Here is a 72,089-nt window from a genome sequence, read left to right on the forward strand (position 1 = left end):
TCTAGACCTGGCCACCATAAATAACTGCATGCAAAACTCTTGGTCAAGCACATTCCCAGGTGCTGGTCATGGAGGTCTCCTAATAATTTGGACCTTAATTTCTTTGGTATAACCACTCTTGCACCCCACATGATACAATCTTTATCTACTGATAATTCATTCCTACGAATGAAGAATGGATGTGTATCTTTGTCTGTTACCTGGTTTGGCCATCCAGTTGCAATATACTCATACACCTTTGACATCACGGGGTCACATTTGGTTGCTCTACCAATCTCCCCAGCTGTGACTGGCAGTTCATCAATGTATGAAAAATAAAACACTTCTTCCCTATCGGGTGTACCCTGTGATGGGGAAGGCAATCTAGACAATGCAACAGCATTACTGTGCTCAGCTGATCGTCTGTATTCAATATAATATGTATATGCTGACAAAATTAAAGCCCATTCGGGCTGCAGCTAATGTTGGAACTGGGGACTTTGGATGGAGGATTGCTGTTAGGGGCTTATGGTCTGTAACGATGGTAAATTTACGACCATACAAGTATTTGTGAAACTTCTTGATCCCAAAAATTTATGCCAAAGCTTCCCTTTCAATTTGCGCATAATTTCTCTCACTGGCACTGAGAGTGCGTGAAGCAAAAGCAATTGGTCTCTCCTCCCCACTACTTAATACATGAGAGATTATTGCCCCAACTCCATACGGAGAGGCATCACATGCTAGTTTAATCTCCTTAGATATGTCATAGTGAACTAACATGGTGCTCTCTACCAATTTGTTTTTACATTCCTTGAATGCTGTTTTGCATTCTTTTGACCATTCCCACTGGACCTGTTTTTTCAAAAGTTAATTCCGTGGATGTAATACTGTAGCCAAATTTGGTAGGAACTTCCCATAATAGTTCAAAAGACCCAAGAATGAACGAAGTTCAGTGACATTCCTGGGAGTGGGTGCATTTCAAATTGCATCCAATTTTTCCTTGGTCGGATGTAAACCATCTTTGTCTACTCTGTACCCTAAGTACTCCACTGAGTTTTTAAATAACTCACACTTACGAGCAGACACTCGTACTCTGTGCTTCTCTAGCCATTTGAGGACTTCATTCAATATCTTATGAATTTGCCTATTTGGTGCTGAAATTAGTATGTCATCCAAATAACATACTACCCCTTCAGTACCTTGCAAAATTGGTTCATCACCCCTTGGAATATGGCAGAGGTGAAAGACACTCCAAACGGTAGCCTATTAAATTGATATAGGCCTAGATGAGTGTTAATAATCAAACATGACTTGGACTCCTCATCTAGTTCAAGCTGTAAGTAGGCATTCGTAAGATCCAGTTTTGAGAAGATCTGATCACCTGTTAGTGTTGTGAACAAATCTTCTATATTTGGCAATGTATTTGGGACATTACCCTCTAGAACCTGGTTTATGGTTACCTTATAATATCACCACACAATCTTACTTTACCATCAGACTTAGGTACAACAACAATGAGTGTTGCCCAATTACATCGATCTATTTTACAAATAATGTTCTCAGTCTCTAGTCTTTTGAGTTCTTGCTCAACTTTCTCTTTGAGTGCATATGGTACGGAACGTGGCTTGTAGTAAACCGATCTAGCATCCTTCTGTACCCTGACACTCGCCTTGAAGCCTTGGATCGGACTGCCCGTTTCGCAGAACACCTTCGGATACTGTTTGATAACCTCATCCGTTGATGAAAATCTCGCTTCCACAGAGAAGATCTTACTCCAATCCAGCTTCAGTGAGCTTAACCAATTTCTTCCTAGTAAAGCAGTCTTGTCTCCTTTCACTATTATTAGAGGCAAGTTCTGAAATTGATCTTTATATTTCACCGGTACGGTGATACAGCCTACTACAGGAATTTTCTCTCCCGAGTAGCCTCACAGCTCTATCTTGGATTTCTCCAGTTGGAAATCATGCAATTTGTCACGATATAGTGACTCCAAGTACTACACTCACAGAGGCACCCATGTCAATTTCCATTGGTATTTTGAATCCCGCAACATCTATGTGGATTTTGATGCTTTCCGAATCGCTGTCCGTTAACCTCGTGCTCCTGATGACGTGTAATTCTAACATCTCCTCGTCCTGCTGTTGTTCTTCCAAGCCATGCAGACTCTTTGGATTACTACTCATAGCTTTGAATGCTGGACTCATAGCTTTAAAAGCTGATTTACCCTTCAGTCGGCATGCCTTCGCAAGATGCCCAGTCTTTCTGCAGAAGAAACACTCTGCCTTCACGTATGGACAACTTTTAGCAATGTGTTGTCCCAGGCACCTATAGCACGACTTTGACGCTCTGTTAGAATTTACAGTTTCTGAGACTTTCGGCCATGGCCGTCTTTTACTTTGAACCTGCAGGTGATTTACCTCGGTTGACTGACGACCATAATCATTATTTAATTCTCGGGAATATTGTTCGGTCTTGCTCATCGACCTCGCTGTCTGCCGAATCCCGAAACAATAGCTTTCAGCAATTTCTAACGGTTTGGGGTTATAGTGCTGCTCCAGCTTCATTAAAATCTCTTTAAGCATTGTGTCCTTTGGCTCGTCAGGCACAAGCAGATTTACAAGGGTTTCGTACAATGTCGGACCTGCCATGGATAAGAAAATCGCTTTCTTCCGTTCCAACACAGCCTGGTTTTGGACTGCATTGCCTGGAACTTCGATTATGTTATTTGCAGTGAAATACATTTCTAGCCGATCCACATATGCTTTAAAACATTCCTGGTCGTGTCTATATTCACCCAAATATCCGATTACACCTGCCATTTTTAATCTCTAGCTGTTCTCACCGTGTGCTGTAGTTTACCTCGGATTTTGTAGCTTTTTTTTCAAAGACAGAAACTTCCAAAGTCTTCTGTCGGCTGGCTAAATCCTTCATCAACAAAATTTAAGCTTTAAACATCCGAAAAATGTCCCATCTCACCACCAACTGTGATATCTTCACAGAGCACACACACACAGCTCTTAAGATGGCAGGCTCTCTGTCCGGAAGCTACCGGAAGCTGCCTGTCTGTTTATTATAACTCTGCAGCTGCAGTACACAATACGTCCACATCCACCTTATGGAGCTACAAGCATTACAAGCTTACAGCACTTACAGACATCACATATATGAATAAAATATATATTTTGAAATTAAAAAAAAATGTTGTAGCTGCCCCCATTCTGATGGTGAAGAGGTTCTGAGGAGTCAGGAGGTGAACCACTTGTTGCAGAGTACCCAGCCTCTGCGGTCTCTTGTAGCCATGATGTTGGTTCAATTCAGTTTCTGATCAAAAGTGACCCCCAAAATGCTGAGGGCATAGGCTGCTTCCACTAGTGGAGGACTTTTTAAAAACAGTCCTTTCAGAGAACGGGCAATGGGCTACACGGACTGTATTGCACTATCCTATTACATAAGCCCAAAAATGGCTGTCGAAATAACAGCAAGGCTAATAGTGCTCGCTGTTATTTATGTGCAAATGCCATAGCAACCTCAGGCGAGGGCAAATGTGCAATTGAACACAGAAATCCAAAGTTTGCTGTCCGAGATGTATCACTCCACCTTCACGAAAACTGCACCTCTCTGTCTGGCTCCCCATTCAACAGCATTGTGTGGCATGAAGATCCACCCCCACCTCTGCTCATCTGCTGCTGAAACCCTCATCCATGCTTTTGTTACCTCTAGACTTGACTATTCCAAAGCAGTCCTGGCCGGTCTTCCATTTTCCACCCTCTGTAATCTTGAGGTTATCCAAAACACTGCTGCCTGTATCCTAACTCGCACCAAGTCTGTCATGTATCTCGCATTACTGTATACAACTGTATCTTACCATGCTATACATGACTGTAACTGGATATGACCTGTAACAATAAGCATACCTTACTACCAGGGATGCACTTGCAGGAGACACTCCATACCTGTCCTACTGAGGTATATAAAGGGAGGTCTCAGGCAAGTGCAGCACTGGAGAGCTGGAATTAAAGGTGCAGGTCCTGAGTGACCTTGACTTCAGCATGTGTCTCGTGTAAGTCAGTACATTAGAGTCAGGACTTAACAGTGGCGACGAGTTACGGGATCACAGAATCCACAGAATGGCTACCAACAGCTCAGATGAGAAATACAATGCTGGAGACAATTGGGATGACTTTATCGAAAGGCTCCAGCAAAATTTTGTGACCAAAGACTGGCTGGGCGACAATAAGGCAGACAAGAGAAGAGCCCATCTCTTGACCAGCTGTGGCTCGAAAACATACGCTTTAATGAAAGACCTGCTGGCACCCGAGAAACCAGCAAGCAAGTCGTTTGAGGAGTTGAGCACACTGGTGAGAGACCACCTGAAGCCAGCGAGCAGCCTACACATGGCCAGACACAGGTTCTACAACTACAGACGCTGTGTGGGCCAAAATATACCCGACTTCGTGGCGGAACTTCGGAGGCTGGCTAGTTCATGTGAGTTCCCCGATGAACTAAGGAGGGAAGTACTGAGAGACTTTTTTATTGAAGGAATAGGCCATGCAGGCTTATTCAGAAAGCTTATAGAGACTAAGAACTTGATTCTAGAGGCAGCAGCACTGGTTGCACAGACGTTCTTGGCAGGCGAAGAAGAAACGAGGCTGATCTATACTTGGGGTACGACAACCAACGAGGCATCGGAACAAGGGGTTCACATTGTGAAACAAACCATTACCCCCACACACAGACAAAGGAAGGAGAGCAGGCCTTCAACAGCAGACAATGGCGCCAGAAGCCATCAAAATCAAGGGCCACATGAACGGCCGATCACACCTCATCAACCCACAATGCGAGCAATCAACAACAGATTGAGAGAAGCTCAAGGGAGATCAGCCAGACGCAGCTCATCCTTCGGAAACAATGGAAACGGTCTGTGTTGGAGATGTGGGGGAAGGCACTCAACCAGGGTGTGTCAATTTCAGCATGCCGTTTGCAGAAACTGCAACTATACAGGGCATCTGGCTTGCATGTGCAGAAAAACAGCAGCTCAGCTGGTATACAAATCGGAAGGGTCGGAAAGCGGACCAGAAGACGGTTGGAACAGTGCACGGGACACCAAGGTACAGTGGGTTAACACGATCAATGTCCACTGTTCTTACACCAAGACGCCTCCAATTATGATGAGGGTTCTACTCAACGGGATACCCGTCAACATGGAACTGGACACGGGGGCCAGTCAATCCCTCATGAGCGTTCAACAATTTGAACAGCTGTGGCCGCACAAAAGCAACAGACCAAAACTCACAAAGATCGACACCAAACTAAGGACCTGTACTAAATAAATCGTCCCAGTCCTTGGCAGCGCCATGCTCTCAGTCACACACAAAGGGATGGTGCACCGACTTTCCCTGTAGGTGGTCCCCGGGGATCTCCCAGCCCTGTTGGGGAGAAGTTGGCTAGCAGAACTTAATTGGAAATGGGATGATGTTCACGCCATGTCGTCAGAGGAACGGACCTCCTGCTCAACAGTTCTAAGCAGTTTTGAACATCTCTTTCAGCCAGGTATGGGCACCATCAAAGGGGCTAAAGTTAGAATGTACATCACACAGAATGCCAGACCGGTCCATCGCAAGGCTAGAGCCGTGCCTTATGTGATGAGGGAAAAGATTGAAAACGAACTGGACCGACTTCTGTGGGAAGGCATAATTTCTCCCGTGGAATTCAGCGACTGGGCAAGCCCCATCGTCCCCGTCATGAAGCCTGATGGATCCGTGCGAATCTGTGGGGATTACAAGTCTACCATAAACGGAGTCTCCCTACAGGACCAATACCCGCTGCCCAAAGCGGAGGACCTATTTGCCACGTTGGCTGGAGGAAAGCTTTTCTCGAAACTTGACCTCACATCTGCGTATATGACGCAAGAACTGACCGAAGAGTCTAAGCTACTCACCACTATCAACACACATCGAAGCCTTTTTGTGTACAATCGATGCCCATTCGGCATCAGGTCGGCAGCTGCTATATTCCAGCGCAACATGGAAAGTCTGCTCAAGTCCATCCCGGGGATGGTTGTGTTTCAAGATGGCATACTCATCACGGGCAGGGACACCGACTCTCATCTCTGCAATCTTGAGGAAGTACTAAGTCGATTGGATCGGGTAGGCCTAAGGTTAAGAAATCCAAGTGTCTGTTTCTCGCGCCTGAGGTTGAATTTCTGGGCAGAAGGATTGCCGCTGATGGAATCCGCCCAACTGAATCCAAAACTGAAGCGATTTGCCTGGCACCCAGGCCCCAGAATGTCTCGGAACTGCACGCCTTTCTCGGGCTACTCAATTATTTTGGGAACTTTATGCAGAACTTGAGCCGCTGCTGGAGCCTCTCCACGTGCTACTCAGAAAGGGGTGCGATTGGTTTTAGGGGGACGCCCAAGAACGCGCCTTCAATAAGGCACACAACCTTCTATGTTCCAAGAGTGTTTTAGCCTTTTTTGACCCAGGTAAAAAGTTAGTCCTTACGTGTGATGCATCAGCATACAGGGTCAGGTGCGTTTTACAGCACATCAATGATGCGGGTAAATTACAGCCCGTTGCTTATGCCTCCAGGTCACTTTCGCGGGCGGAGCGCGGGTACGGTATAGTTGAGAAGAAGGCGCTTGCGTACATGTACGGTGTCAAAAAGATGCACCAATACCTTTTCGGGGCAAAGTTTGCGTTAGAAACCGACCACAAACCCCTCACGTTACTACTATCCGAGTGCAAGGCAATCAACGCCAACGCCTCAGCGCGCATTCAGCTGTGGGCACTCATGCTGGCGGCTTACGACTACACGATAAGGCACAGACAACTGTGCCGACACGCTTAGCAGGCTACCCCTGGCGACCACAGAAGGGTCCGACGAACAGGACTGTGAGATGATCATGGCAATCAATGCCTTTGAATCCACAGGTTCGCCCATGACGGCTCGCCAAATCAGAGCCTGGATGACCAGCGACCCCACGTTCTCTCTAGTTAAAAGATGCGTTTTAACCGGTGACTGGGCAGAGGCTCGCGATGCCTGCCCCGAGGAGATCAAATCCGTCCATAGGCGCATGCATGAACTCTCACTACAGGCAGACTGCGTGATGTGGGGCAGCCGAGTAGTTATGCCCTTACGAGGCAGGGGGCCGTTTGTCCGGGAGCTCCATCGCGAGCACCAGGGGATCGTTCTTATGAAGCCTATAACCAGATCTCATGTCTGGTGGCCTGGCATTGACGCAGACTTGGAGCTCTGCGTCCGTCGGTGCACCATTTGTGCCCAACTCAGTAATGCCTCCTAAGCCCCTGCCCCTGGCCCACCAAACCGTGGTCGCGGGTGCATGTAGATTATGCGGGTCCATTCATGGGCAAAATGTTCTTCGTAGTCGTTGACGCATTTTCAAAATGGATCGAGTGCACCATTTTAAACTCGAGCACCACCTCCACCAATGTGGAGAGCCTTAGAACCATGTTTGCAACGCACGGCATTCCTGACATATTGGTCAGTGATAATGGTCCGTGCTTCACCAGCGCAGATTTTCACGATTTTATAGTTGACCACGGTATAAATCACATTAAGACGGCACCTTTCAAGCCGGCCTCCAATGGCCAGGCGGAGCGAGCAGTGCAGATAATTAAACAAGGCATGCTCAGAATCCAAGGTCCCACGCTGCAGAGCCGCCTGTTGCGACTGCTGCTGGCATACAGATCTCGTCCGCATTCATTGACTGGGGTTCCCCCCGCGCAACTATTGATGAAATGAACCTTAAAGACCAGGCTCTTGTTAATCCTCCCAGACATTCATGAAATTGTTGAGGCTAAGCGTCAAAAGCTAACTGAGTATCATGACCGAAATTCGAGGGGGAGGTGGAATGAGATAGGGGACAAAGTGTTTGTGCTAAACTATGGCCGGGGTCCTAAATGGCTTGCAGGGACAGTAACAGACAAAGAGGGAAACAGGCTACTGGTTGTACAAATGGACAATGGCCAAACCTGCTGGAGGTATGTAGAACAAGTAAAAAATAGATTCACTGATAACACTGAAGAATCAGAGGCAGAGTACAATGTGGAACTCACACCACATCTGGTGGACAGATAGGTGGAACAACCTGAGGAAAGGGTAGTCTCAACAGACAGCCCAGGCGAGATACCAGCAATTACACCGAACGAAACGACAGCCCAGGCGAGATACCAGCAATCACACCGAACGAAAAACAGGCACCAAGGCAAACAACTGAACCACAACTAAGACACTCCACATGAGAGCGCAGACCACCTGAGAGACTGAATCTATAAAGGCAAAAAGATCTTGGGGGAGGGTGATGTCATGTATCTCACATTACTGTATATGACTGTATCTTACCATGCTATACATGACTGTAACTGGTTATGACCTGTAACAATAAGCATACCTTACCACTAGGGGTGCACTTGCAGGAGACACTCCATACCTTTCCCACTGTGGTATATAAAGGGAGGTCTCAGGCAAGTGCAGCACTGGAGAGCTGGAATTAAAAGGTGTAGGTCCTGAGTGACCTTGACTTCAGCATGTGTCTCGTGTAAGTCAGTACATTGGATTTTATTAAGTCCTGACTCTATTCACCCATTACCACTATGCTCGTTGACCTGCATTGGCTCCCAGTTAAGTAATGCCTCAATTTTAAAATTCGTATCCTTGATTTCAAATCTCTCCATGGCCTCACTCCTCCAATTCTGGCCTCTTCTTCATCCTGATTTTAATCACTCCACCATTAGCAACTGTGCCTTCAGCTACCAAGGCCCTCTCTATCTTTCTTTCTTCCTTTAAGACGCTCCTCAAAAACCTACTTCTTTTACTAAGCTTTTGGTCAACTGCCCTAATATCTCGATGTGGGTCGGTGTCAAGTTTTATTTGATAGTGGTTGTGTGAAGTGGCTTGGGCTGCTTTACTGTGTTAAAGGTGCTATAAAAATACAAATTACTTTTGTTGTTGTAGTAAACTCACCACAGAAAGATAGGGCTTGTCCATTTCAGTCTAAGTACCCTCTTAATGGTGTGATAAGTGTTAATTACTGCCAGTCAACCTCTCGCACTGAAAGTTAACTATTATAAATGTGGTGTCTTGTTCCTTCAAGTTTTACTTGTTGTTGGAGATTTTTAAAATCTTACTTTTTTACTTCTAATATAAACTAAAAGGCACAATCTTTTAAAGGGGATGAATGAACAGCGAGACCTAGCGGTATATGAGCACAAATCGTTGAAGGTGGCAGGGCAGGTTGCGAAAGCAGTTAAAAAAGCTTTACAGGATCCTGGGCTTCATGAATAGAGGTATAGAGTACAAAAACGGGGAGATTATGATGAACCTGTATAAAACACTGATCCGGCCTCAACTGGAGTATTGTGTCCACTTTAGTAAGGATGTGAAGGTCTTAGAGAGGGTGCAGAGAATGATTCCAGGGTTGAAGGACTTTAGTTAAGTGGATAGACTGGAGAAGCTGGGATTGTTCCCCTTAGAGCAGATTTGGTAAGAGGTGTTCAAAATCATGAGTGGTCTCGACAGAGTAGATAGAGGGAAACTGTTCCCATTGGCAGAGGGTAGGGAACCAGAGGACATAGTTTTAAGATGATTGGCAAAAGAACCAAAGGAGACTTAAGAAAAAGCAAATATGTAATGACTGCTTAGGATCTGGAATGCCCTACCTGAAAGGCTGGTGGAGACAGACTCAATCACTGCTTACAAAAGGGAATTGAATAAGTACCTGAAAGAAAGAAAGAAAATTTCAGGGCTACGGGAAAGGGCGGGGAGTGCTCTTGTAGAGAGCTGGCATAGGCTCGATGGGCCGAATAACTGTCTTCCGTGCTGTAGCCATTCTATGATTTTATTTTTCTCTCTCGCCAATAATATCTTTCCCCCTCTTTATTTATCTGTGTTCCTGATTTCATGTTCCTTCACTTTGATTGGTTAGGGAGATACACAGATCCTAGATAACCTGCAACCTGCATCGTTTACACTAAGCAGGCAACAGAAAGTGTAACAGCGGGCGCCATTCGTTGACCTGCCACAGCAATTGTGTTCTATCCGGGGGAGGTGCAGAAATGCTGGAGCTTCCACAGGCGCTTTGTGCATCATTGACCGCCTTGGATCAGCGCCGTGCGGTTCTGCCCTCCAGCCACCAGGTGTCGCCCCGCGCCCGGCGGGCCACAGCGCCGCCTGCCAGCTGGGAGGGCGCAGCTGAGCGACTGGCACCAGGCAAACGCTGACGCGCTCGAGCCGTCGCCGAGGTTACCGGCCGGGAAGCGGGGAATGTGCGCAGTGATAAACCACTTCATGGCTGAGGAGATGGAGGCGAATGTGCAGCGAGCGGCCGGGGGGAGCTCGGAGCCGGCGGCCAGCGGGAGCCCGGGCTCGGAGCCGGCGGCCGGAGGGAGTGGGAGTGGGAGTGGGAGTGGGAGCCCGAGCTCGGAGCCGGTGGCCGGAGGGAGCGGGAGCCCTGGCTCGGAGCCGGCCCACACGCCGGCCGGGCAGTGTGTGGCTGGGGCGATGCAGAGCTGGGTGGTGCGGCAGGGCGCGCAGGAGCTAGCGGCGTGTCTGAGAGCGGACCCGTGCCGAGAGGTAGGATTGGCCTGCTGGATTTTACAGCCAATTTAAAACATTAACTCAGCAAAACCCATAACTTCAGTCCTCTAGATGATGACTTAAAGACCCTCTATTTGTGGTTTGGTATAATTTGTATTGCTTAATTGAATTATGTTTATGGTCAGGGTAAGGTGTATATAAAATGTTATCAAATCCCAGACTGACAGCTTTATAATTTAGTTCTTGCAGATTCGATTACTTCTGTCCATGAACCGGGAGTTACAGACCTGAAATGTATATGACCCTTCTGGGGTAAAACGTCTCTGGGTGCATTTACACTGCAGCTGCAGCGTTGGTGTGGATTTGTAAAAGTGACTATCTTTAGAGGACTGTTCTAAATTCACGGGATGTGGGAGTCGCTGGCAAGGCCAGCATTTATTGCCCATTCCTAATTGCCCTTGGGAAGGTGGTGCCTTATACAACTGAGTGACTTGCTGGGCCATTGCAGAGGGCAGTTAAGTGCAACCAAATTGCTGTGGGTCTGGAGTCACACAAATCAGACCGTGTAAGGATGACAGATTTCCTTCCCTGAAGGACACTAGTGAACTAGATGGTTTTTTACGACAATCTGGTGGTTTCATGGTCAGCATTACTGATGCTAGCTTTTTATTACAGATTTATTTAATTAATTCTCTCATTCCTGTTTGTGGGACCTTGGTGTGCATGGATTCGTTGCTGTGTTTCAACAGTGACTACACTTCAAAAGTGTATAATGCTTATAAAGTGCTTTGGGATGACCTGAAGTCGAGAAAGGCACTATATCAATGCAAGTCCTTTCCTTTCTGCCTGAACTCCATGGGGGAGCAATGTGAGACCCCTGGAGAAGGCAGTTTTTTTCTGCTGGAAAACAGAAAATGTTAGAAACACTGTAGGCCAGGCAGCTTCTGTAGAAACATACGAACAATGACGGACAGGTAAAGACCATCTGTAATACTTTGTGTATTTCAATATATATACTCCACCTCACCCAAAACCATGTGATCTCCTGGGAGAGGCAAAAAAACAAATTAAAAAAAAAGGCCAATTTGGGGGGGGAGGAGGGGTGGAATCTGGGGAAATTCCTTTCCGACCCATCTAGGCGATCAAAACTAGTCCAGGAGATCACTCTGGCCTTGAATTTCCTGCGGTACCTACCTTCTGTAAGAGATGATTTCCACCGCAGCGAGAAACAAATCCAGCTTTCACTTGCAGACTCGCTGAATTCCTTCATCGACCACACAAAACGGCAGCTTGTTCCAGGGGTCTACTATTCTCTGGGAAAAGAGCCATCTCCTAACATCTAACCTAGATCTAGCCCGAGACAACTTAAATTTTGACCCCTGGTCCTGCCTAACCTATTTAATTGAAATAAACTGTTAGCTGGAATGCCATCTATTCCCTTCATTATCTTATAAACCTCAATCAGATCTCCCCTTGCATTGCTCTAAGGTATAGAGTTCCAATTCTTTTAGCTTATCTTTATAATTAAGATGCTTTAGACTTGGAATTAGTCTAGTGGCCCTCTTCTGCACCCTTTCCAGAGCCTCAAAATCACCCATCATGAGAGAACACCAAAACTGGACACAGTATTCCAAGTGCAACCTGACTAAGATCTTGTACAAGGACAAACAGTATGGCGCATCTTGTACTCAATTGTCCTATGGATACACCCCAACACCCATTTGCTCTAGCTATTGCTGCACAGCATTACTCATGTACCTTTAAGGATGTATGTACTAGAATGCTCAAATCTCTTTCTATCTCCACCATCTTTAATGCTTTTCCCTGGAGGCTGTATGAATGTTGAGCATTTGCTCTGGCCACATAACATAACCCTGCACTTATCTAAGTTATACATCATTTTCCAGTCTTGAGCCCAATCTCCCAAAACATTAAGATCTGCCTGAAGCAGACGAGCATCTTCTACAGTTCTAACACTTGCACAAATCTTGGTATCATCTGCACATTTGAAAATTGTGCCCCCAACCCCAAAATCCAGATCATTAATAAAAAGCAATGGTCTCAACACTGATCCCTGCAGGACATCACTAGTGACCGGTCTCCAAACAGATCCAAATCCATCTATAACTACTTTTTTCTTGCATCCTGCCAGCCAGTTCTAAATCCAACTCAATATATTTCCACTAATACCAGAAGCTCCGATCTTATAGATAAGTCTCTTATGCGGTACCTTGTCAAAAGCTTTTTGGAAGTCTTGAGTAGAACGCGTCCACCATCATTCCCTCATCCACCAATTTTGTAACTTTTTCAAGAAATACAATTAGATTTGTGAGACATGACCTTTTTTTATGAAGACATATTGGGTGTCCCTAATATGTCCTTCCCTATCCAAGTATTCATATATAGTATCCCTTATGATTCCTTCAAGCATCTTGCCTATTACTGATGTAAAACCGACGGGCCTATAGTTACCCGGGTCTTGTCACCTTTTTTAAAAAATGGGGACTCCATCAGCCTCCTTCCAATCTGTAGGAACCATTTCAGAGTGCAGTGAGCTATTAAAAATCCAGGCCAGGGGCTCTCACAGCACATGTCCCATCTCCCGGGGGACCCTTGGGTGGAAATCTTCCAACATAGCTGCGCTATCTATTTTTAAGTTCTTAATTCTTTCTAAAACAATGTTTGTCTGTTTAATATAACTAACAAAACTAGTGCTATTAAATTCTAACATTCGAGCATCAGCTTCAAGGGTGAAGACTGATGCAAAGTACTCATTTAATATTTCTGCCATACCTAGTGAGTCCTTTGTAACCTGTCCTTGAACACCCTTCAGTGGCCCAGTACAGTCTTTGATAGTTCTCTGGCTCTTCATATAACTAAAACAAACTCTTCCCATTACTGCTACAGTTGTCTACAATCCTTTTTTCCATGAGCCTTTTTCCTGATCTAATAGCAGCCTTCGTTTTCTTTAATTATTCCTTCTATTCAACCCTGTTTATTTTGAGTATTAAATGTTTTTAATTTATAGAAACATTTCTGTTTACATCTTATTTATCTTTGTACAGACCCAGTCCAGCCACATTAGCGTTTTCTTACCACATTTCCTCCTTTTGATTTTGGGTACATGTTTTCTTTCCACATTTTTAATCTTGTTCTTAAAAATTTTCCATTTATATTCAACATCAGTCTCATCACCACCGAGGAGGGTTAGCCAATTTACCCGTTCCAAGTCATCTGCCTTTTTGGAAAAGTTTGCTCTTCTGAAATCCGGTACGAGTTGCAAGTTCTCAGTACCTTTAGTTCTACTAGCCAATTGGAACCATATAATGTTCTGGTCACTGTTGCTCAGATGTTCCCCCACATGGAGGCCTGATACGAGATCAGGCTCACTACGAAACACCTGATCCAATATGTGATTATCCCTAGTTACTTCATTAACATGTTGAGTCAGTAAATAGTCTTGCATATTTTCAATGCATTTTTCAGCTGCACTTCCCATCACAACAGCAGGTAAACCATCGGGCCACTGAATGCCAGGAAAATTAAAATCACCCAGAACAGATAAGTCAGCGTTTAGATGTGTGGACCCTTTATCAAGACTGGAAGATGTTGCAGATAATATCGGTTCATCGGTAATATCATTTAGTCGTAATAAAGGGTTCAGACACATGAAACTTCGGCTTGTCTTCTGTACAGATGCTGCTTGACCTGCGTGTTTCCAGTATTTTTTGTTTTTGTTTTGGATTTCTGGCATTTGCGGTATTTTTACTTTCTGTTCATAGTGCTCAAGTTGACTATACATTGGGTTAAATGTAATGCCAAATTTGGGTTAAGAAATACTCTGGCAGAAATCCTTTGAACTCCTTATAAACTTGCCAGGAGCCTAAGTAAAATGTATTGATCTAAAATTCGTAGCTACGGTGTAATTCTCTGTTAAGAGAAGCAAGGGAAGAAATACGATCAAGGGGAACCAGTGGATGTAGTGTATTTGGGTTTCCAGAAGGCATTTGACAAGGTGCCACATAAAAGGTCACTGCACAAAATAAAAGTCCACGGGGTTGGGGGTAATATATTAGCATGGATAGAGGATTGGCTAGCTAACAGAAAACAGAGAGTGGGGATAAATGGTTCATTCTCAGGTTGGCAATCAGTAACTAGTGGGGTGCCGCAGGGATCTGTGCTGGGACCCCAACTATTTACGATCTTATGTTAACGACTTGGATGAAGGGACCGAGTGTAATGTAGCCTAGTTTGCTGACTATGCTTTTCCTCCCATCTTTGTAATGTGTGAGGAGACCACAAAAAACCTGCAAAAGGACATAGACAGGCTAAGTGCGTGGGCAAAAATTTGGCAGATGGAGTATAGTGTTGGAAAGTTGGCAGAAAAAAATTGAAGAGCAAGTTATTATTTAAATGAAGAAAGATTACAAAATGCTGCAGTACAGCAGGACCTGGGGATCCTGGTGCATAAAACACAAAAGGTTAGTATAATCAGGAAGGCCAATGGAATATTGGCCTTTATTACAAAGGGGATGGAGTATAAAAGCAGGGAAGTCTTGCTACAGTTATACAGGGTACTGCGTACAGTTTTGGTTTCCATATTTAAGAAAGAATATACTTGCTTTGGAGGCAGTTCAGAGAAGGTTCACTAGATTGATTCCGGAGATGAGGAGGTTGACTTATGAGGAAAGGTTGAGTAGGTTGGGCCTCTACTCATTGGAATTCAGAAGAATGAGAGGTGATTTTTATTATGTATGCAACCCTATGTAACCAGTATTATACCGCCACCAGAGGGCATACCTCTTGGAGTCCCAAGGGATCCCAGCATCCCCTGGGAGCACTATATATAAGCAGGCCTCCCATGCTGTACCAGCACTCTGGAGTTAGAATAAAGGAACTAAGGTCATACTTACTCACATCTATAGTACTCAGTTACATTACTTTATTTGAGACACAACAATCTTACCGAAACATATAAAGTTATGAGGGGGCTTGACTAGGTGGATGCAGAGAGGATGTTTCCACTGTTAGGGGAGACTAGCACTAGGGGGTATAATAGAATAATAAACCGCCCATTTAAAACTGAGATGAGGAGGAATTTCTTCTGAGGGTTGTAAATCTGTGGAATCCGTTGCCTCAGAGAGCTGTGGAAGCTGGGTCATTGAATAAATTTAAGACAGAAATAGACAGTTTCTTATCTGATAAGGGGTTATGGGGAGCAGGCAGGGAAGTGAACCTGAGTCCATAATCGGATCAGCCATGATCGTATTGAATGGCGGAGCAGGCTCAAGAGGCTGTTTGGCCTACTCCTGATCCTATTTCTTGTGTTCTTAAAGTACCGTAACCTACAGGACTACGGACTAAGAGCTGGAAAGTGGGATTAGGCTGGATAGCTCTAGGTCGGCGGCGCGGACACGATGGGCCGAAATGGCCTCTTTCCGTGCTATAAATTTCTATGATTCTATGAAACAGGGCCCCTGTCGATCCTCTCGGATGGATGTAAATGATCCCATGGCAGTATTTCGAAGAAGAGCAGGGGCGTTATCCCTGGTGTCCTTGAGCGATAAATATTGGCAATCAACACAACAAAAACAGATTTATCTGGTCATGATCACATTGCTGTTTGTGGGAGCTGCTGTGCGCAAATGGGCTACGTTTTCCACATTACAATTGACTACGCTCCAAAAGTACTTCATTGACTAAAGTACTATGAGATGTCCGGTGGTCGTGAAAGGCGCATATAAATGCAAATCTTTCTTTCACAAACTGATGTTTCTGATTCTAGCCTTTGGAAGTGTCTTAACACAACCCCTTAGGGCATACATTCCTAAGCATTAGTCACCTATCTATATACTTCAGGTATGGTGATATTCCTCATTCTGTTACCTGAGGTCTTCAGGTTTTGCACGCCTTCCTGACTGCAATTTAGAAAGGCTTATCAACTGCTGTAAGCAGTGTTTGAAGATTGTCAAGTTTCGGGTTTGAAAAAGGAGCACAACTTCAGACCAGTTTAGCAGCTTATAGAATCACAAAATGGTTACAGCATGGAGCCAAACTGGGAAAACATTGTTATCTTAATTTTAATCTGATTTACTCCCAGGTTAAAAAAATATATACTTTTCTATTCAGATGATGCATTTTACAATATTTGTCTAACATTTTGCATGATACCAGCCATTTCTATAATCACTGATTGTAGCAAGTATGATGTAATGTGTATAAAAGTCTACATTTCAAAAAATCTTAATTTGAGCCAGAAACTGTAGTCCAAATTCTTATTCCATTAGGAATTACTGAATAATGGATACAGGTATGTGAATGCATCTAATAATTTTCACACCAAATACTTTTACTTTTCAATCTGAAGCTCAGTATTGATTTCATATTCTCCATGTGTGAAATAGTACTTAAAAGATGTAAATAACTGTTTTAGAAGAGTTCTTTGTGTAGTGAAACACAATTTTTCTCCAAAATATGGTGATTTTAAATGTGCATTTATGGATAGAAGTTGTCAAGTATATAAATGAAGAAAGGCTGGCTGTCTAAATGTCACTTTAGTTCAGAAAATTCAGATTTTGTTTAGTCTGTGTTTACAACTCCTTTTGCACATCTGATACTAAATTGTTTATTCAGACATGAAGTTTTGGCCACATTAGCCTCTTCCCCCCCCCCCCCCCTGACAAATTAGTAAGAGTACTTCTGAGTTTAAATGCCATTTTTATTTGCACTTACTAATTCATTAAAGTGGTAATTTTGGCACTTTTGAGAGAGAAAAAATGTTGTTGAAGAAAAGACTTCAGGAACCAGTGCGATGCATGCCTTTTGTGTGAAGTAATGTAGTACTCTGGAGCACCCGTGTGCAGCAGCATGAAGTTGTGGGTTGTGCTTCTAAATTTCTGATTTATGCTGTGTTTCTGTGGGGAAGAGGTTAGAAATTTCCCAGAGCGATCGATGGTTTTTTTTCCAAGCTGTGGTTGCATCTCCCATTAGTTAGTTTCCGAGCAATATTGATGGAGTCCTAGGACTGGGTAGACATCTCGCCATCAGCTGATGTGTGGCCCAAGGCGATCTAATTATAGAAAGGGGAATTAGATTTAAGAGGGTTTGCTAGTACACTTTTGACTTTTTTTTACTGAGGTTATCATTGTACAGTTAAAGCTTTAGCTTGTTTAAAAAATAAAGTATAATTTACTTGTTACATGTATACAGCATTGCATGATAGTCTTTGATGCCACAAAAGCACCCAGAACTATGTGCCTGTAAAATATATTTCGATATCTTAAATATTCAATGTATTATACCAAAGTTTTTTCTTTTTATTTTGTTAACCAGATAGCACTATACCTTACTTGGAAACACAAGCAAAGCCATGTTAAATTAGAGAATAATGGATACTTGTAAGTAGTCACGAGGTACAAATCTATTTCAGGGACTCTGGATGCCAGCTCTATTGTTTATAATTCATGTGCTCCTCAAATGTTACCGCTCCCTCCCCCCCCCCCCCCCCCCCCCCTCATCTTCTGTAAACAGGCACAGCTTTCATTTTATGTGGAATCAGTATTTGGTTGCAGCTAATTTTGGGGGCGGTAGTAACAGCTGTCCGTGAGAATTCCAGCTGTCGGTACCTTTCATGTTGTTAATTTGCAGCGTTCTCATCAGAGAATTAATTATTGTTACTGCAGGTTAATGGGGACATAATTGGCATTGAATGCTTAAAAAAAAATAGCTTCTTTGTATACAAATATTTCCTTTTTAAAGTATTGTGTTCGAAGTATTTTGCCTCTTTTTGTAGAAGCGGTTACAGTCAGGAGAATTTTGATAGATTTTAATCTTTCTAACAACAGTTGGGTCTCCTGCCCTGCTATGCTGCTCTGGTGACATATCCATAGAGCTCCTCTATAAGAAAGAGGGGGAGTGACTTTAAAGTAGGCACAGAGTTGCTCTGGAGCCACAGGATCCCCAAGAAACCATATAGCAGATTTAATTATTTGCTTTCCCACCCTATTGCACGTTTTTCTAATGTCTGACGTACTTGGGATGGCCTGAAGTTGTGGCCCCTGCTGTTCCTTGTGAAGCTGCTCCTAAGCATACGAGATGTTTCTATCAGTGAAGTACCCAGAGAGACCTAACCGGGAAGGAAACTGGACTTCAGGTCTTTCAAGCCAGTAAAAAAAAAACAAGACTTTAAAAAGGCTTTTAAAGAAAGTTAATGAATATTCTCCTTTAGACTAAAAAATGATCTTTAGAAAGTAGGGGAGCAACTTGAATTATCTTTCCCATTTAAACAAAGATAGTATTAATTTATAAGATGAAAATGAGAGAACTATTTAACTATTTATGTATTATGTATTTATAATAATCTTGTCTAACATTGTATGACAGTGAGCTTGTATCATTATTAATAGAACTATACTAATCACGTGACACCAAACAAATCAAATTTGTCCATAAGAACACTCAAGGCAAAGTTTGCAGATTTTTTAATTTTCTATTTTTATGTTTCGTGTTCTCTTTATTTCCTTTCTAAAACTTATTTCTCGTGCATTCCCAGCTCTTTAGCTGCAAATTACTTGCACATAAACTTAATCAACTCAAATAGTTGAAGTTGAATCCATATTGCAGCCTAGATTGTAGTATAATTACTTAATGTGTTTTCAAAAAGTTATTTACAAAGTAGGATTAATACCTGATTCATGCCAACATAACTTCTCTAGTATATATAAAACTTCTCTAGTATATAGAAAAAACATTGCATTTATATAGCACCGTTCACCTCAAGATATCTGTGCTTGATATATTTATATTGCTTTCTTAAATTTCATACCATGATCATTGCTTTCAGAAAAATGGAATCATGCTGATATCAGAATGGTGTAAACATATTGATACGTCCTTACTACACAGTATAAATGCACACGAGGCCCATGCTTGAGAGAAGGTCAGTCTGTGACCTGTCCTTTATTCCTTAGCACTCAAGTCATGAAGGTGGGTGGAGCTTCCCCTTTTATACCTGAAGGTCCAGGTTAGGAGTGTCTCCCACCTAGTGGTCAGTGTTCTCACGGTGTACAACTTAGGTCAGTTTATACATGGGTTACAATGCTGGTTGAATACATGACATCACCTTCCCCTCCCCCCCCCCCCCCCCAAAGTCTTATTGGGATCATAGGTTGAGTCTCTCTGGTGGTTTACGCTCCTTTGTAGAGCGCCTGAGTTGGGGCTCCGGTTGTTGGGCGCTGGCCTGAGTGTCTGCTGGTTGCGGTGCCTCAGGCCTGTCCGTACTGCCCACAGTGACTGGGCGCTCCTCCCTTTGGTTCCGGTGTTCGGTCACCTGTGGTGGAGTGAACTCTATATCGTGTTCTTCCTCTGCTTCTTCTATGGGGTTGCTGAACCTCCTTTTTGTTTGATCCACATGTTTGCGGCAGATTTGTCCATTGGTATGTTTAACTACCAGAATCCTATTTCCCTCTTTGGCAACCACAGTGCCTGCGAGCCATTTGGGCCCTGCAGTGTAGTTGAGGACAAAAACAGGATCATTTACATCAATACATCGCGCCCTCGCATTCCTGTCATGGTAGTGATATTGTGACTGGCGCCTGCTCTCGACAATTTCTTTCATGGTGGGGTGTATAAGGGATAATCGGGTTTTGAGCGTCCTTTTCATTAGTAGCTCTGCGGGTGGAACCCCTGTGAGCGAGTATGGTCGGGATCTATAGGCCAACAGGAGGCGTGATAAGCGGGTTTGTAGGGAACCCCCTTGGAATCTGAGCATCCCCTGTTTGATTATCTGCACTGCTCGTTCTGCCTGGCTGTTTGTGGCCGGCTTGAACGGTGCCGTTCTAACATGGTTAATTCCATTGCCTGCCATGAAGTCCTGGAATTCAGTGGCTGCCCAGTCCCCATTCAGGACACATTTCTTGACTAGAGACAATAGCGGGTCTCTATTTGTCCAGACTTTAATCTGACGGGCTGTCACGGGTGAGCCTTCGCTTCCGAAAGCTTCAACAGCCATGACCATCTCAGCACCATGCTCGGTAGCCCCCTCGGTGGTGGCTAGTGGGAGCCTGCTGAGTGCCTCGGCGCAGTTTTCGGTGCCCGGTCTGTGCCAAATTGTGTAGTCATAGGCAGCTAACGTGAGTGCCCACCTTTGTATGCGGGCCGATGCGTTTGCATTTATGGCCTTGTTGTCGGCCAAAAGGGACGTTAGAGGTTTGTGATCTGTCTCCAGCTCAAATTTCCTGCCAAATAGGTACTGGTGCATTTTCTTTACCGCATATACACATGCGAGCGCCTCCTTTTCTACCATCCCGTAGCCCCTTTCTGCCTGGGACAGACTCCTGGAGGCATAAGCTACTGGCTGTAACTGACCCTTGGCATTGACATGCTGCAACACACATCCGACACCATAGGACGACGCATCGCACGTTAACACAAGTTTCTTACATGAGTCATATAGCGTTAACAGATTGTTGGAACGAACGCAGCTCTGTCGTGTTATGGGGTCTGGGTGCTCTCTGGATCGCTTCCGTCTTGGATGCAGTAGGGCTGATCCCGTCTGCTGCTACCCTCATCCCCAGGAATTCTACCTCTGGAGTTAGGAAGACGCACTTCGCCTACCCGGTCCAGTCTGCGTACCACCACCTCCAGGTTGTGGAGGTGTTCTTCAGTATCGTAACCCGTAATGAGGATGTCGTCCTGAAAAACCACCGTCCCTGGAATCGACTTGAGGAGGCTTTCCATATTTCGTTGGAAGATCGCGGCGGCCGAGCGAATCCCGAACGGACATCTGTTGTACTCAAACAACCCCTTGTGTGTCGTGATGGTGGTCAGCTTCTTCGACTCACTCGCCAGCTCCTGGGTCATGTAAGCTGAGGTCAGGTCCAATTTTGAAAAAAGTTTGCCACCGGATAGCGTCGCAAAGAGGTCCTCCGCTCTCGGTAGCGGGTACTGGTCTTGGAGTGACACCCGATTGATGGTGGCCTTGTAATCGCCACGTATCCTGACCGACCCATCTGCCTTGAGCACCGGCACAATCAGGCTCGCCCAGTCACTGAATTCGACTGGCGAGATGATGCCTTCCCTCAACAGGCGGTCCAATTCGCCTTCTATCTTTTCCCGCATTACGTACGGCACCGCTCTGGCCTTGTGGTGTACTGGTCTGGCGTCCGGGTTTATGTGAATCACTACCTTGGCCCCCATGAAAGTGCCAATGCCGGGTTGAAATAATGAGTCAAATTTGTCCAGGACCTGTGAGCATGATACTCGCTCCACAGTGGAAATTGCATTGACATCTCCCCATTTCCAGTTCATGACAGCAAGCCAACTCCTCCCCAGTAGTGCGGGACCGTCCCCGGGGACAATCCAGAGTGGCAACCTGTTCTCCGAATCTTTATGGGTCACGACTACCGTGGCGCTGCCTAGCACCGGAATGATCTGCTTTGTGTAAGCCCGTAGCTGTGCGTCAATCGGCGATAATTTTGGCCTCCTGGCCTTGGATGCCCACAACTTTTCGAACTGTTTGATACCCATCAGGGACTGGCTGGCACCCGTGTCTAACGCCATTGATACTGGGATGCCATTGAGGAGCACTTTCATCATTATCGCTGGCGTCCTGGTGTATGAACTGTATACGTGCTCCACATGAACTCGCTGAACTTCAGCTTCCAGCGATTTCCCCCAGTGTCCATTTCTGCAATTTCTGCAGGTATTTTGCTCAACTCTGCAAACTCCGGCTGAATGTATGCCTCCACGCCTCCAGCATGAGTTGCGGTTTGAAACAAAAGGTCCCTTGCCAGTCGATCGTCCCTGACTGCCCCTGTTATTGTCCTTGAGTGCACCATTAACAGGTGTTGATGGCCCCATTACTGGCCGCATTGTCCCTTGCAATGGCGTGAATCGCTTTTCAGCTTGCCATTGTCTCTGTCGAACTCCCCCTCTGGGTTCGACTACATGTTGGGGCATGCCTGACTGCCCTTGTCTGGAGAACTGTGTGCTGCTTTAACAATGTTGAATCTCTGTCCCAACCATTCCTTAACACAGTACCTCTCGTCTGTTCTGCTAGTGGCCATGCTCGCGTGGTTTAAATCCCAGTTTCTTGTCGCCATTGATATGTCCTTACTACACAGTATAAATGCACACGAGGCCCATGCTTGAGAGAAGGTCAGTCTGTGACCTGTCCTTTATTCCTTAGCACTCAAGTCATGAAGGTGGGTGGAGCTTCCCCTTTTATACCTGAAGGTCCAGGTTAGGAGTGTCTCCCACCTAGTGGTCAGTGTTCTCACGGTGTATAACTTAGGTCAGTTTATACATGGGTTACAATGCTGGTTGAATACATGACACATATGACTTAATGTAAAGCCATTCTGCCGTTGCATTTCATTCACTGCCAGTGTGATGATTTAAATGACATTTAATAACTTTTAAATTTATATTACGCCTTTAATGTAGTAAAATGTCCCAAGGCACTTCACAGCAGTAAGGATGCTAGTGAAGACAAGACAAGAAAATAGATGCTGACCATTGAGGGAAAGAGACAAAAAGCAGAAGGAAGTGTTAAAAGAAGTCAATGGCTCGGGTCCGAGGCGGCAGACAAAATGCGCATGCAAATAGACACAGGCGAAAAACTTAAAGAAATTCAATTTACATGGTAAATACTAAAATAAAATAAAGATTCTACAACACCTGTATTTGAATAAGTATAATCAAGAATAATTATATTTAAACAAAATTAAATAATATATAGAATAATAATTAAGTTAAAATCAGCAATTGAAGAAAGACTTTTCAAAAGCATCCTTACTGAATACCTGTGTGGTTACATTTTAAAATGTCATTTACAGTAGAGTAAATTCCAACCTAATTGCATGTTTGTTAAACATGTATGTTTCCACAATATGTACATTTTTCCTTTTTTCTGTCTCAATACACCTGTGATGTGCTTTGGGAGGTTTCACTATGTTAAAGGCGCTATACAAATATAAGTTGTTATTGTGGTCATCAAGATGGGAGATTTTTCCATTGACATTTCAGGCCCCATCAAGCACTCGAGCTGTGGTATAGCGCAGCTAGAAGAGTGTGAAGCTGCCTTTACTCTGCCCAACAGTATGCAAGCAGTGTTGCATTTTTTCCATTTTCTACTTCAGCCATCCTTGGGTGTGCTGAAGTGAGATTGCCCATTCGGGGTAGTTTTGTGACGACTTATTTCACAATGTTACAGCCAGAGGAGAATTTCATCCCATTACTCTGGGCTAGATTTGAGTTCTAATCTTAAGTGGTGAGAGGACAGTGTCTCTTCCCTCCCCCACGGTACCATCCAATTACTGTTACCAGCTTCTTTGCACGTTTTAGGAATTGGAACTTTTCCATCACATACACTAGCTGTTAGACATATTAGGAGCAAGTCAAATCTCTCTCTCAAATCCAAAATGCAATACTGACCGTTTACACAGCTTCTGTGGTTTCTTAACTCACTAGTGGTTTAGAGCAGAGATAAAATGATTAAAGAAAAACCAATTGTTTGTAGTAGCTGCCAAATCAGTTGCTTGCAAATAGCATGTTTAAGATGTTAATGTAGACCTTTAATTAGTAACAGTAAACTGCAGTGATGCAATGCTAGTTATAACACAGATGGCGACAAGATCCCTATTCCAATTTTTTTTTTTGTCTTGCTTGCTCCCCCCCGCACCCCCCCCCTGCCAATGCACTAGATATGGGGTGCTAGAATATCAGAACACAAGCGATGTAATCAATTGGATAATGTACACTAGTTATTTTTTGTGGCCATGAACTGACGGTCTTTTACCCCCGAGTTAGGATTTGGGTTTGTTTTCTTTATCTTTTTGGTCAGGGGTAATTAAAATGACCAGACTATCCATTTCCCATTTTTGAACATATATGTTATGTGTGTGTTTTTCTTGCAGCAGTTCTTTTTAAAAAGAACATTGCATAATTGAGCTGATCTCTCATTATTGCAAAGTCTGCCATTTTGAGATTGACGCTCCAAATAGCTGGGCTGTCTAATTGCACATTTGGTGAACTAGTATTCTACTATGCATTTTACTATGCATTTTATTTTTAACAAGTTGTTGATTGAATGGATCCTGCTGTTGGAGAATGCAAAATGTAACTAATCCAACCATACCTTTTATTATTTATAAGAAATAGGAGCAGGAGTAGGCCATTTGCCCCCTCGAGCCTGCTTTGCCATTCAATAAGATCATGGCTGATCAGATCTTGGGCTCAGCCCCACTTCCCTGCCCGCTCCCCATAACCCTTCACTCCCTTATTGTTCAAAAATCTGTCTATCTCTACTTTAAATATATTCAATGACCCAGCCTCCACAGCTCTCCGGGGCAGAGAATTCCATAGATTTACAACCCTCTGAGAAGAAATTCCTCCTCATCTCAGTTCTAAATAGGCAACCCCTTATTGTTAAACTATGCACCCTAGTTCTAGATTCTCCCATGGGTGGAAACATCCTCTCTGCATCTACCTTGTCGAGCCCCCTCAGTATCTTGTATGTTTTAGTAAGATCACCTCTCATTCTTCTAAATTCGAATGAGTATAGGCTCAACCTTTCTTCATAAGTCAACTCCTTCATCTCAGGGATCAACCTAGTCAATCTTCTCTGAACTGCCTCCAATGCAGGTATATCACTCCTTTAAATAAGGAGACCAAAACTGTACACAGTATTCTAGATGTGGTCTTGGCAATATCCTGTACAGTTGTAGCAGGACTTCGCTGCTTTTATACACCATCCAACTTGCAATAAAGGCCAACATTCCATTTGCTTTCCTGACTACTTGCTGTACCTGCATACTAACTTTTTGTGTTTCATGCACAAGGACCCCCAGGTCCCTCTGTACTACAGCATTTTGTCATCTCTCCATTTAAATAATGATTTGCTTTTTTATTTTTCCTGCCAAATGTTTTCCCACTCACTTAGCCTGTCTGTATCCTCACAACCTGCATTCCCACCCATCTTTATAATCATCAGCAAACTTAGCTACATTACACTCAGTCCCTTCATCCAAGTCATTAATATAGATTGTAAATAGTTGAGGCCCCAGCACCAATCCCTATGGCACACCACTAGTTACCGTTTGCCAACTGGAAAATGACCCATTTATCCCGACTCTCTGTTGGTTAGCCAATCCTCTATCTATGCTAATCTATTGCCCCCAACCCCGTGAGCTTTTATCTTGTGCAGTAACCTTTTATGTGGCACCTTATTGAATGCCTTCTGGAAGTCCAAATACACCACATCCACTGGCTCCCCCTTATCCACCTTGCTCGTTACATCCTCAAAGAACTCCAGCAAATTTGTCAAACGTGATTTCCCTTTCATAAAACTATGCCAACTCTACTTGACTGTATTTATATGAAAAGCCTTATTTAGGCGACAACTAAGGCGTCCAAGACCTTTTAAAGAGAAGTCCAGTTGATTTCTTGCACAACTACTTCTCTCTGCTCAACACTTGTGCAGAAAATGGATTATTGCTGTAATACATTATTTGATAGGCTCCCTAATATAAGCTTCCATAATAGTAAAGTACCATGACAAATCAAAGAACTGTTTTATTTTCCAGATTACACCTGACCGAATAGAGTAGTAAACCCTCAATTTTAACTTGCTCAAAGTTCCTGTAACATGTAAAACAACAAAGCACCACACACGATCCCTGTTAGCAAACTAGCACATCTGCTTTGAACCAGGACTTTTTCTTTGTAACTGGTTGGGCCCATTCTTCTAGAAAAGACCTGTGTCCTTCTCGGGTTATCTTCCCTTGGGAGGTCTAACGGACAGACTCCCCAGACTGTGTGTCTGCCTCGTGAATTCCTGGCTTCCAGGAAACCAGCAGCCTGACCCTGTATCATGGTTGGTCAGTCGGGCTGCTAATAATCCGACTTCCTCTGGCATCTCCGTTCTGTTTGCACTTGTATTTCTTGCCTGCTGCTTTGAATTTTGCGAGCCTGATAGTTTGGTATAGGACTGTGAATAAAACCTAAATCAGGACACCAAGATTTGGTAGTTTCCGCAGATTGAGATGTATGCATTTGTTTAAAGTTTATATGCAAAACTCCATGATATGCACCTAAGTGACCCACAAAGACAAAAAGGCTTAACATTCCTGGTTTAGATTGTATGGTCATTATATTTTTAATATACCTGGAATACTGATGGATTACTTTTAACTCCGTGCTGTAAATCTGTTTTTGCACTGCACACTTGGACCAATTTGTTGTAAGGTTAAAGTTAACAAAATTGGAGTTTAAATTAAAATTAATGGAAAAAAAGACTTGCATTTATTTAGCACCTTATCACACCCTGTCCTAAAGGTTTTTACAGCCATTAACTACTTTTGAAGTGTAATTACTGCTACTTATGTAAAGATTTGCGCACAGCAAGGTTGAGCGAGCAGCAAATTAGATAAAATCAGTTAATCTGGTTTGGTGATGTTGGCTAAAACACACAGAACTTCACGCTTTTTTTTTCAATTGTGCCACGGGATCTTTTACACACACCCAAATAGACAGACAAAGTTTTGAGTTAATGTCTCATTTGAAGGTCACCATCTCATGACAATACAGCACACCCTCGGTACTGTACTGAAGGCATACCCTAGATTATGTGCTCAAACCCTGCATTGGGAGTTGAATCCACAAGGATCCCCATATTTCATCCTGTTTCAAATCCAACAGGATGGTTCTTGTGACTAAGAGATGGAAAATATCTTGAGCATCTTTGTTGGAGGGATGGCCTTTGTTTAAGATCTATGTACTATGCAGGTAGAGTTCTTTTTTAATATCCAGAATATGAAACCATTAACCTATTGAGAAAACCGTACCCTGGACTAGAATGGAAAGTGGTTAGGATATTGAAAATCTATGTATGGGTCAGGTATCCATTTTTCAAAGTTGGCTCAAACAGTGTCTTGTGTTTTTCCTTGTGTAGGCTAAGGAACTTGATGATAGCATTGAAGAAATGTTAATCAGACTGGATGAATTTTGTGGAATGCTTGACATGGTAAGAATTACTGTATTTCTTTTTAAGCGCAGTACACAACTAGTTCATGGAGCACATTTTTTTTTAAAAAGGTGAAAATTGTATTCAGATCATGGCAGCGTATGTAGTTTGTTCTGCTGTCTGGGACTTCACACAACCTAGCATTGTATCTCATTTTCAGCAGTTTTTGCTACAAAATTCCCTTGATTCTGGGGAGATTCCAGCAGATTGGAAAACTGCAAATGTAATGTCCCTATTTAAAAAAAGGAGGCAGACAAAAAGCAGGAAACTATAGACCAGTTAACCTAACATCTGTGGTTGGGAAAATGTTGGAGTCCATTATTAAAGAAGCAGTAGCAGGACATTTGGAAAAGCATAATTCGGTCAGGCAGAGTCGGCATGGATTTATGAAGGGGAAGTCATGTTTGACAAATTTGCTGGAATTCTTTGAGGATGTAATGAACAGGGTGGATAAAAGGGAACCAGTGGATGTGGTGTATTTGGACTTCCAGAAGGCATTTGACAAGGTGCCACATAAAAGGTTACTACACAAGATTAAAGTTCACGGGGTTGGGGATAATATATTAACATGGGTAGAGAATTGGCTAACTATCAGAAAACAGAGAGTCGGGAAAAATGGTTCATTCTCTGGTTGGCAATTATTAACTAATGAGTGGCCTCAGGGATCACTGTTGGGACCCCAACTATTTACAATCTATATTAACGACTTGGAAGAAGGGACCGAGTGCAATGTAGCCAAGTTTGCTGATGATACAAAGGGAGGAAAAGTAATGTGTGAGGAGGACACACAAAATTTGCAAAAGGACATAGATAGGCTAAGTGAGTGGGCAAACATTTGGCAGATGGAGTATAATGTTGGAAAGTGTGGGGTCATGCACTTTGGCAGAAAAAAGTATCAAAGAGCAAGTTATTATTTAAATGGAGAAAAATGTCAAAGTGCTGCAGTACAGTGGGACCTAGGGTACTTGTTCATGAGCCACAGAAGATTAGTATGCAGGTACAGCAAGTGATTCTATTGGCCTTTATTGCAAAGGGGTTGGAATGTAAAAGCAGGGAAGTCTTGCTACAGCTATATAAGGTATTGGTGAGACCACACCTGGATTACTGGTTTCCATATTTACAAAAGGATATACTTGCTTTGGAGACAGTTCAGAGAAGGTTCACTCGGTTGATTCTGGAGATGAGGGGGTTGACTTATGAAGATAGGTTGAGAAGGTTGGGCCTCTACTTATTGGAATTCAGAAGAATGAGAGGTGATCTTATCGAAACGTATAAGATTGAGGAGGCTTGACAAGGTGGATGCAGAGAGGATGTTTCCACTGATGGGGAAGACTAGAACTAGAGAGCATGATCTTAGAATAAGGGGCCACCCATTTAAAACTGAGATGAGGAGGAATTTCTTCTCTCAGAGGGTCGTAAATCTGTGGAATTCACTGCTTCAGAGAACTGTGGAAGCTGGGACATTGAATAAATTTAAGACGGGGATCGACAGCTTCTTATCTGATAAGGGGTTATGGGGAGCGGGCAGGTAAGTGCACCTGAGTCCATGGTCGGATCAGCCATGATCGTATTAAATGGCGGAGCAGGCTTGAGGGGCCATATGGCCTACTCCTGCTCCTATTTCTTATGTTCTTATGCTGTAACTTTCTAGTTACAAGTACACATCATGATCATCATCTCCATCCGTCCTAAAAGTGACTTCTCAGGTGACTGTACAGTCCAATATGGAACTTACAGTCACAGTCTGTCCCTCCTGTGACAATCATAGAAGGAAAGGATGGGTGGGGAGTCTGGTTTGCCGCACGGTCCTTCCGCTGCCTGCGCTTGCTTTCTGCATGCTCTCGGTGACGAGACTCAAGTGCTCAGCACCCTCCCGGATGCTCTTTCTCCACTTATTACGGTCTTTGGCCAGGGACTCGCAGGTGTTGGTGGGGATGTTGCACTTTATCAAGGAGGCTTTGAGGGTGCCCTTGAACCGTTTCCTCTGCCCTCCTGGGGCTCGCTTGCCATGTATGAACTCCGAGTAGCGCACTTGCTTTGGGAGTCTTGTGTCGGGCATGCGGACAATGTGGCCCACCCAATGGAGCTGGTCGAGTGTGGTCAGTGCTTCGATGATGGGGATGTTGGCCTGATCGAGAACACTGATAGTGCGTCTATCATCCCAAGGTATTTGCAAGATCTTGCGGCGACATCCATGGTGGTATTTCTCCAGCGATTTAAGATGTTTGCTGTATATGGTCCACGTCTCTGAGCCATACAGGAGGGCGCGTATCACCACAGCCCTGTCGACCATAAGCTTGGTGCCGGATTTGAGGACTTGATCCTCGAATACTCTCTTCCTCAAGGAAGATGGTGACAAACTTTTGGGGGCAGCCGAAATGGAGGAGGATGCTCCATAGTCCCTCGCCGTTAACGGTGTCAAGGCCTTAGTGAGGTCAAAGAAGGCCATGTTGGTGCTGTTTCCTGCATTTCTCTTGTAGTTGTCGCCCCGTTGCGGACAGAATCCGCACCGTGACTCTGGGAGGAGCTCCTCAGCCATAGGGGGAAGACGGTTGAAGAGGAGTCTAGCGATGACTTTCCCAATGGACGACAAGAGGGAGATCCCTCTGTAGTTGCCGCAGTCAGACATTCCCTTTTTTAAAGATGGTCACAATTACGGCATCTCTGAGATCTCCAGGCATGCACTCCTCCTTCCAAATGAGAGAAATGAGGTCATGATTCGAGCCAATAATGCCTCTCCGCCATACTTTAGTGCCTCAGCGAGGATTTCATCTTCTGCCTTGTTGTTCTTGAGCTGACGGATGGTCTTTTCTACAGCATATTCCAACTTTTTGACATTTTTGATGTGAAAAATAAATTTGGTTGGTTGATCTGATAAATTTTTATAATGTTATCTGCATAATAAACCAGAGTGTGCACATACCTAGATAGCTGACCTGTAAAGCATCTTGGCACAAAACATAATTGCAGTTTAGGGTTTATGGGGCCAATTTTCCACATGGCTGATTTTTAGTGCAGTTGCAGAGATACATCCGATTTATTAGTGGCCGACTGCGCCAAAAAAAAAGTTTCGCTGGAATAAACTTTCATTTTGGAGCGGCACAGATTGTCCTTAAGCTCTGTGGGTGGAGCTTAAGGTCTGCGCCAAAAAACTGAGGTTGCCAGGGTAACGAGGGACACCGAATTTATCCTGTAGTGTCATTGCTGATTTTTCCCTCCCCAAGAACTTCAATTTTCAAAACAGGTGTAAGCATTCCAAGAGCCTAATTTAAAAAAATTGATTTGTCTCTTTTGTAAACTCAACCATGACCCCATGATGGCCCCCACACCCGGTGCCTGTTGCTTCTATCCTGGACCCAAAGACCCCTGCACCGGCTGCTTCTATCCCGGGCCAAAAGGCCCCTGCACCGGCCACTTCTATCCCAGGCCGAAAGGCCCCCCCCACCCCCGGTGCCGTGCCTTCAGCTCGGCTAAAACAATGGCGTCTTCTCTGCGCTGATTTTCTCTTGTGCAGGTAAGGTTTTTTAGAATGGTGCACTGCACCATTTTTGAGAAACTCCTACTTAGCCAAACTTGCTTAAATGGCCAGAAATGGCGCAGCCGGCACCCCCAGTGACGTCAAAAATCGTGAACTAAAAAAATCAGCCATAAGTAATTTAGGATGGTGCAGAAACTTTGGCAAAACTTGCAGATTTTAATCTGCTCCAAAAAGAACAGCGTAGGGCAAAAAAATGGCACAGAATGGTGGCGAAAATTCAGCCCGATATGTGTTGGCCCGAATCTTGCGGTCAGTGGTAAATAAACACGGCTCGCCGTACATTATACTTGCCCGCAGAATTTCTGTTGGCTTTTACACTGCGATTTGCAGTTATCAAACAGTCAGACAATGTGGCGCCCTCTACAGGGATCTGGGACCTGTTTAAACAGGATAAGCAATGGCGTGTCTTCTTAACCAATTAAGTTGAAGAATCCTTACAGAGACACACAGTGTCTAAACCAGGAAGTGTAAGTTAGAATATTTAGTTCAATGTAAAATCATATAAAGAGGGAAATCAAAATAGAGGGAAAGAAAGATGGGATTGAGATTGAAGAGACAAAAATAAAGGCCCCAAGTTTCGGCCTCGGTTGGTCCTGATTTTTAGGAGCAACTGGTGTAGAACGGAGTATCTTAGAAATCGGAATTCTCGGCATTTAGTTTGCTCCAGTTCTAGTCAGTTAGAACAGTTTCACTTTGGAACAGAATTTTTTTTTCAAAAGGGGGCGTGTCCGGCCACTTGCGCCTGTTTTCAAAGTTTCGGTAGTGAAAACTTACTCCAAACTAACTTAGAATGGAGTAAGTGAAGATTTTTGTACGCTCGAAAAAACCTTGTCTACACTTTAGAAAAGCAGGCATAGGTTACAAATTAGGCGTGGGGAGGAAAGGAAGGGAAGTCATTAAATTCTACAATCAATCCTTAGTTATATTTATACAAATATTATACAAATAAATCCAACCTGAATAAAAATTTATAAGCAAAGAAAAGATTAAATAAACCATAGTTCCTACCTGTGTGAAAGTGCTTCAGGCAGGCCTTTCATGTTGGAGACAGGCAGGGGTGTGGCATCAGTGTCTCGACGGCAGCGGCAGCAAGCAGCCTTCGAGCTAAGCTGCGGTGCTTGAGGCAGGCCTTCATTCTCTTCGTGGCTGGCCACGAAGAAGCAACACCGGACGGACTCGAGGCCATTCGGCCATGAGATATCAGCGGCGTCAGTGGCTGGCCGGCAGCCGAAGAATCAACGCAGGACACACGCAGCTCATTAAGGTTCTTGAGGCCATTCGGCCACGCTTTAGAGGCGGCGACAGTGGCTGGCCGGCAGCCAAAGAATCAGCAGCGGACGGACGTGAGGCCATTCAGCCATAGGATATCAGCGGCGTCAGTGGCTGGCCGGCAGCCGAAGAATCAACACCTGACACACGCAGCTCTTTATGGTGCTTGAGGCCATTCGGCCACGCTTTAGGTGCGGCGTCAGTGGCTCGATGGCAGCCGAAGATACAGCAGCAGCCTTCGAGCTGTGAGGGGGACTGAGGCCATTTGGACAGGGAGAGGCAGCCACATAGACAGTTTTATACTTAAATTAGCAGAATGGGTGCTGCATTGTCAACACCACGTATTATGGTTCGCCATCAATTCACTACATAGGAGAGAATTGATTTAGAGCTCACCGCACCAGGAACGTCGTAGGTTGATGGGCAGGAGACCTTACCCACGTCGACAATATCGAACCAGGCGCTCGTACCTGGACATGAGCGAGGCTGATTGTGTGAAAAGGCTGCGTTTTCGCAGAGAAGTTGTCACTGAGATCTGTGATATGGTGAGAGCAGATTTGCAGGCCAGAAGCAGAACGCCAACTGCCTTGTCTGTTGAAGTGAAGGTAACCGCTGCACTTTCTTTCTATGCCTCGGGATCGTTTCAGGCTACAACTGGAGATGTATGTGCCATCTCTCAAAGTGCAATACATGCCTGTGTTTACCAGGTCACGGCTGCACTGTATGCGCGAAGGAATGACTTCATCAATTTCCCAATGACCGCACAAGCGATCCATGTGAGGGCTGTGGGCTTCTTCAGGATTGCCGGCTTCCCAAAGGTACAGGGCTGCATTGATTGTACCCACATAGCCTTGCGAGCACCTGTGGAGGAATCTGAGCAGTACCGAAATAGGAAAGTTTCCACTCTATCAATGTACAGCTCGTGTGTGACGACAAGCAGCGCATCATGTCAGTCGATGCGAGATACCCTGGCAGCACCCACGATGCGTTCATCCTACGGAACAGCGTTCTATCTGACATGTTTGAGCAGCAGCCAGAAGGGCAGAGCTGGCTACTGGGAGACAAAGGGTATGGCCTGACCACCTGGCTCATGACACCCCGACGCGTGACACGGACAGAAGCTGACCGTCAATACAACATGGCGCACATTGCGACGCGCAGTATCATTGAGAGGGCCATTGGCATCTTGAAACAGCGATTCCGATGCCTGGACCATTCCGGAGGACACTTGCTATACTCTCCTCAGATTGTCGGTCACTTCACTGTTGTGTGCTGCATGCTTCATAACTTAGCCATCATGAGGCAGCAGGAGCTGGTAGTGGAACCAGAAGACCCACGTGAGGGTCCAGTGCATGATGATAGTATTACGGAAGACCAGGATGTGGATGATAACGACAATTAGGAAAGCATGCAAGTGCCTGATGCCGAAGCACAAGGTCGGAGGAGGGTCGTCCATCGTGCCCCTTTAACGATTGCTTGAGCCTTGCGCCAGCAGCTCATCCGTGAACGCTTCAACTACTGATGCCGGAGGGCTCTGCGATATGGACATGTTTATTCTTTGCAGTTGTTCCTACGTTGTGTTGTGTTAATGGAACATGAAACAGTTTTAATGAAAAAATATTTTATTGAAAAGTTAACGTCACTCTAATAAAATATTTGTTGTATCAAACTATACTTTTCAATATGACTCTTGAAGATCACTTAAAAACTTGTAAAGTTACAAAACACTTTTTGTGTGAAAAATTTTACACTCTAAGATCACTTACACTTCAAGATCACTTTTTAGATGCAAAATTAAATAATTTACAGAATGTGAGAGCATTTACACTAAGATCACTTGAAAACCCTGAGATCACATATGTTGTAAAGTTACAAAACAGTTTCATTGTGAAAAATCTTACACTCTGAAGAACAGTTAAATTTCAGGATCACTTTTTAGGTGCAAAATTAAATAAGATACAAAAAAATGTGAGAGCATTTACACTATAAGATCACTTAAAAACCATAAGATCCCTTAAGTTGTAAAGTTACAAAACAATTTCAATTTGAAAAATGCTACTACAGCTCATCAAGAACAAGAACAAAAGCAGTAAAGAAAGGCTGCAACCATGTCTCAACCATATCTCAGTGAATGTTCACTTCCTCATTTGATTAGCTGGGCTGTGTGCCCTTATTGCAGCAGCTACCTCAACCAGGCCCTCCCTGACGGCCTGTGCCGACACTTGCATGCCCTCCCTGACGGCCTGTGCCGTTGATTGCACTCCCTCGGACATTCCCTCCCTAAGTTCCCGTGTCATTACTGCTATTTCTCCCGTCAGGACCGTCAACTCTTCACCTACTGCACTGACGCCACCGATGAGTGATCGTGTAAGCTCATTGGTCTCCATACCCAATGCCACAACCTGAATTGCATTTGTTGCACGCTGCATCTCAAGAGAGCGTGTCTCCAACCTCCTCCTCCTCTGCCTGGGTCTGCCTTGTGGCACCACTACACTGGGAGGCGCGGGCACGGACGGTGGGATGCTCGGTGTTGCAAGCGGCACCACTACACAGGGAGGCGCGGGCTGGGACTGTGGGACGCTCTGTGTTGCAGACGGCAAAACTAGAGGGAGAGGCTCGGGCTGGAACGGTAGGACGCTCGGTGTTCCAGACGACAGCACTCGAGTGCGAGCCATGGGCTGGGATGTTGGACGAATGGGTGTAAACTGCTCCATGATATTAGCAGCAACACTCTGACCCAAAGCGTCGGAATCAAAACCATAGTTGGTGGAACCAGAACCTTTGCGAGAGGGAGGCGCAGGCTTGGATGGTAGTGCACTGACTGTAGAATGCTGCATTATACCAGCAGCACCACTGGGACCCGCAACATTGGAAGCGAAACCATGGCAGGTGGAACCAAGACCTATGCTAGGGGTTGAAACTCTGATGCCCCCTGATGGGGGCTCATAAACATTAAATTGGAAGCTCTCTCCCCTGCAGACATTTCAGTCATCACTGCCGTCATCCAGTCTGGATCGTCCGCAGCTGGTTGTACTGGTTCTTGTTCTGTACCCTCAGGATCCTCAGGGTTGGCGTCGTCGTCGTCGTGGTGTTCTGGAAAATACATCAGAACAGTCAAATGCTTAACAGCAAGGGAGGGGGCCGGATGGGTGGCATGAGTACTCTCACAGGCCAGGCAGCAGGTTGATTTAAAGGGCCATGATGCATTTTCAGGACTTACCCTCTTCCTCGCGTGCGGGCCCAGCTTGTGCTGTACCGATTGCTTTTCTCCATGTCCGACTCATCATAGCAGCTACCCTTTGTTCCAAGGGTGTCAGTGGATACGCCTCCTCCTGTACGAGTTGCCTCCCTTTTGTTGTGGGCCAATTTCTTCTGCAAAGAGTAAAATATAACTTTTTACAGAGTGTGTCAGTCTGCAAGGTGGGACATACAGATAGCCAGGTTACAATTACCATTAAATTAAAAATGGGAAATATTACTTACACTAACTACTTGACCAAGGTCGTGCCATTTCTTTTTACACTGGCTTCCAGATCTCATGGTATGCACCACTGCGCAGTAATCTTCTGCAACTTGGTTCCAGCTTTTCTTCATTTCTTTAGGTGGCACTTTTATGCGACCTTTGTTGCTGGTATCTAGCTCCTGCCATCTCTGCTCAATTACGTTGACTAATATCTCTACTTCCTCATGCAAGAAATTCTTTGTTCTTGGTGGACGTTGATCCATTGCAAAGTTGAATTGGCACTCTTATTTCTCACAACACACAGTCCTTAATTTGCATGCACCAATGCAGCACCAGTTCTGCAAGTTTAGCATTGAAAAGCTGAACTCACTGATTTCGCAGGTGATTTATTCAGCAGAGCTGCTAAAAGCACTCCCTCACACAGAAATATCACAAAAATTAAATTACAAGCCTTTGAAGGGGACCAAGAAACAAATCTTCACTTTTTCTCCAGTCCTTTTAAAAATGGCCGAGTGCCAATGTTTGTTTGATACTGCGCGTGCGCGCATGCTCCAACGCGCACGCGCAGGGTTGCCGGCACCACGAAGGGCTCATTTAAATTGGACCCGCCCCCCACTATTTCCAGAATCGGCGCGAGTGTTTGGCTCCGCCCCCCGCTGAGAAGTGTGCGCTGTGCCAAGCAGAGTTAGAGCTCCGAGGAGCCGGAGAATCTCGGAGTTTTTTTTAAACGCACTTTTAGGCGCGAAGAACAGGCGTCCAGCTCAGAGGTGCGCCGTTTTCGGCGCGAGCCCAAACTTGGGGCCAAAAAGTTTTTTAAAAAATCTCGAATAATTAAAATCTGAAGGAATGAGACTCCACACTTATAAAATTAAATTTTTAGTACCAGAGAAGTTGTTTAGCAGTAATTAAGACTTGCCACACCATTAAAAATTCACTTGTACTTCAGTGGACAAGCCCTAACTTTTCCTGGTGTATTTAATGGGTAAGTACTGCAACTTCATGCTGTTGCAGGTATGTGAATGCTGAATCTTACGGCGAGGTACCGGTATAACGAAGCTTGTAGAGGAGCAGGACAACTTGGACAGCAACTTCCTGATTTCCATGTTTAACTACGCATGTACAGTCGCCGGAAATTGCTGTCCGATTTACTCCATGGTAATGCTGTTTGCCATAGTTATTCAAAATCAGGGCAGTTGTATTCTGCAGGCTGATACAAAGTGGCAATGTGTGTAAATGTAAGCATTTCCTTAAATTTCATTAACTTTGTCTGTGATTCTGTCTTAATTCTGTCAATAACCCTCTTGTGCTTAGCAGAGAATAAAATGACAGAGCTGCTCTTACTAGTTTTCAGGAACAACTGTCTGATCAGTTAAGCAGCAAATCTGGATTGTGTTATCTGCTTGGAGAGGATGCCATAATGTGTTCCATTTATATGTGAAATAGGGTTAGCTGGTCATGAAGGGGTGTATATTTATCTGTAACGGGCTGCTTTGATAGTTCTTGGGGCATAATTTGAGTGAAGGGAGTGACTAGGGAAGAAAATACTTAAGAGGAATAAAGTAATTCCGTACAAATATTCCGAGTGGCTAAATTAATTGAATACGGTAACTAAAGTTTTCAATTTCTTACAGATTCGAAATGACTCTTCACAGATTTTGGATGAAAATGTTCCAAAAATAAAGGACAAGGCATTGGAAATGAAGAAAGTGTATGCAAAGATTGATAAGATGGAGGTTTGTAACACATTTAATTGCATTTGCCACAACTTATGAAATTAAAGTTCTGAATCTCAAATGTCTAAATATAAAATAGACCTCAGGTGATGGTGCGGTGACATGGTTGAGCTGTGCCATGACATGAGCTTTTCAAGTTCTTGCGTAGTGTTTGTAGATGGATCATTACACTTTAGTGAGGTGCTCTGTACTATTTGGTTACCTCATTTGGATAGCAGACGATGTGACTCAGTTACAAAATAGTATTGTGGAAATTCTGCAGTTTACACTGCCCCAGTCACTTGATTCAAGGAGCATGCACAGTGACACATTGGTTAAAGAAAAATATGGAAGGTTAGGTTGAAGAAGAAAATGTAAATGTTAAAAAGCTTACCTCAGAATTCTGACAATGATTTGTGATTTTTATTTAGTCTGTTCTACATTTAAGTTCTTTGAGTAAAGCAATTGTATAATTGTAGTAATGGCTAATCATAGTAAGAATCTAAAAGTTGTTTAAGATCACTCGGCTGTTCTGCTTTGTAACTCCTTTAGCTATATTCCTGTCTTCTAATCCTGTACCGTAAACTTTTTTACTTCCGCCTTATTAATTAATCCATTATTTTGATATTGTACTCTCTCTCCACCCTACTTGCCTTCCCCAGCAGTTTCCCCTTTTCTCCCCAATGAAAACACCCTGGCTGACGTAGGATCTGTCTAGTTTCAAGTTGCAACATTTTCATATTTTTATATTTTCATTTATAATGGTTTCTGTTACTGTTTTCTGGCAGAAATGTAATCTGCCTCTCTGGATACAGATGACTGCACGTCACGATCTACAAGGATCACAATGTTAACTTACCTTAAGCATTGACTCCTGACTGAAAACTTTTGATTGCCGATCAAGTTATGAATGGATAGTTTCTTATCGGATGGATGTGATTGTTTAGGGTCAAACTGCTTGCACTGGTGAACACTCATTAGGATGTGCAAATCCCACCCAGGTGACCGAACTAGTTAATATTAGTCACTGGGCTTTCAGTTCCCCGTTTTTACAACCTGTTGCTTGTGCCTTTGAAATTATTTTGGTTAATTGTGAAGGGTACATTTTTAAAATCCTTGTGCCAGTTTTGACATTAGAAGTAAAAACAGGCATATTACCAGTCTGATGCCCATGATCTTCAGCTTCCTATAATGTGCCATTTATATGATTTGGGGGGGCTTACCGAAGCTTTACAGTTCAATTCTCAAAAGTTTTTCATTGCAGACTTGTGGTCAAAAGTCACTGAAAAGAGCTGTTCAAACTTTAAACATGGAACTTTATCTAATCTGCTAATCTGAACTTGGTCCTATTTAGTATTTCTTAATAAATCTCATTCACAGTTTTTAGCATGAATTATATGGTCTGTCAGCATGGTGTTTACTGGTAATTCGATAAGATCAAAGGGATATGGTGCAACCTGTACCATTTCCAGTGCGTACATCAAAGGGTTATTGTTCGCCCCGTGGCGCACTGTTCGTTACTTTACACATAAGGTCAAGTTTCAGTTCACGGACGACATGGAGTTGAATATGAATGCTAACTTTTCATTGGTGACTTTTCATTTTAAGAAAAAATATTGGGAAGAAGCAACTTTTAAAATTGTTTTCTAAGATTTGATCTCGTCATTGCACTCTTTGACTCCTTTCAAATGCTTCAAAGCCCCCTGGTAAGGGCCAAAACAGGACACCATTATAGTCTGGATAATAAATTGGGTAGATAATAAGAAACTGAGCATAGTCATGAGTGGTAATAGGTTTGATTGGACACTTATGACCAGTCCTAGGATCCCTGACCTTTATTATTAAATTACTTCTGCGGTTTCTAATTATATTTTGTTAATTAAAATCTTCAAACTAAATGGAATCACACTGTTAAATTTTGTCTACAATACAGTCTACATTTACCATTTTAATATTGGCTCACTGCAATATGCTTTTCTTAAAGTTATACTGTGTAATTTGCCCATACGTTGATATTTTTTCTTTCCTAATACCCTTTCATTTTTTATTCCCCTACCTCCTTCACTTAAATAACGTACCTTTCATTATATTTTTAGCACTCACTTTGTATAACTTTAAATGTTAATATTTTCAATTTAGTATTCACCTCCCGAGTTGCTGTCTTTAAACCTCATTAACCTGTCTCCCTTTCCTTTCCATTTTGCGCATGTATAGATGAGACGTCTTGCTTAAAATACCATCCTGCATTTCTATGCTCCCCACCACCCAACCCCCCACTCCCCAATTTCCTCCAATTCACACAGCATTGAATAAATGAAGTTGTTGACTGTTTTTGTAGAATTACAGTCATGTCCTGTGAAACTATGGTTGTCAGCCATTTTAATATGGAGCTCTATGTCAATCTCACTGATCTGTAGGAAGAATCTGCAATCCCATTGATTAGGTCATATTTTTCTCTGGATTCAGTTCTCTTGAATTGCCTACCTATTGTAAAGGAATGACTGCTAAGAAAGTGATAACCTTGTTAGAAGTGGAATTTTTAGTTTCTTCTAGGAAATGTTCTTTTGATAAAACATAGAATGCAAAATGGAGCAAATGTGTTTTCTGGTATTCATCCAAAAAATTGAATCTACTATAATGTGAGATTGGTTGAGTTTTGGAATGACTCCAGCATTTGAAACTAAGCTGCGAACATTATTTTCCACCATTCTTCTCTAGAAGGTTGTCTTGGAAAACATTCCTTTATCAGTTTATGGAAGGAGCTTGGGAATCTTATCTAACTCATTTTCCTGAAACCTCTCTTTTTGCTTTGAAGCTGATACTTAATATAACTTAAGAACATTCCTCTGAACCTATGCATTGTTGATGGCATTTCTTATATGGATGATTCCACTGATAGCACTAGCTTTGGCTAGAAAAATCAGTGAACTCCAGCACTGGTAATCAAGCAGCAAGGTTTGATATGATCACATTTTCTCAGCCTTCATCCAAAGTTCTTAACCAAAGTCCAAGATTGCCTTAGCCATCAGCAGGAGGATGTCATTCCATCCTCTTGTACCCATTATGTGAATGCTTGAGAGATCATGGGCTGAACTTTAACACACAAATATGGGTGGACTGGTTTTGGGTCAGATGTGAAAATTGTTTTAAGGGGGTGGGAAAGGGGCGGGCAGCATCTGATTTAACCTGCTTTGCAGTTTTTACAGGGTCCGGCCAGGATTCCCAGGCCTCGGGAAACCCGGCAGCTGAAGTGAAGTGAGAACAGCATCAGGGAGAAAGTAAGTGCCTTCACAGCACTGCTTGGAGCAGGAGTGCTTTCCCCCGGAACACCCACCCACCCCGGTATCGGGGATCGAACCCCCTCAGGTTCACAAGAAGGCTCACAAATAAAAGCTGTATTTGTGAGCCATCCCTTCCTTAGGCAATGGTTGCAAATCTATGAATTCAGTTTATGAAGTTACTTTTTATGAGGGTGGTGGGAACTAGGTGACATAGCACTAGCCTTTCACCTATGTATATGGATTTGAATCCAGCCCAGACTGATGGACATCTTTGTCTGTTGAAATGAAGTAATTGTGTGAAATGAAATAAAAGTGCCTCTGATTTGGCATCAAGGTGCAATCTGGTTCTGGCCACTCCTCCAGTTTGTGTGGGAAATGGAAAATTCCACAGTGGAGAAGGACAAATATTCTGAGATTGCAGCACATTAGAGGGATTTTCACACTTCCTCTGGTTACTGCATCTGCTAACTTGCATCTGTCTGTTGTGTCTAACCTGGAAATTCTAGGTGCTCATACAAGGTGCCTACATTGGAAATGTCCCATTGCCTAGTGCTCACATCCCTCAATGTAGTGAATCCAAATTGCATAAATAAATGTTTATTTTTAATAATTCAAATATTTTCTCATGTCAGGATGACTGCAGATATTCCCCAGTTCCTGCCCTTGTGATGTGTAATAACAGGAGTGCCTGAAACAGAATTTGGCACTCCTAGAATTCAGTGGTAATTCCCTGTAAAATTTATTTTGGTAATTTCCTTCTCTCCCACTGGGCAGTCATTTAAGATTTTGAAAGGATGGGAAGGTTTGGGTACTGCCCATGTGATTGAAGTACACAAATTAAATAAAATGTTATTGGGAGTAGGCACTGAAATGGGGGAGTAACAAATGTGGAGTCAAGTAATTCATTCTATGGTGTTTGCTAAGCTCTCTTTATATTTAAAAAAAAATCCTGGTCGCTGACTGCAGTTGGCAAAGCACACTTTTTAAAGCTGAGCATTGTTAGAGGGCCATTTAATAATAGACAAGAATAGGTATTCTCTGTTTTGTTAAGAGGAATTTCACTTTCCTCTTCAGCCACCTCCCCTGCCCCACCCCCCAAAGTAACTAATGTCAAGAAGTTTTCAGAATTTATTTCACATCTTATTGTCTGTTGCTATAAAGGTAAGACACAAGTACAATTTTATTTAAGAACTGTAGTAACTCTCCTAGTTTCCTCCTATTGCCTGTTAATGTTCTTGTTAGCAATCAAACAAGTTTCTAATTTTAAGTTTGCAAGGCTAAACAGAAGCTACCTTTTTGTAAAAATAACTCCTTCAATCTTTTAAGATGTGATATTTTGATCCTTTATTTTCAGTCTTTGTTCATTCATTTTCTCGCGCGATCTCTCTCTACAGAGGCACTATAACACTACTCTCACTCTCTTGCGCGCGTGCTCCCTCGCTCACACACACTTACTCACACACTACCGTAGTAAAATGGATTGGAAAAACAGGAAATTAATGAGACGTTTTGTGTCTGTAGACTATTGAAACTTGTGATCAGAATTGAGATCCTGACCCTTGTTCCCCTATTTGTCATAACACTCCTGTGAGGCGCCTTGGGACGTTTTACTATGTTAAAGGCGCTATATAAATGTTGTAGCTTGGGAGCTGAAGCCAGTTGTTGTACACTGACTGCTACCTGGGTGACATCAATTAACTTTGCACAGACTGGAGATTGAACCTGGGACCTTTCTTGGTTTGTGTGGCTTTCATCATCGATTTATTTATAATCCAACAGTTCTCCTACTTGTATTTTCTGATTTGGTGATAACAGCAAGTTGGTGCCAGGTGCAGCCTCAAAGCCCGGCACCTGTCTCGTCCCTCCTGCTCTTTTCCCCCCCCTCTTCCAAGAACAAAGTTATAATTCCCAATGGGAAACCCATTTTTGTGTCTGTAAAGGTGATGGTTGCTCATCATAGGCAGTCCCTCAGAATCAAGGAAGACTTGCTTCCACTCTTAGAATGAGTCCTTAGGTGGCTGAGCAGTCCAATACGAGAACCACAATCCCTGCCACAGGTGGGACAGACAGTCATTGAGGGTAAAGGAGGGTGGGACAGGTTTGCCGCACTTTCTTTTCGCTGCCTGCGCTTGTTTTCTGCATGCACTCAGCGATGAGACGCGAGGCGCTCAGCGCCCTCCCGGATGCTCTTCCTTCACTTCGGACGGTCTTTGGCCAGGGACTCCCAGGTGTAAATGGGGATGTTGCACTTTATCAGGGAGGCTTTTAGGGTGTCCTTGTAATGTTTCCTCTGTCCACCTTTGGCTCGTTTGCCATAAAGGAGGTCCGAGTAGAGCGCTTGCTTTGGGAGTCTCGTGTCTAGCTTGCGGACAATGTGGCCTGCCTAGCAGAGCTGATCAAGTGTGGTCAGTGCTTCGATGCTGGGGATGTTGGTGCGTCTGTCCTCCCAGAGGATTTGTAGGATCTTGCAGAGGTATCGTTGGTGGTATTTCTCCAGCGACTTGAGGTGTCTACTGTACATGGTCCATGTCTCTGAGCCATACAGGAGGGCGGGTATTACTATAGCCCTGTAGACCATGAGCTTGGTGGTAGATTTGAGGGCCTGGTCTTCAAACACTCTTTTCCTAAGGCGACGCTGGTGCACTGGAGGCGTTGTTGAATCTCATCAATGTCTGCTTTTGTTGATAAGAGGTGGCAACAGCAAAAGATACTAACAAAAAATTATGTAAATTAAGTTTTTACATCTTCAACTATGTTTGCTTGTCCCTCTAACTTCTGCCTTCAGGTTAATGGCCAGCAACCCTAAATGCAAGATTCAGACTGGCATGAATATGAATCAGTGTAAATGAGATGGAAATTATGTCTATTCAGGCATACAAGTTACCACATCATTAACCTTGTTTACGTGTGCCCACCTACTTTTGGGCAAGCAGTTTTGCTGTTCGGCAGAAATGACAGCAAATAATGGAGTGGGTGTAATGAATCTGCACCCTGTCCACCCAGTTACTGATGCTAAATTGGACAGAATCCCCAGAAAACCTAGGCAGATGAGAGCAATGCAAGGTTGTATTAGTCCAGCTGTAAATTTCCTGGCTGATGTGTATTTTTTATCTGTTGTATTGCTGTTGCAGGGCTTTTGTGCTTTCACCCATTTACAAATCTTCCAGAATCATTCTAGTGTTGCAAGAAGGATCTTCGTTTTTATGCAGCATAAAGTCAGGTGCAGCTTTTGGGCAAAAAATGGTAGGTTCTTGGGTTTGACATAAAGATAAATATTTTGTGGGTATTCTAATTTTATTACAGACTTTTGTGAAGATGGTAGGACAGAATGCAGCTACACTGGAGGAACAAGTGGTTCAGGCAGAAAAGGACTGTGGAAACTTGTCTCACACTGTTCGCAAACTCCTACATTCAATCAGTGCACCTTCATTTCTAAATGTAAGTAAAGTAAAAGTAAAAGCACAAAGCTGATGCATAAAGCAGAAAATATAGTTTTGTTCAGTAATTTAAAAAAATTCTGTTCCTTGATTGCCTGCTCACAACTGTCAACATTAATGGATAAATATTTGGTTCTTTGACTTAAGTTTGTCAGAATGTGTAAAGTGTGAAATTGTACCTGGTCCACCCTTAGTACCGTAGTACCATTGACTACTTTTTTGTTTTGATTTTGTTTTATTGGGTCTACTGATCTTTATCACCGAGGTAGTCTTTTTTTTTGTAGCAAACCAATACACTGAGGAAGTCACCAATATATTCATATGAAGGCAGCTGTATTCAAGTTATTGCTTCTCTTTAATCACTTTTTCTGAACTTTAGCACACTTATTGGATTTTTTTTTCTGTTGCAGAAAAAACGCAGCTGCCCCAACCAACAGAACTCAACCTATGAGCTGCCCAATCTGTACAGAACTGAAGCCTATTTTCCTGTGAGTCCTGATAAGGCGTACTTCAACAAACCAAACACCTGATTGTAACAATGTTTCCCACAAGCTCGAAGGACATTTTTCATCAGGAACATACCACTTGCATTGACACGAAGAACATAACTGAACATATTATTGCAAGTTCTTGTACAGTTTGTTTTGTCACCTAGTTCCATCTGGATGAAAGGTGATATGTGCGTTATTGAAATTATCAGATGTTTTCTGTAAAATATACTACTAGGAAGAATGGACTTACATGAAAAAACTGGGGCATTCAGTTTTTTCTTGAATACTGTAGAGTGGAAGATCATAAAAACCCGTACGTAGTAGTAGCCCCAACCAACGTTCCTGTTAAGTTGCACGGCCGTGCATTGGTCTGAAGGTCTCGCTCATCGGCTTTTACATGGGAGAAACCGTGCATGTGCGAAAATTTAAATGGGCCGCACAGCCAGTTAAAGGGACCGCACACGGGAAAAAAAATTAGAGGGAAAATTGGTCCCAACCTACCAATGCAGCATGTTATACAGAACCTCAAAGCTGCTGGTCAGCAAGTTCCGATATGGTGCTTTTTGGGGGTTTTATTTCTTGATAATGCAAGGGACACAAATTAAGTTACTATATTATGAATATCGAAGTACGTATTTGAAGCAAGTTCAGAAATAAAGTCTAGCATGTTTGTGACAGTGTGGTTCTCCTTAATTATGTGAAACAAAAATACCTTGAAAACCGAGTACAGTTTTGCATAGGTATGCATACCCAATCCAAACCTGAAACTTTAATATTCTGAATTACCTCTAATTTAGAACCTTTGTCTAGAATTCCTTATGTATCCATAACATTTAAATTTACAATCTTGATTCAAGTATGAAATAATCATGAATCAATATACATGAATATTCTAAACAGAAGAACTCTTTTCCTGTCATGGGAGAAGATTAGACATTGTATTTTCCAGTAAAGTACTCGAGTCTAATGTCATTAGGAGCAGGAGTAGGCCATATGGCCCCTAGAGCCTGCTCCGCCATTTAATACGATCATGGCTGATCCAATCATGGACTCGGGTCCACTTCCCTGCCTGCTCCCCATAACCCCTTATTCCCTTATCGTTTAAGAAACTGTCTCTTTCTGTCTTAAATTTATTCAATGTCCCAGCTTCCACAGCTCTGAGGCAGCGAATTCCACAGATGCACAACCCTCTGAGAAAATAAATTTCTCCTCATCTCAGTTTTAAATGGATGGCCCCTTATTCTAAGATTATGCCCTCTAGTTCTAGACTCCCCTCTCAATGGAAACATCCTCTCTGCATCCACCTTGTCAAGACCCCTCATAATCTTATACGTTTCGATAAGATCACCTCTCATTCTTCTGAATTCCATTGAGTAGAGGCCCAACCTACTCAACCTTTCCTCATAAGTCAACCCCCTCATCTCCAGAATCAACCTAGTGAACCTTCTCTCAACTGCCTCCAAAGCAAGTATATCCTTTTGTAAATATGGAAACCAAAACTGCACGCAGTATTTCAGGTGTGGCCTCACCAATACCCTGTACAACTGTAGCGAGACTTCCCTGCTCTTATACTCCATCCCATTTGCAATAAAGGCCAAGATACCATTGGCCTTCCTGATCACTTGCTGTACCTGCATACTAACTTTTTGTGTTTCATGCACAAGTACCCCCAGGTCCCACTGTACTGCAGCAGTTTGCAATCTTTCTCCATTTAAATAATAACTTGCTCTTCTTTGATTTTTTTTTTCTGGCAAAGTGCATGACCTCATACTTTCCAAATTTTTGCCAACTCACTTAGCCTGTCTATGTTCTTTTGCAGATTTTTTGTGTCCTCACACATTGCTTTTTCTCCCATCTTTGTATCGTCATTTGTCTTTTTCTGAAAATGCTTCCTTTCATAGGACGTGAAGCTAAACTGCCCTAATGATGGTGGTAAAGTCAAAATGGGAATATAGTGGAAGAAAACTAAAGCTCAAACAAGAAAATATAGAAAATTAGCTATGAAAGAAACAAGTGTGTTGGTGACTGTCATGCAGTCAAGGTTCAGATGGCCATACAGATTGTGCAGACTTTGCTCTTATTTATGTATCCAAACCAGTGGCATACAATGTTTTTAGTATAAACTTACCTTTCTGAAGAATAAGATAAACCTTACTCTTTTTTTCCACCTGAGTTTATATTTTCCACTAATAGCAATACAATTGCCCCAGATTTTCCACATGGTTCTGTGTTGTGATAGGAAGAGGAGCTGTTTTACATTATTACAATGCTGGACAAGAATTATATGTTAAAACACACTTCCTGTCAACTGACCACATTATGGGCCCAAATTTCCCCATGCGTTGCACCGTTTTTTTTGGTGCAACTTAATTTTTCTGGTGTATCTTTTTAGTTGCAAATATGGCCATTTAATTTGCGCCAGTATAAGTGAGTTAGTTAGGTTTTTTGTTAGGTCAGTTTTTTTTTTTCCAAAAGGGGGCGTTCCCAGCCAGGTACACCATTTATGCCAATTTGGCCAGTAAAAAGTTGTACTAAACTAACTTAGAGCAACATATGTGTCCACTTTTGTCCGCATTGAAAGACCTTACTTGCAGTTAAGGAATCGGCGCAAGTAACTACATTTAAAGCACCAAACGAAGCACAAAAAGTAATAAGCAATTAATTAACAAATAAAATAGAAGGAACTCTGCCCCTAAAACACCAAGACCAAAGTAATAAACAACCAATAAATAACAAATATAAAAATAGAAGGAATCCTGCACCTAAAGCACCAAAATCAATCAGTAAATAACAAATAAAAAAATAGTACTCCTACCTTAGCAGTGGGCCGCCGATGAGGGATCCCATTCGGCCAGGGCTAGGGAAGGCGTGCTTCAGTCCCTCCCACACAGCCTGCAGCGCGCGCGTTTGCTGAAATGGCTTGCCAGGAGCTACTGCACATGCGCGCAGACTCTAGCGCGCGTGTGCAGAGGTCCCGGCACTGAAAACAATGCCGGGACCTAGCTCTGCCCCCCCCCCCCCCCCCAATCTTTCTTCTGTGCCATGCCAGCTCCACAGACAGCCTAAGAATTGGCCATGATCACACGGATTTTTTTTGGCGCTGCTTCTGAGGTGAAGTGTTGGAGGGGGGCTCGGAGGTATGCCGAAAAAATTTGGGCCCATAAATTCTTGTCCAGCAATGCAGAGGTGCAAAAAGCCCCTCTTCCTATTAAGTGATGCAGCCATGGGCAGAAATTTGGCAGCAGTTATAGTGCTATTGATAGAAGATACAATCTCTAGTGAAAAGTTTTGAAAGGATAGTTAAGTATTTATGATATAGGAGATAAATGATGGATAGATTTACATTGTAATTGAAAGGACACAAGCTCCACTTTTATAGAGTTAAACTTCACTTGTTGACTGCACTCAGGATGCTGGAGCATGTATTAGGGCATCCAACCCATGTAAAATTTCTGTCTACTTTTGCCAGCATGATCAAATTTGTCTCCGACTACACCGTTATGTCATTAAATGTGCGCAATTTTTAAAAAAACAGCAAATGGCTCAAACTTTGCACTTGAGGTTCATTCTACCCTCTCCACATGAGGTTCATGCATTTCCAATCATTTATTTTGTACATGGTATATGCAGAATGTTGGAACTGATATCCTTATTGGAAAGTGTAGATTATTATTTCCTATAATTTTGCAGAACAGACATATTTTGTGCTGATACATCTCTTTATCTCACACCCGTTATTATTTAGTATCAGTGGCCTTCTCTTTGCAAGCTGACTTGGTGTACTGCCAAATTTTTTATGCACAGAAATTAGTGGCAGTGTGTTTGTATAGCATACAAAATGGCATGGTCAGAATGGAATTACCGGCATATATTGAATATTGCTCCTAGTCATGTGACAACCAGTCATGTAATTCATCTTGGATTGCCCCTTTATTCTGCTCACGTCAATTATTAATCCAACATACTCATGGGTCACTGGTTTCTTGGTAAATATTCTATTTTTTTGCATTTTAATTAAATTCAGATGCACAATTATTCATTTTAAATGAATTTAGGTACAACTACCAATATTACATTTGTTTTAAAAATAACTATCTTGATTCAATCTAATTACTTGTGAACATGCACTTACTTGAATTTAGCTTATAATAATGTTTATTTATATAGCACCTTTAACATAGTAAAACGTCGCAAGGCGCCTCACAAGTGTTACAGACAAACAGATAAATTTGACACCAAGCCACAGAAGAAATTAAGGCAGATGACCAAAAGCTTGTTTAAAGAGGTAGGTTTTAAGGAGCATCTTAAAGGAGGAAAGAGAGATAGAGAGGCGGAGAAGTTTAGGGAGGGAGTTCCAGAGCTTAGGGCCCAGGCAGCTGAAGGCATGTCCACCAATGGTTGACCAGTTATAATGAGGGATGTTCAAGAGGCCAGAATTTGAGGAGCGCAGACATCTTGTGGGGTTGAAAAGGATTACAGAGATAGGGAGGGGCAAGTCCATGAAGTGATTTGTAAACAAGGATGAGAATTTTGAAATCGAGGTGTTGTTTAACTGGGAGCCAATGTAAGTCAAAGCACAGAGGTGATGGGTGATCTTGACTTGGTGCAGGTTAGTACACGGGCTGCTGAGTTTTAGATGACTTCAAGTTTACGTAGTGTGGAATGTGGAAGGACGGCCAGGAGTGAGTTGGTGTACTCAAGTCTAGAGATAACAAGGCATGAATGAGGGTATCAGCAGCAGAAGAGCTGAGGCAGGCAATGTTATGCCGGTTTTAGTTATGCCGCGGATATGTGGCTGGAAACTCATTTCAGAGTCAAATATGACACCTAGGTTGCGAACAGTCTTGTTCACCCTCAGATTGATAGGGAGAGAGCTACACCTCTCCCCGCCAGAGTGGAACTAAACTACAGAACCAGTGAAAAGCTGTTTAACCTATACCGCCTCCCGGTCAAGTCCAAGACCACCCAAACCTCTGTCGTTGAACTGCAGTACGCGGACGATGCCTGCGTCTGTGCACGTTCGGTGACTGAACTCCAGGATATAGTCAGTGTATTCACCGAGGCATATGAAAGCATAGGCATTACACTTAACATCTGTAAGACAAAAGTCCTATACCAACCTGTCCTCGCCGCACAGCACTGCCCCCCGTCATCAAGATTCACAGCGCGGCTCTCGACAACGTGGACCACTTCCCATACCTCGGGAGCCTCTTGTCAATAAAGGCAGACATTGATGCGGAGATTCAACATCGCCTCCAGTGCGCCAGTGCAGCCTTCGGCCACCTGAGGAAAAGAGTGTTCGAAGACCAAGCCCTCAAACCTACCACCAAGCTTATGGTCTACAGGGCTGTAGTAATCCCCGCTCTCCTATATGGGTCAGAGATATGGACGACTTACAGAAGACACAACAAGTCGCTGGAGATATATCACCAACGATGTCTCCACAACATCCTGCAAATCCTCTGGGAGGACAGATTCACCAACATCAGCCTCCTCGACTAGGCCAACATCCCCAGCATTGAAGCACTGACCACACTTGATCAGTTCTGCTGGGCAGGCCACATTGTCCACAAGCTAGACACGAGACTCCCAAAACATGCGCTCTACTCTGAACTCCTTTATGGCAAACGAGCCAAAGGTGGACAGAGGAAACATTACAAGGACATCCTCAAAACCTCCCTGGTGAAGTGCGACATCACCACTGACCCTGGCCGAAGACCGCCCCAGGTGGAGAAAGTGCATCCAGAAGGGCGTTGAGTTCTTCGAAACTCAATGCTGCGACCGTGAAGAGATCAGGCAGCGGAAGGAGCGTGTGGTAAATCAGTGCCACGCCCTCCTTCCCCTGACTAATACCTGTCCCACCTGTGACAGGGTCTGTGGCTCTCGTGTTGGATGTTCAACCACCAAAGAATTTGCTTTAGGAGTGGAAGCAAGTCTTCCTCGATTTCGAGGGACTGCCTATGATGATGGTTAGGGAGCGGGATGGAGTCAGTGGTTAGGGAACGCAGTTTGTGGCGGAGACCAAAGATAATGGCTTCAGTTTTCCCAATATTTAATTGGAGAAAATTTCTGCTCATACAGTCCTGGATGTCAGACAAACAATCTGCTTGGTATCTAAATTGTCAGAGGTCAACAGAAGTGGTGGAGAGGTAGAGCTGGGTATTGTCTGCATACATGTGGAAACTGACTCTCTCTTTCTTTTTGGATGATATCGCCAAGGGGCAGCATATAGATGAGAAATAAGACGGGACCAAGGTCAGATCCTTAGGGGACACCAGAGGTAACTGCGGGAGTGGGAAGAGAAGCCATTGTTGGAGATTTTCTGGCTACGATTAGATAGATAAGAGTGGAACCAGGTGAGTGCAGTCCCACCTATTGGACATTGGTGGAGAGGCATTGGAGGAGGATGGAGTGGTCAACTGTGTCAAAGGCTGCAGATGGGTCCAGAAGGACGAGGAGGGATAGTTTACCTTTGTCACAGTCACCAAAGGATGTCATTTGTGACTTTGATGAGAGTAGTTTTGGTACTGTGGTAGGGGCGAAAGCCAGATTGAAGGGATTCAAACATTGAATTCATGGAAAGTTGATCACAGATTTGGGAACATGTTCAAGTACTTTGGACAGGAAAGGGAGGTTGGAGATGGGACAATAGCTAGCAAGCAAAGTGAGGTCAAGGGTTGATTTTTTTGAGGCGAGGAGTGATGACAACAGATTTGAAGGAGAGGGGAAGAGTACCTGAGGACAGAGAACCATTAACAATGTCGGTTAACATGGGAGGCAGAAAAGAAAGTTGGGTGGTCAGCAGTTTAGTGGGAATAGGGTCAAGAGAGCAGGAAGTGGGTCTCGTGGACAAGATGAGTTTGGAGAGATTAAGAGGGGAGATCAAAGAGAAACTAGAAAAAGCTGAGTTTAGGGCTAGGGCAGATGGGAGCCTCAGATGAAGTTTGGCCCTGTGGGCTAGGTGAAGGAAGGGAACTCGCAGAGGCAGCTGATCGGAAAGTCTCCTCACATGTTGGAGGTGAGTTTGGTGGAGATAGAGGAGAGGGGTTTAAGGAGGCGGTTAGCAGTAGAGAATAGTAGCCTGGGGTTATTTTTGCAATCCAGAATGATCCTGGAATAGTGAACAGTTTTTATAGACCAGAGTAAGAACCGATAGTGTTTTGTGTTCGAGCCAGATCTGGCGTTGAATGGCTAAACCAGTTGTCCGCCACATCCATTCAAGTCTGCGTCCTCTTGACTTGAGGGAGTGAAAATGAGGGCTGTACCAGGGGGAACGGGAAGGGTGGGAAAGAGTAATCATTTTAATAGGGACTAGGGCATCAAAGGTGGTAGAGAGGGTGTGATTGAACAGATCGGTGGCTGAAGAAATGTCATTGTTAAGAGGACCAAAGGTTGGACAGTTTAGAGTTGATAAGTGCAGTTGTAATAGAGTTTGGAGAGAGTTTTTTCCAGGAGTGGATGCAGAAGGAAGTAGGTTTGGATTGGGGAAGGGGGATGTGGGTCACTAGCTATACAAGGAAATGGTCGGAGATGGCTTTATATTTAATTGATACAATTGGAATAGAAAGGCCACGAGAGATTGCAAGGTCAAGGGGATGGCCGTGAATGTGGGTTGAGGAATTTACATGGAGGGAGAGATTAAGGGAGGACAGGAGGGTAGTGAATTCAGAGGAGAGAAAACAAGATGAGTTGAGATGGAGGTTGAAATCACCAAGGATGAGAAGTCGCTCAGTGCAAAGGATGATGGAGGAAAGCAGTGAGGATATACCTGTGATAGTTATCATATTTGGGTGCGCAGCAGCGAATGAGAGGTTAGAGGAGTGGAATAAGGTATGACTTCGTGATGAGAGCTATACCCCCACCAAGGCAGACTGCGCGGGGCAAGTGGTAAAAGATATAGCCGGGAGGGGAGACTTTGATTAAAGGAAATGTGTCATTATCCTTCAGCCAAGTTTCTGTTAGTCAATGCCTTGATGTCAATGCCTTCATCCATGATAAGGTCATGAATGGCAAGGGCCTTGTTTGAAAGTGAACTGAGATTTTGAGAACATCCGTGATGGCTGATCTACTACCAGAATACATTTGGCCATTGGTTGGAGGAATGAGTTGCAAGGGAAAGGGATTTGTAAGGGTAGCCTTCCCAGGGCAAGTTAGGTGAGAGATCAGGATGGAACAGTTAGGGTTGCTGCTTGTAAGAGACAGTGACGATGACACAGTGGGCCCTTCATAGAATGCCAAGAGAGGCACAGAGGGAAGCTGCAGGCTTGTCTAAAAGGGAGTCTCGTCTGGGATGGCAGCAGGAGAGTAGGAAGGTTGAAGAGTAATGAATTCTATGCGTAAGGATTTTGAAGGACAGTGAAATTAGGAACATAATATGAGAGGGTAGATGAGAGGTGACATGTTGACATTAGGTATTGATCAGGGAGGGAAAGAGAGAAAAAGAAACAGGAGAAGGAAGTGTAAAAAGAAGTCAATAGCGCGGCTCTGAATATATATTAAAGGTGATTACATGTGTACAGACACCCACATGTATTGGTATGGTTTTAATTTTGTAATTTTTTAAGTCTTGATCTGTAGCTTCAGGGTAGTTTGAACAACTTCCAAATGGTCAATATGGGAAAGTTATTGAAATTTGTGCTGAAGTTAGATAATGCATATTACATAAATGGTAATTATTTAAGTCAATTCATTTTAATTTTGTTACATTTTTTTATGTTCCTAATTTCACCTGACAACAAATATTTGATTAAGATTGGATAAAAATGTACCAATATTTTCCACTAGAAAAATGCTAAATTATGATGCTGGAGCATTAATCTTTAGATCTTCCACCCAGAGATTATATTTTCATAACTGATTCATGGACTGTTAGTTTCTGTCATTAAGGTAAAGAAACATAATAGTACAATTCTATAAATAATAATTGCAATTTGAACACTACTGCAGGTAAACGTGTAGTAGCTGCTCTTTATTTTGTAATCTGGTATGCCTTATGTTAGCTATGGTAACCACATAAATGGGAAAGAAACAGCGCCTCCCAAACCTGCGACCTCTACCATCTGGAAGGATCAGGGCAGCCGGAACATAGGAACCCAATCATCTGCATTCCCCTCTAAGTCGCCGTTCCTTCGTTGTCGCTGGATCAAAATCCATGAACTCCCTGCAGAACCCCACTATTGGGAGTACCTTCACTACATAGACTGCAGCAGTTCGAGAAGACGGCTCCCCACCACACTCTCTTGAGGGCAATTAGGGATGAGCAATAAATGCTGGCCTTGCCAGTGACACCCACGTCCAGTGAATGAATTAAAAAAAGACTCATCAACTAGCTACTTAAATGTATGATGTATTCCATTTTCTAAACTGGTGCCAGCATAGATATATGCATTCAGTTCTGTAGCACAAGGTGTTGGGACCGTCTTGTGTCGGGCCATGATTGTTGCCTTCTTTCACGATACAACTTCAAAACTTGACCGGCTGTATAAGAGTTTTCAGAAATTGAAGACTTCAAAGTTCCTCCTCAAAGACAGGATGTCCAACTGTATTTTTCATGCAACCTTTAAGTATAGGCAGCACCACAACTATTCACAAGTGAGGATATTGGCAACATCCATCCTCAAACAGATGACTAATTAATGACTTTGATTATATATGAGCTGGGAGTCTTATAGACAGGTTAGGAAGGCTCAAAATGTAATCCATCTCCAAGGATAGATGATATTTATGCTGAGAAACTAGATAGGAAATATGTAAGGCATGGACTAGCATTATGAAGGAGTCACTAGATACCAGGGAGGTGCTAGTAGATCGATCAATACATGGAATGGATTTCCAAAGTCCTAGATGGCTGGGCAATGTGTTGCTGTGACTCTCACACCAACAAGAAGCTGGTAATAGTTTTGATTTATCACTTGACAGTTGAGATCAAGCTTTTTCTCTCTCGAAGTGCAAAAAAGCCAATCTGCTGTGAGTTATAGTTTAAAACAGTCAGCAAGGCAGAGAATTTGTTGCTGACTAGTTTAAAGAACATTGCTTTGTAAAGTGAAGCAAAGCCCATATCAAGGGCTAAGCCTGTGTAAGTTTTAATTTTCATGTTATGAGGAGCAATAGGAAATAGATTGTGTTTCACTGTAAACTAGTCTGTTCAGTCATGTATTGTGTGTAACAGAAACCAGTTTGTTAGTTTACGATAGGCCTCATCTTACTAGAGTGCTTATCAATTGATCTTGCAGGAGAGAGGAGAAATGCATAGGGTGGGTGGGGCACATGCAAGATGAAGTAATACACTATACATGATGAGGTGGCTATCATATGACTAGATATTTGGCAGTAAAGGTAAGCTTCTGATCATAGGTTCAGTGCTACTGGACACTCCTGTAAGTGGACCCACATCTCCTAAGAGAATATCAAATGTATACCTGAAATTTGTAATGAACCTAGGAATCTACATTGACTCAACATATCCAACCAATGCAAGGCAGCAAAATGTAAACATAGCCAAAAGTAGAGCAAGTCATAATCAAACTGTAATGCTCTGGTTAGACCATACATTAAGAATCGTATCCAGTTCTGGCCAAGACACAAGGAAGACATTCAAGAAGCAGTCTAGAAAAGAGCCATAATCCCCAGTAGTGTTGATTTGAATTATGATGAAATATTGACGAAACCAGGGCCTTTCAGCATTGAGAGGCGATGTATAGGATGGAAAAACTAAATGCTGAAAATTACTGTAAAATAAATTACATGAGTAGGACAAGAAGGCACAGATTCAAATGACTTCTGGATGTAGCAGAGATGAAAACCTGACCACTATTTAAGAACAAATTAGATGCTGTAGTTGGGACTTTGAGTGGATAAACTAAGATGGATGTAATGGCCTCCCTCCTCTAATTATCTTGAATATTCTCACAGAAAAGTACTCGTATTCAAGTAGGTTCAGACATGAGGACTTTGCCCTGAGTCTCAGTTCTTTTGACATCTGCTGGTCAGTTGCCCAGTACTCCTAACAAAGTTCCTCTGTTTTGAAGTGTGGGCTTTTGCTCCAACATGGCATACATTTTATGCTATGCATGCCACGATACAGCTTGTGTTGAAGATCATTGAGTCCAATTCCACCACAGCACTTCAAACATCTCTATAGTCAAATAAGAACTTAAAATTTACATGCAAGCAAAGTGCATTTTTGGATGGTTCCATTAATCTGTTTACAACAGAAATAGATTTAGCAAGGTAGACAAAGAACCTAACCCTCCCTTTAAAAGCCATATACAGTAATTAGAAACATAGAAAATAGGTGCGGGAGTAGGCCCTTCGAGCCTGCACCACCATTTAATAAGATCATGGCTGATCATTCACCTCAGTACCCCTTTCCTGCTTTCTCTCCATACCCGTTGATCCCTTTAGCCGTAAGCGTCAAATCCAACTCCTTGAATATATCTAACAAACTGGCATCAACAACTCTCTGCAGAAAAGAATTCCACGGGTTAATAACTCTGAGTGAAGAAGTTTCTCCTTATCTCGGTCCTAAATGGCTTACCCCTTACCCTTACCCCTGGTTCTGGACTCCCCCAACATCGGCAACATTCTTCCTGCATCTAATCTATCCAGTCCCGTCAGAATTTTATATGTTTCTATGAGATCCCCTCTCATTCTTCTAAACTCCAGTGAATAAAGGCCCAGTCTATTCAATCTCTCCTCATATGTCAGTCCTGCCATCCCGGGAATCAGTCTGGTGAACCTTCGCTGCACTCCCTCAATAGCAAGAATGTCCTTCCTCAGATTAGGAGACCAAAACTGAACACAATATTCCAGGTGAGGCTTCACCAAGGCCCTGTACAGCTGCAGCAAGACCTCCCTGCTCCTATACTCAAATCCCCTAGCTATGAAGGCCAACGTGCCATTTGCCGCCTTCACCGCCTGTTGCACCTGCATGCCAACCTTCAGTGACTGATTTACCATGACACCCAAGTCTCGTTACACCTCCCCTTTTCCTAATCTGCCGCCATTCAGATAATATTCTGCCTTCATGTTTTGCCACCAAAGTGGATAACCTCACATTTATCCACATTATACTGCATCTACCATGCATTTGCCCACTCACCTAACATGTCCAAGTCATCCTGCAGCCTCTTAGCATCCTCCTTGCAGCTCACACCGCCACCCAACTTAGTCTCATCTGCAAATTTGGAGATATTACTCTCAATTCCTTCATCTAAATCATTAATGTATATTGTAAATAGCTGGGGTCCCAGCACTGAGCTCTGCGGCACCCCACTAGTTACTGCCTGCCATTCTGAAAAGGACCCGTTTATCCCAACTCTCTGCTTCCTGTCTGCCAACCAGTTCTCTATCTACGTCAATACATTACCCCCAATACCATGTGCTTTAATTTTGCACACTAATCTCTTGTGTGGGACCTTGTCAAAACCTTTTGAAAGTCCAAATGCACCATATCCACCGGTTCTCCCTTGTCCACTCTACTAGTTGCATCCTCAAAAAATTCTAGAAGATTTGTCAAGCATGATTTCCCTTTCATAAATCCATGCTGACTTGGACCGATCCTGTCACTGCTTTCCAAATGCGCTGTATTTCATCTTTAATAATTGATTCCAACATTTTCCCCACTACTGATGTCAGGCTAACCGGTTTATAATTCCCCGTTTTCTCTCTCCCTCCTTTCTTAAAAAGTAGTGTTACATTAGCTACCCTCCAGTCCATAGGAACTGATCCAGAGTTGATGGACTGTTGGAAAATGATCACCAATGCATCCACTATTTCTAGGGCCACTTCCTTAGTCTGCATCCCAGAGTATTATCAGGCCCTGGGGATTTAATCCCATTAATTTCCCTAACATAATTTCCTGACTAATAAGGATTTCTTTCAGTTCCTCCTTCTCGCTGGACCCTCGGGGCCCTAGTATTTCCGGAACATTATTTGTGTCTTCCTTCGTGAAGACAGAACCAAAGTATTTGTTCAATTGGTCTGCCATTTCTTTGTTCCCCATTATAAATTCACCTGATTCTGACTGCAAGGGACCTACGTTTGTCTTCACTAACCTTTTTCTCTTCACATATCTATAGAAGCTTTTGCAGTCAGTTTTTATGTTCCCTGCAAGCTTACTCTCATACTCTATTTTTCCCCTCCTAATTAAACTCTTAATCCTCCTCTGAATTCTAAATTTCTCCCAGTCCTCAGGTTTGCTGCTTTTTCTGGCCAATTTATATGCCTCTTCCTTGGATTTAACACTTTCCCTAATTTCCCTTGTTAGCCATGGTTCAGCCACCTTCCCCGTTTTATTTTTACTCCAGACAGGGATGTACAATTGTTGAACTTCATCCATGTGATCTTTAAATGTTTGCCATTTCCTATCCACTGTCAACCCTTTAAGTATCATTCGCCAGTCTATTCTAGCCAATTCACGTTTCATACCATCAAAGTAACCTTTCCTTAAATTCAGGACCCTAGTCTCTGAATTAACTGTGTCACTCTCTATCTTAATAAAGAATTCTACCATATTATGGTCACTCTTCCCCAAGGGGCTTCGCACAACAAGATTACTAATTAGTCCTTTATCGTTACACATCACCCAGTTTAGAATGACCAGCCCTCTAGTTGGTTCCTCGACATATTGGTCTAGAAAACCATCCCTAATACACTCCAGGAAATCCTCCTCCACCGCATTGCTACCAGTTTGGTTAGCCCAATCTATATGTAGATTAAAGTCGCCCATGATAACTGCTGTACCTTTATTGCACGCATCCCTAATTTCTTGTTTGATGCTGTCCCCAACCTCACTACTACTGTGTGGTGGTCTGTACACAACTCCCACTAGCATTTTCTGCCCTTTGGTATTCTGCAGCTCTACCCATACAGATTCCACATCATCCAAGCTAATGTCTTTCCTTACTATTGCATTAATTTCTTCTCTAACCAGCAACGCTACCCCACCTCATTTTCCTTTCTGTCTATCCTTTCTGAATGTTGAATACCCCTGGATGTTGAGTTCCCAGCCTTGGTCATCCTGGAGCCATGTCTCCGTGATCCCAATTATATCATATTCGTTAACAGCTGCCTGTGCAGTTAATTCGTCCACCTTATTACAAATACTCCTCGCATTGAGGCACAGAGCCTTCAGACTTATCTTTTTAACACACTTTATCCCTTTAGACTTTAGTTGTAATGTGGCCCTTTTTGATTTTTGCCTTGGGTTCTTCTGCCCTCCACTTTTACGTTTCTTCTTTCTGTCTTTTGCTTCTGCCCCCATTTTACTTCCCTCTGTCTCCCTGCATAGGTTCCCATCCCCCTGCCATATTAGTTTAACTCTTCCCCAACAGCACTGGAAAACACTCCCCTTAGGACATTGGTTCCGGTCCTGCCCAGGTGCAGACCGTCTGGTTTCTACTGGTCCCACCTCCCCCAGAACCAGTTCCAGATGTTGTGTGTCTGTAAAGCATGCATTCCCATGTTCCACCACCAAGGAGCACATCCCTTGAAGCCCCAAGGGATCCCAGCATCCCTTGGGAGCACTGTATATAAGCCAGCCCCTAAGACCTGTTCCTCACTCTGGAGTGTCTTAATAAAGACTGAGGTCACTGTTACTTTAACTTCCCTGTGTGCAGTCTCATCTGTGTTAGGAATACAATAACTGCCAATGAGGATATGAATCCAATGCAAAGATGCAGCAAACTGTGGGCATCCTGGAGAAGTTCTCGGAGGGTGAGGACTGGGAAGCCTAGGTCGAACGGCTAGACCAGTACTTTGTAGCCAATGAGCTGGACGGAGAAGGAAGCGCTGCAAAAAGGAGAGCGGTTCTCCTCACGCTCTGCGGGGCACTGACCTGCAGCCTCATGAAGAATCTTCTGGCTCCAGTGAAACCCACAGATAAGTCGTATGAGGAGTTGTGTACCCTGGTTCGGGAGCATCTTAACCCGAGGGAGAGCATGCTGATGGCGAGGTATCGGTTCTACACGTGCCAGCGATCTGAAGGTCAGGAAGTGGCGAGCTACATCGCCGAGCTAAGGCAACTTGCAGGACAATGTGAGCAAATGAAAAATTTTGACTGCAGAGACACCGACCCTCAGCAAGGCTATTGCGATAGCACAGGCGTTTATGTCCACCAGTGATAACACCAAACAAATCTCTCAGCACACAAGTGCTAGCAATGTTCGTAAATTAACTGGAACTGTGTTTGTGAGCAGAAATGTACAGGGCAAAAACTACGAGTCTGCAATTGCCACCAGGCCTCATGTGACCCAGATGATGCAGAATCCGCAACAAAGGATGGATGCAAGGCAATTCACACCTTGTTGGCGTTGTGGAGGCTTCCATTCAGCCTATTCATGCCACTTCAAAGGATATGTTTGCAAGAGCTGTGGAACAATGGGGCACCTCCAAAATTTTTCGTAGGATGGTCTCGTAGCCAACGCCCAGTACAAAAAAGTCTCTGAGCATTTGCTCCAGGTAGCCATCAATCTCACATTGTCCTGCAAGTCGCCTTAGCTCGGCGACGTAGCTCGCCACTTCCTGACCTTCAGACGAGCTGCAAGCTCTGCAAAACCTGCTAACCAGCACGTGGCAGAGGAAGATCGGTCCATGGTGGATCAAAGCAATTTTAAGCCTCAGAGAAAGGAGGCAGATCCTGAAGTACACGTGTGCACACATTTTGCTAAATGTAAAATTGAATGGCTTACCCGTAGTCATGGAACTGGACACTGGCGCTAGCCAATCCATCATGAGTAGAAAGATGTTTGAGAGACTGTGGTGCAACAAGGCACTCAGAGCAGCCCTGAGCCCCATCCACACGAAACTGAGAACGTACACCAAAGAGCTTATCACTGTCCTGGGCAGCACCATGGTCAAGGTCACCTACGAGGGCACGGTGCACGAACTGCCACTCTGGATTGTCCTGGGCGATGGCCCCACGCTGCTTGGAAGGCGCTGGCTGGGCAAAATCCGCTGGAACTGGGATGACATCCGAGCGCTATCACATGTAGATGAGGCCTCAAATACCCAGGTTCTTAACAAATTTCCTTCCCTTTTTGAGCCATGCATTGGAAACATTTCCAGGGTGAAGGTGCGGATCCACTTGGAGGCACGACCCATCCACCACAAGGCGCGAGCGGTACCTCACATGATGAGGGAGAGAGTGGAAATCGAGCTGGATAGGCTGCAACGTGAGGGCATCATCTCCCCAGTGGAATTCAGTGAGTGGGCCAGCCCGATTGTTCCAGTACTCAAAAGTGATGGCACGGTCAGGATTTGCGGCGATTATAAAGTAATTATTAATCGTTTCTCGCTACAGGACCAATACCCGCTACCTAAGGCAGACGATCTATTTGTGACGCTGGCAGGAGGCAAGACCGTCACCAAGCTTGACCTGACTTCAGCCTACATGATGCAGGAGCTGGAGGAGTCTTCGAAGGGCCTCACCTGCATCAACACGCACAAGGGACTGTTCATCTACAACAGATGCCAGTTTGGAATTCGGTCGGCTGCAGCGATCTTCCAGAGAAACATGGAGAGCCTACTCAAGTCGGTACCACGCACGGTGGTTTTTCAGGACGACATATGGGTCACGGGTCGGGACACCGTCAAGCACCTACAAAACCTGGAGGAGGTCCTCCAGTGACTGGATCACGTAGGGCTGTGGCTGAAGAGGTTGAAATGCGTCTTCATGGCAACAGAAGTGGAGTTTTTGGGGAGAAAGATCGCGGCGGATGGCATTTGGCTACAGACGCCAAGACAGAGGCTATCAGGAATGTGCCCAGGCCACAGAACGTCACGGAGCTGCGGTCGTTCCTGCGATTCCGCAAATATTTTGTTAACTTCCTACTGGGATAAAGCACCCTCTCAGAGCTCCTACATGTGTTATTGCATAAAGGTGTGAACTGGGCATGGGGAAAAAAACAAGTAATTGCTTTTGTGCTCCAACAAGCTGCTTGTATTGTATAACCCATGTAAAACCCATGTGATGCGTCGTCGTACGGAGTCGGGTGTGTACTACAACAAGCTAACATTGCGGGAAAGTTGAAACCTGTCACCTATCCCTCCAGGAGCTTGTCCAAGGCCGAGAGGGCCTACAGCATGATTGAGAAAGAGCCATTAGTGTGTGCTGTACCACTCCTCAAGCCACGTATTCATCTTAGCTATCCTGCAATTCCTACTCTGACTAGCACGTGGCACTGGTAGCAATTCTGAGATTACCACCTTTGAGGTCCTGCTTTTTAATTTAACTCCTAGCCCCCTAAATTCAGCTTGGAGGACCTCATCCCGGTTTTTACCTATATCGTTGGTACCTATATGCACCACGACAACTGGCTGTTCACCCTCCCCCTCCAAAATGTTCTGCAGCCGCTCCGAAACATCCTTGACCCTTGCACCAGGGTGGCAACATACCATCCTGAAGTCTCCATTGCGGCCGCAGAAATGCCTATCTTTTCCCTACAATAGAATCCCCCACCACTATAGCTCTCCCACTCTTCTTCCTGCCCTCCTATGCAGAAGAGCCACCCATGGTGCCATGAACTTGGCTGCTGCTGCCTTCCCCTTATGAGTCATCCCCACCCCAATAGTACCCAAAACTGTGCATCTGTTTTGGAGGGGGATGACCGCAGGAGACCCCTGCACTATCTTCCTTCTGCTGCTCTTCCTGCTGGTCACCCATTCCCTGTCTGCCTGAGTAACCTTTGCCTGCGGTGTCACCAACTCACTAAACGTGCTATTCACAACATCCTCAGCATTGTGGATGCTCCAGAGTGAATTCATGCGCAGCTCAAGTGCCGCAATGCGGTCCGTCAGGTGCTACAGCAGGATACACTTCCTGCACATGTAGTCGACAGGGACACTGGTATCGTCCCTGGCTTCCCACATAGCACAGGAGGAGGATGACACGTGTATAAGCTCTCCTGCCATGACTTAACCCTTATTTTAACTTAATTTGGCAACAATGTTACCTACTGTTAAGGAAATAAAAAGAAGAAAAAAAGATTAAATACTCACCAATCCGCCAGCCAATCATTTACCCATTTGGCTGTGATGTCACCCTTCGATTTCTTTCTACTTCTTTGTTTACCTTCTGCCCCTGCACCGCTGCTTCCGAACTCGAGGACCTTTTATAGGCCTCCCGACTCACCGCTCCTCGAACTCCAGAATTAAGCAGACAATAGTTATTTCAATGAGATCTTGGGTTTGAGTTCAAGCCTTAAATCATCCTCAAAAAGGCACTTGTTCACAGAGCAATTGACAATTAAAATAAAGTTCTCTCAAACAAGGACATTTGAGAGAAACATCTGTACCTGGAAAAGAGATAGGTATAAGTACCCTCTGTAATTCTTCTATATTTATTTCTGATAACAGTTTTCTTGCAATTCTGCCCAAGACACAGGACCTTGCAATGGCCATTCCTTTTATGTAAGAATGATACTATACGTTTGTAGTTCCATTCTGATCTTTGGTGCAGAGGGTGAGTACCTGAGTGATGGACTGCCAGAAAAGTGTTCAATATATCTCTCCAATTCCAGGCTGAGTCCATGCATTGCCCACTGACTGGCATATATCCCACAGTTGTTTCCCCCATGTCATGTATGTAACCACAATATAACACCACTGTATTACTGCATACACTCAACCTAGATGCACATCTTGACCACAAAGGGTGAACTTGTGGGAGACACTCCTTACCTGATCACACAGGTGTAAAAAGGGAGGTTCCATGCAGGGTCATCGTCTTTGGAGTCCTGTAAATAAAGAGTTAAGGTCACAGAGTGACCTTGTCCCCAGAATGTGCCTCGTGTGGTTTCATACTGTAGAGTAAGGACTTTACACACCACATGCTTGTTTTGAGAGGGTCTTAGAGCAGAGAAATGCATATTCTTGAGAATTGTGGTGCACTGCATGTGGGGATTCACCTGTACAGCACCCAGGCCCAGCAGGTGTAGGCAGGGGTTTGCAGAGACTGTGAGGCCCATCAAGCATAGATTTTTGGACTGATTTTCAGAATAGTTGCAAATAGAGGTTATGAGCCGAATGTATAATAATGTGCCCTTCAGGCTCTTTTTAAAAAGAAAATTAATTAATTAGATTGACATCTTCTGTTTAACCCCCCCTCCCCTCCCAATGTCCAGTGGATCTACTCCCGATTACTTTGGAAATATGTTTCCCTTCTCTGGATCACGTCTATCACTGATCTACACCTGCTTTGTGGGGCACTGTAGCTTGAAGAGAGGAAAATAATAATTTTATTTATGTAAACAGTTTTTTCTTTATTCCTAACACTTGCTGGTCTGGAATTCTGTGGCTGTCAGCCCACTCCATAGATGTAGTTATTTTTATGCATCAGCCTAGATTGCGAACGTAAGCAAATTATTTTACTACTGTCAAGGGCATCACAACTGAGCCTGAACCCGTCTCATCCAATATCCCCATTGGTACACTGCAACAAGGATCACTGGATGGTGGAATCTCTCTCTCTCTCCCCCTCCTCACACCCACCCTGCTGCTCACCGAGCCCACAGGCAAAGATCAATTTTAGATCTCTTACCATCGCCCATCAGTTAACTCAGCACAGCTAATATCTCCTTCTTGGATTGGTGTCCATTTTTGTCTGATTACTATATTAAAGATTCTATATAAATGCAAGTTGTTGAGTGATTTTCTATTGGACTTCATGTATGGGGTCTGTTTCTTAATCATTATGGCACCAATTGGCTTTCACCACATATCATAATCCTTCCATATTGGTGCAAAGGAAGGCCCCCTGTTAACCTGTAAGTCAGGTTATCAGGTTGTGACATTCCCATGTTAGTTACTTTTTAGTGGGTGGCATGTTGGACATTTCATGTAGCAAAAGGCAAACTAATAACATGACATATTTAAGGTCGTGATCAGCTAACGGCAGATGGACAATGGAATGATATTCAGGCAGAACCACCTCCAAGATTCTATCCATGGTATATTTCTAGAATAAAGCTGTTTTGGGCTTTTTGCATGCATTCTGCAGTATCTGCTTCATTTCCAGCAATAATATTCCAAATTTACAGGACATTGATTGTGGGTGATCAACAAATATGTTCCCTTCTCTTCAGTTGTAAGTGCCTTGACAAAGTTAAACAGAATGTGCCTTTTTATTCTCCTTTAGTTGACTCTGTTATTCCGATTGTTAACAGCAAGTTGCGTAACTAGAATGAGAGAAAATCTCTAATTTCTGTGAACCTTTACCTTTAGTGTTGATAAATATTTTGAAGTTCCAGGTTTGCTTTCTTCACCTCCCTTCTGTTTTGCCATTTCCAACCCCCCCACCTCTTTGGAAGGTGTTGACTTCTTGCAAGGGTACACTTTGACAAATGCTCACCAATATCTTGCCCAAGTCGTCAGTGTGACAAAAATGAAGCCTTTTTCTGTTAGATTAATGATTGAATTCTTGTTGAACATGACACACATGTTTAAGGTCAGTTACTGCTTGTTTCTGCAAGTTGTATGGAATGCAAGAGGCCAGGAAAAGGCAAACACTGGGGCCAAGAAAGGAGGCAAATGCACAGTAAGATGTATATATATGGATGCTGCAAGCATAAGTAAAATGTCAGAACTAGAGGCAGTAGAGAGCTATGATGCAGTGGGAATATCAGCAACATGGTTAAGCCCAGTGGATGGAAATTAATATAACATGCAGGAGTAGAGTGTTCAGAATAGATGGAGTGGACCGGAAAGGAAATAGTGTAGCCCTAAGGGAGACATCACAGAATACTTAAGTTTTACAATGATCTGAGATTCAGTTAAACCACAGACTAGAATTCATTGCGAACAGACCTGCAGGTAACATCTGGAGCAGGTCGAGGCCTTAAAAGGACCACCACTCCAGGGAGCAGTGCGAGCTGGTGCAAGAGGGCGACGGCAGTGAAGAGGGCGACTGGATTGGATGTCACCATATTCCAGGTTGGTGATTGGAGTGTGGGCAGGTGCAGTAGGAGCGGTGAGAGATTGCAGAGCGATGTAATCGGGACCCAGGAGAGGCGAGAGCCCAGGGGCAGCACGGGCCAGCCCACACTGCAATATGTGTGCGCACTAGGTCTGTGCAACAGAGCAGGTCTCCAGTCATCTTGGTTAAGCCTTGCCACTGGAACAAGACCTAGCTCTGTCAAGGCCGTGTGGTGGGTTATGTGCAATGGCCACCACACGTTAAAAAAATCCATCTTTCACTCTTCAACATGTAGTTCGGGACCTGAAATATTAGGTCCTTCATTGAAATACCTGTGAACTCATCCCTTTTTGGTGTAGAACCAAGTCTTCCTCGATGCAAGGGACCACCCAAGGAGGATTCCTGATCTTGAGCCATTCAGGGGCTTGGCTAGCAGAGCTGCTAGTCAACCTTATGTTCATACTGCTGCTGCTTATTCCATCTTTGAAATTAGATTTAAAGCTCAATGGGAAGGGACATTCCAACTCCTTAAAATGTAAACTCCTTACAGTGGGAAAGTCAGATGATAATTTCTCAATTATCCCCAATCATCATGAATAACAGTTTCAATAGATGTCCCGTAACATGAAAATGCCTTGATTGGTCTAGTAATTCTAGCATTTTATTGCAAGGTAGGTTTTAAATTTTTGTAAATGTACTTTAAAAGCAACAGTTCAACATAAATCATATGAATCCTTTCAATGGAAAAAGGGTCAAAATCCTAAAGCGTAACAACTCTAGTTCAAGTTCATGTAAAGTAATTGAGGATTATCTACCCAATGATAATTTAGTAACCAGCAGTGAATATGACTTCAGAAGGGACAGATTCTGCTAAACTCTATAGATCATAGACCTCTATTTGATCATAGAAATAACATTTAGCCCCTCGAGCCTGTTCTGCCATTCAGTGAGATCATGGCTGATTTATCACCTAACTCCAAATACCTGCATTTGCCCCATATCCCTTAATATCTTTAGTTAACAGAAATCTATCAATCTTAGATTTAAAATCAACAATTGACCTAGCATCAACTGCCGTTTGCAAATGAGAGTTCTAAACTTCTACATCGCTTTGCGTGTAGAGGTGTTTCCTAACTTCACTCCTGAAAGGCCTGACTCTAACTTTTATACTCTGTCCCCAAGTCCTAGATTCTCCAACCGGCAGTAGTAATTTCTATCTTCCCTATCAGTTCACCTTAATAGCTTGAAAACTACAATCAAATCACCCCTTAATTGTCTAAATTCAATATGGAATAGAACCATAGTTTATGTAATTGTTCCTCGTAATTTGACCCTTGGAGTCCAGGTATCATTCTAGTAAATCTACACTGCACTCCCAAGGTGTGGTGCCCAGAACTGACCAGGGCTTTGTATAGCTACAGCATGACTTCTAATCCCTTGTATTATAGTCCTCTAGATATAAAGGCCAGCATTCAACTAGTCTTTAGATTTTTTTTTGTACCTGTCCCATGACATTTTAATTATATATGTACGTGACTCCCAAGTCTCTCTGACACTCTGCTTATAGCTTTTCACTCATTTAGAAAGTACTCTAATCTATCCTTTTTAGGTCCAAAGTGGATAACCTCACCCTTGCCTAAATTGAAATCCATTTGCCAGTTTTGCCCATTCACTTAATGTATTATCTTGTTTTATAATTTTATGCTTCCATCTACACTGCTTATGCCTTTCTGTGTATCATTGGCAAACTTGGATATGTAGTTCTCTATCCCATTATCTAAGTCGTTAATAGAATGAATAGTTGAGGCCCCAGCAGATACCTGTAGGATGCCACTAGTAACATCCTGCCAATTAGAGTGCCTGCCCATTATCCCTTCTTTCTGTCTCCTGCCCTCAGCCAATCTCCTAACCAGGTCAATAATTTGCCCTCATTTCCATGATCTTCAACTTTAGCTAACCGTCTCTTATGAGGAACTTTATCGAATGCTTTATGGAAATCCATATAAATAACATTCATAGACCTACCTGCTAAAATCCATACAAGCTCTATCAGCTGAAAATTTTCAAGGTGTTCTGTCACTCCATCCTTAATTATAGACTCTTGTAATTTCCCCAACAGATGCTAGGCTAACCGGATCATAATACCCTGGTTTTCCCCCTCACACCGTTCTTAAAATAGTGGAGTGACATGCAATTTTCCAATCTAAAGGAACAATTCCTGCATCAAGAGAACTTTGAAAGATCATAGTTAGGGCAACTGCAATTTTCTCACCTACTTTCTTTAAAACCGAGATGGAAACGATCAGGTCCTGGGAATTTGTCACTCTTTAGTGCCATTATTGACATTACTGTTAATTTACTTACATTAATTTTGTTGAGTCCACCTTTATTTCCTTGGGATTTCCTCTACTCTAAATACTTTCGTGAAGTAATTATTTAACCTGTCCGCCATTTCCTTATATTCAGTTATAGCATCACCCATCAGTTTTTGATGAGCCAATTGTTCTTAACCACCCTCTTCCCCTGTCCCCTGGGGGTCCTTGTGCATGAAACACAAAATTAGTATGCAGGGAAGTGTTCAGGAAAGCAAGTGGAATTTATTGCAAGGGGGATGGGGTATAAAAGCAGGGATGTCCTACTATAACTGCACAGGGTATTGGTGAGACCACACCTAGAGTACTGCATACAGTTTTGGTCTCCTAATTTAAGGAGGGATATATTTGCATTGTAAACAGTTCAGGGAAGGTTCATTAGGTTGATTCCCGAGATAAAGAGGTTGACTTATAAAGAAAGGTTGAGCCTATACTCATTGGCGTTTAGAAGAATGAGAGATGATCTTGCTGAAACATACGAGAGGGCTCGACAAGATAGAATCTAGAACTAGTGGGTATAGCTTAATATGGGGTCGCCCATTTAGAACTGAGATGAGGAATTTCTTCTCTCAGGGGGTTATAAATCTGTGGAATTCTCTGCCCCAGTGCTGTGCCATTGAATATATTTAAGGTCGAGATAAGACAGATTTTTGGGTGATAAGGGAAGGAAGGGTTATGGGGAGTGGGAGTCTAGGAGATTGGTTAGGCGGAGCAGGCTCGAGGGGCCAAATGGCCCACTCCTGCTTATTTCTTATGTTCTTCTCCCAAATACAATTGTAAAACTTTTTTGTGCTGATTTTGATATCCTTTGCAAGTTTCTTTTTATACTCATTTTTGTAGCTCTTACTGTTTTGTGACCTTTTGTTCTTTGTATCTTTCCCATTCGCTAGGATCTGTGATATTTTGTCGTGCTTGTATGCCTTTTCTTTGTTTCATGTTGTCCCTTACCTTTTTAGTCATCCATGGCTATTCTTTTGGCTCTTAGGGCCATAAAGTGGTTCTGTATCACATTAAATAATTTTTTGAACACCTCCCATTGATCTGTCATTTTACCGGTTTACTGTGGCCAGACTCTAGCTCATCCCGTTGAAGTCAGCCTTACCTGAATTTAGAATCTAGTATCTTAGTGGCTGTTTTGCATTTCAGACACCATTGAACTCAATCATATTATGGTCGCTCGGAGGAAGCAACAACTCATGTGCTGTACCTTGACATGCAAAAGGCACTTGACAGAAAAGCTGGTTAAAGGGTAGAAAACAACAGGTACGTGTTAGAGAGGATATGTTGAGGTGGGGTGGGATGGGTAGGTGTCCAGGGCTCAGTGTTGCAGCTACTACTATTTCTAATTTACATAATGATTTGATTCAGAAACTCAATTCAAATATACAAATTTAGAAATGTTACCAAATTAGGAGAAGCAGTGGAATTGAAGGAGGCAAGTCAGAAAATACAGAATGAGTTGAATAAGACATGCATTAAGCCAGAACATTGCCAAGTGAAATGCAATGCACAATGGATCAAGAATAGGCCACTGTGATTACAGTGCATTTACAGAACTATTATTTTGAAATAGGTAGGTATCAAATTGAGTATGAACGTTTACCTTTGAATGATATGGTGTAAATCAGAAACACTCTCAGAATCCTGGACTGCAGCTTGCTCCAACACTGATCCGAGAGATCATTTCCTAACTTTGCACTCCTGGCAGGGAGTTTAGCCCAACAAAAGCTCACATTGGAAATCCAGATGGGAGCTTCACACATAATGGTGAGAAAATCATGCATGGCAATGCCTGAATTTTTGATGTGTTTAAGGCAGATGAGGCTCCCACCATAATCTCAAAGTAGGTAAATTACTGCATTGGTTCTATCTCCATGTCATTGTTCCAAATAGCATCTTTCATTAATAAAATGTTGTGTTTTTTTAATAAAAATAATGTAAAAATTGTTTTTAACAGGAACATTAATATTTACTATATAAAATAGGAAATATATTTCCCCTCCCATCCCCTAATCTTATGTAATTTTTCTGGCAGCTAGTCATTATTTCGCCATTCTAACTTCTGTCATTACCATTTCAATTCGGCCCATCATCCCTTTTGTCTCTCTAATCTTCCACCTATCCACCGATCACAGACCTTCCCTTTGTTCTTTCTTCCCCTCCCCCTTTCAGTGCTCTGTTTAAGATCTGTTCTTTTCGAACATTCGCCAGTTTTGACACAGGGCCATTGACCTGAAACGTTAACTCTCCTTTTCTCTCCACAGATGCTGTCTGACATGCTGAGATTTCTAGCATTTTGTGCTTTTATTTCAGATTCCAGCATCCGCAGTATTTTGCTTTTGTATTAATAGTTCCTACCCAGGAAAAGCTTTTTCTTGTATGTTCCAAATCGGTAGGTGTCTTTTCACAATCCACCATTTTGAGTCCCCCTCTAGTCAGCTGCCATTACAGATAATAGATAAACTGATCCTGATCTCAATGTTGGCACAATACTAACAAAAAGCTTAGTGAATTGCCACAAGCTATATCTGGACAGGCACAATTAAGAATATATTCTTACAAATTAGGTATTTTAAATGATGACAAAGGGGAGCATTTTCCAATGAGTACCTTCCTTTGCTCCTACACAATTATCATTTTCAAGCACCTGATTCAAAGTCTCATCTGCTGATACTGCACCCCTCCTATAGTAAAACATTTTGTAGATACACATTTCAGGTCCACAAACTGCACTTCCTATTGTCACTTGTTTTGTGATACTTTTAGGTTAATTTTAAAGTTCCTTTTTTAATCACTTCTAAATGAATTTCTCCATATAGTTGGCTATCAAATCACTTAAAGTGCTGGATCTTTTTACTTTATTGCACTTGTTCAGAACTTTCAACCATATCTGTACATTTTGAGTGTGCAGTTTGCAGAATTTTGCAGCATGCAATCTGTATCAACATGGGTTCAAGGGTAGAAGGGTGTAGCCCATCAGTATGAGGATTTGAGTTTGCTTTGTCTAAGACTTTGAAAGAAACTAGACATTGAATTGTCAAAATGTGATTTCAGGCAAGACTGGCATTTATTTAAATTTATAAATATATAATAAAAACACTCCAACAGTAGTATTTGCAAACAGCAGCATCTGTAATCATGGTTTCTTTGTTTTTCTTTTCTAACCTTCAACAAAATGGATTGTTTGAAAATGGATTGCTGTTTATTGCTGTTGGAAATTGTTAAAAATTCTTCCTTCTGCACCCATGCTTGAAGCTTAATTTATATATATATATATATACACATTGAAGTTGCATCAATAATGAACTTTTATGCATTTGAGGTAATTTTTATTTTGGTGATTGATGTTTATTACTAAAGACTAAACACACACATTTCTGGCACACCCCAGCCCATGATTTTCTGTCCTTTCATTTTAAGAAGCTGATTATTTTATATTTAAATGCTCCAGCTCCTATTATGTCCTTAAAATAGGAAGCAGGCAGCAGAGTATTGGATGAGTTGAAGTTTACAGAAGGGGAAGCCAGCCAGGTTAGCACTGGAAGAGCTAAGTCTGGAGGTCACAAAGGATTGGATTAGGGTTTCAGCAGCAGATGGGCTGAGAGGGGTGAAGATAGGTGATGTTACAAAAGTGGAAGTACATCATCTTTAAATGGGATTGGAAACTCTCCTCAGGGTTGACTAGGACTCTTGAGGTTAATCTGGTTCAACCTGAGATAGTAGCCAGGGAGCGGCTAAAATTGGTGGCAAGGATGAAGAGTTTGTAGCGGAGCAAAGTCAATGGCTTCGGTCTTCCCAATATTTAACTGGAGGAAGTTATGGCTTATTCAATATTGCACGTCAGATAAGCAGTCAGAGGCAATAGGAGTCAAGGGGGTGTGTGGAGGTAGAACTTGGTGTTATCAGCATACATGTGAAAGCTGACCCCATGTGTCGACAACAGGCAGTACGTAGATGAGAAAGAGGAGGAGGCCAAGGATAAATCTGTCTCATGGACACGATGAATTGCAGAACGTGAAGGGGGATACAGAACAAGAAAAAGACATGCATTTAGGG

At 43.3% G+C, this 72,089-nt stretch overlaps 1 protein-coding gene across 1 annotated transcript; it reads left to right on the top strand.

The window, feature by feature from the left end:
• The first annotated feature begins 10,170 nt into the window (after positions 1 to 10,170).
• Positions 10,171 to 45,526, top strand: LOC139277009 (biogenesis of lysosome-related organelles complex 1 subunit 4-like). Its single transcript, XM_070895011.1, has 5 exons — positions 10,171 to 10,572; positions 27,488 to 27,559; positions 37,461 to 37,562; positions 44,126 to 44,260; positions 44,670 to 45,526. The coding sequence occupies exons 1-5, from the start codon at positions 10,264 to 10,266 to the stop codon at positions 44,787 to 44,789; spliced, it is 738 nt and encodes a 245-aa protein (XP_070751112.1). The 5' UTR covers positions 10,171 to 10,263; the 3' UTR covers positions 44,790 to 45,526.
• The last annotated feature ends 26,563 nt before the right edge of the window (positions 45,527 to 72,089 follow it).

The sequence above is a fragment of the Pristiophorus japonicus genome, chromosome 12 (assembly GCF_044704955.1).
Source record: "Pristiophorus japonicus isolate sPriJap1 chromosome 12, sPriJap1.hap1, whole genome shotgun sequence".
In the NCBI taxonomy this organism is placed as follows: Eukaryota; Metazoa; Chordata; class Chondrichthyes; family Pristiophoridae; genus Pristiophorus; species Pristiophorus japonicus.

What these genes read in the sequence shown, in the direction of transcription:
- LOC139277009 (XM_070895011.1), top strand. Translation starts at nt 10,264, where the DNA reads ATGTGCGCAGTGATAAACCACTTCATGGCTGAGGAGATGGAGGCGAAT. An exon ending in GAGCGGACCCGTGCCGAGAG is followed by an intron (nt 10,573 to 27,487) that starts GTAGGATTGGCC and finishes TTCCTTGTGTAG; the next exon opens with GCTAAGGAACTTGATGATAG. An exon ending in CAAAGATTGATAAGATGGAG is followed by an intron (nt 37,563 to 44,125) that starts GTTTGTAACACA and finishes ATTTTATTACAG; the next exon opens with ACTTTTGTGAAGATGGTAGG.